The sequence below is a fragment of the Mixophyes fleayi genome, chromosome 7, assembly GCF_038048845.1.
Source record: "Mixophyes fleayi isolate aMixFle1 chromosome 7, aMixFle1.hap1, whole genome shotgun sequence".
NCBI lineage: Eukaryota > Metazoa > Chordata > Amphibia > Anura > Limnodynastidae > Mixophyes > Mixophyes fleayi.
In genome coordinates this window covers 45,817,703-45,889,791 of record NC_134408.1, presented here as the reverse complement: position 1 = coordinate 45,889,791, position 72,089 = coordinate 45,817,703, and the positions used below count along the sequence as shown (strand labels likewise).

The following is a 72,089-nucleotide window of genomic DNA, read 5'->3' as shown; positions in this document are numbered from 1 at the left end:
GTCTCTACACTGGCTCTGTGTCCTCCAGAATCAAATTCAAATTACTCACCCTTACCTACAAAGCCCTCAACAATACTACCCCTGCATACACCTCAAATCTCATATCAAAATACTCTCCCTCCCGCCCTCTTCGTTCTACCTCTGACCTTCGCCTTTTCTTGTCTACGGTAACCACCTCTCACTCGCAACTACTTCTCCTGTGCTGCTCCCCACTTATGGAATTCCCTACTACGCTCAATCAGACTTTCCCACAGCCTTCAAATCTATAGAAGCTCTTTAAAAACACATCTCTTTTTTAGAGGTGACCTTATCCTCGATAACACTACTCACACTAATGCACCCTCACAACTATCTCAATCTCCACTCTAAGCCTCACTAGTTCTTTTTGTTTCAGCTGTGCCCTCTTCCATTTAGAATGTAACCTCTCTAATGAGCAGGGTCCTCCATACCCTTTGTTTGTATTTATTTTGTCTACCTTGTATGTCCCTGTTTTATATATGTTTTATGTATGTTTATGTACTGTTTTCCCTACTGTACCTCACTGCGGAACACTGTGGCGCCTTACAAATCTGCAATAATAATAATAATAATAAAATAATAATTATAGTAAGTCTTTATATCCATTTATTAAGCACCTACAATGCATTGAAGTTTTGTGGTTTCTGTAACAGTCTAACCTCCCAGAGAACAATATGTGTGCTTTAATGGAATTTATTCATTTCCTATTGAGCCATGATTATTTAAACATAAAAATGGGAACCACTATGGCTCCTAATATAGCGAATCTCCTTATGGGTTTTTGGGAGCAATGTTTTATATGGTCCAATAATTCATTTAGCATTTTAATACACAAATGGAATGGTACATTAATGATTTAAATTTTATTTGGACTGGCCATATGGTTGATTTGGAGAATTTTATTAACTATTTACACTAATTTTTACAATAATTTTAACCATGATTTTACTTATACTGCTAGTCAAACTTCAGTAGCTTTTACTGGATTATTTAAATGTATCTGTTCACAACTTACTTTTGTAATCACTACAAAGAAGTAGATGCAAATGCCTAATTAAATGCTCAGAGTAGACATCAAAATGATTCCCAAAGCCAACTTTTGAAGGTTAAAAAGAACATCACCATCGATGGGGATGATCAAAGAGATTTTCCCATTAAGAGATTCAGTGATAAATGATATGATTCCTCTTTTTCACTTGACCTAAAGGATGAAGCTGAAAAGGTGGATAGGGGATCCTTACAAAAGACACCTAAAAAATGCCAAATTCACAATATACTATCTCTGGATTTAATAGGGATTAAAAATAAAATAGAATCAATATTATGGAGGAATTGGCAAATGTAGAAAATGGACCCAATATTGGAACTTCTGCTTAGAGAAAGTAATAGTTTTATATATACCAGAGCCTCAAGCCTCAAGAATAAACTGCTCCATCATTCCCTAGGGAGAAACAAATGATATATTACAATAATTGGGTGTTTTGTAGTAAATGTAAGAGTTGAGCTTATGGTTATACTAAATTGAATAGATTTACATCCCGCAGCACAGGTCTTTCCCAAAACAGATAATTTAAACTGTAAATATGTTTGCCAGTACTCAGTTGTCCCCAGGACTTAATCTCAAGTAGTGGTAATTTAGCTCAGGCAGGTGGGCACCACAGAGGACTAGGCAGTGGGATGCTGAGCAGAGATACTGTACCTATGGCAACAAGGATGCAGGATACACCTGGACCAGATAAGGCAGATATATTGAGTTGCAATAAGATGTAGTACCAATCTCCACCAGTAAAACTGCTGGGCAGTGTTCAGTAGAAGATGAGTGTAGTACCAATAGTGGCCTCTGTGGGGATGCAATTAACACAGTGCAAGGTGCTAGAGCAATATCGAGCTGCAATTTTGGAAGGCAAAACACAGCTGGCACAGGTGATTCTGATGGAGCGGATAGCGGGCACATGATCCTGCGGCTGGGAGATGATCTCAAAGATGAAAAGGAAGAATCAAATAACAGGCAAAGGGTCGGTCCAAGCAGTGAAATATGAAGTCAGGGTCACAAGCAAAAGGTCTATCCAGGCAGCAAACAGGGATGGTCAGGTCACAGGCAGAGGTCAAAACCAAATATCAAACAGGAGAACAGAGAAGCAAGCATGTGAATGTTATAGCCAACAAAGGTTCAGTGAAACTGACAGGTACTTAAAGCAGTAGCAGTCAATCAGGGCAGGTGTCAGATTGAGCTACATGTGAGAGGTGCTCAAGTGATCACACCCAGGCTGACAACACTGCAGCAGACAGAATGAACACAGCAATTACCTGCTTTTCCTAACACACACTATATATTGTCACTTCATTGAAAATCATAAAGCTAATCCAGTGCAATTACATTATTTTGGTATTGAAAATAACCCCATAAGTATTTGGGAGGACCTTTTAAGGAAATGTGAAACTTACTGGATTTATACAATTGATACTCTTTAATTCAACGGATTTACTTATTCTTTTGATGTTAATGCTTTTTTAGAAAGTTAATTTAATGTTACATACATTGATCAGCCACAATATTTAAACCACCTGCCCAATATTGTGTAGTTCCCCCTTGTGCTGCAAAAACAGCTCTGACTCATTGAGACATGGACTCCAGAAGACCTCTGAAGGTGTCCTGTGGTAACTGGCACCAAGACTTTAGCAGCAGATCTTTTAAATCCTGTAAGTGGCTCAGACTTGTTTTTTCAGCACATCCCACAGATGCTCAATTGGATTGAGATCAGGGGAATTTGGAGGCCAAGTCAACACCTTGAACTTTTTATCATGTTCTTCAAACTATTCCATAACAATGTTTGCAGTGTTGCAGGGCATATTATCCTGCTGAAAGAGGCCACTGCCATCAGGGTATACCATTGCCATGAAGAGGTGTATTTGGTCTACAACAATGTTTAGGTAGGTGGTACATTTAACATTCACATGAATGCCAGGACCCAAGGTGTCGCAGCAGAACACTGCCTCCGCTGGCTTGCCATTTTTCCATAGTGCATCCTGGTGCCATTTCTTCCCCAGGTAAACAAGCACATGAAGCCGGCCACCAACTTTATATAAAATAAACCGTGATTCCTAAGACCAGGACACCTTCTTTCATTGCTCCATGATTCAGTTCTGGCGCTCACATGCCCGTTGTAGGTAGTTCTGGCGGTGGACAGAGGTCAGCATGGGCACACTCACTGGTCTGCGGCTACACAGACCCATATGCAGCAGTCTGCAATGCACTGTGTGTTCCGACACCTTCCTATCATAGCCAGCATTACTTTTTTTTAGCAATTTGTGCTACAGCAGCTCTTCTGTGGGATTGGACCAAAAGGGCTAGTCTTCACTCTGCACGCAAATCAATGAGCCTTGGACGGCCATGACCCTGTTGACGGTTCACCGGTTGTCCTTTTTTTGGACCACTTTTGGTAAGTGCGAACCACAGCATACCAGGAACACCCCACAAGACCTGCCATTTTGGAGATGCTCTGACCCACTCGTCTAACCATCACAACTTGGCCCTTGTCAAAGTTGCTCAGATCCGTACACTTGCCCATTTTTCCTGCTTCCAACTCATCAACTTCAAGAACTGATTGTTCACTTGCTGCCTAATATACAGGCACCATTGTAACAAGATTATCAATGTTATTCACTTCACTTGTCAGTGGTTTAAATGCTGTGGTCGATCGTTGTATAATGTCATTTCATTTTGTAACTTTTATTAGACAAGAGGGACAGGGATACATTTATATTGTGTAACATATGATTAAGTTTCTTGCATACATGATGACAATTTTCAGTTGAACTTCCTGGATGATTTTCATTTAAATGTCCATGTTATATAGCATGTATACAGTACAGTATTCTCTAGCTGTCTGTAGAAGAAGACCTGCTCCAAAACACTTTGCAGGGAGGACACGTTTGAAGGCTTAACCCATTTATGTCTGTTTTATTCTAAGTCTGTAAGTGCATCCATTTTTCTATTATAATAAAATGGCCAACAGTACTTATATATACAGTTTTCTCATTTAGCACTCCACCTTTATCATTCAAACATTTTACTCTTATTCTGACATGGCAGTGACTCGGGCTGGCAAGAGCGGCGGCTTTTGGCATTGATTTTTAAGAACTCAACCCAATCCTCACAAGTCAGAGAACTTTTATAGAGAAAACTGGCCAGGAATAAGCATAACGCAGTTTGTGGCCCGATTTGGAAGTTGAGTCCGGCTCTCTTTGATTTCTCTAAAGTGAAGGGGGCACAGAGGAACTGTTTTTGTAATACAGTGCTTCATCTTTATAATGCAAATCTATAACACGTCAGAAATTATATTTTATTTTGTTGCATTTTATTTTTCTTTAGCTTAAAAATGGATCAAGAGCTGAGAATAATCATGCAATAAAATAGAAAAAGAGCGCGCTCTGAAGCAGTCTATGGGGGGTATTCAATTGTTAGCGTTAATGAAAAAAAACGAGCGCTCAAAAAATATTACCGTTTATACGGTAATATTGCGCAAGAAAAGCGTTAATACGGTAGTTTACTCGCTGAAATTCCGCGAGTAATTACCGTATTAACGCTAAGATTTTTTGAGCGCTTGTTTTTTTCCGTTAACGCTAACAATTGAATACCCCCCATGAATCCACTGCTCCTGCCAGCCCCAGTCACTGCCACGCCAGTAACTGACGGAACAAGACTGATACCTGATTATTCTGCAGGTTCTAAAATTGTTTGCTATTTGTTTGGCAAAGAATTAATGATCTTACTGTGCTCATAGTTATTTTTAAATTGATTAGATGTTTTAGTATTTTAAACCTACTGGTTTAAATAGCTATCAATTGCGATATTTTGCTTGACATTTTAGTATAGTATGTATAGTAAGTTTAAGTACAGTGGAGCTAATTATTATTATTATTATTATTATTATCATTTATTTGTTAGGCGCCACAAGATTTCCGCAGCGCCGTACACAGTACAAACAAGCTAATGCATAGTTGGACACAAAATAGAGCATGGGAAAACTATAACGTTAGAACACCGTTTCCCCCTCCAGTCCCGGGTCTTCTTGCACAAGCAGGTATGAGTGTCATCGTGCAAGTTATTTCACGCAATATACCTTAAGCAAACTGCCATACATCCAACTCTGCATCAGCCCCAATGTGTGTAACATTTATCTTCAGAAGATGATTAATAAAAAACAGATGCTATGTCTAGTTTAACATTCTAGGCACTTAGGCAAAAGCCATTGGTAATGCTACAGTTGCCAGAGATATCTATATAATTTTAGCATAGACCTGCCAGTTCTCTGCTTCAATAATACATCCATGAACATTAGGCATTAATAAGAGAAATTTCACTTCTTGCTTTCTCCTTTCCTGAGACCATGTCATAATGCCAATCACATTACATGTAAATGAGAGGGTGAGACAGATTCAGCAGACATTCTAGCAGTTTGAAACATATATAACATATGGCACTATTATCTGAGGGCGAAGAATGCAAATTTAATATAATTAAAATCTTATATCTTAACACACGGTCAGCTTAGGGCTTTAATATTTTTTAATAAAAACAGGGACCTACCCACACTCATATTGTTTATCAGAATTCTGGCATATTATGAAATAAAGATTTCCTCAGAAAACTGGAATACAGAAACACCCAATCATCATCATCATCATCATCATCATCATCATCATTATCATCATCATCATGTTATTTATATAGCACCGCTGACCCAATATTTAAGAGGGCATTCAATTAGCCGCCGAGTGCCTCTGGAATGGACGTGAAAGCGATCCGCTACTATGTAACATTGCGGAATTCTCTTAGCACCCCTATGGGGTTATAAATCCGTGATGTCAAGGTTCCGTACTACCTGAAAATGTGTGCAGCCATGATGTTCCGCTTTAGAGGCATAATCAATTAGCTGTGGATTGCCTCCGGAACGGTTGTGAAGTCACTCTGCGGCGATGTAACATTGCGAATTTCTCTTTGCCCAATCTTAGAGGTGCGAGGAGAAATGTTGAGGTTCCGCAGTTGCGATGTTCGGAGGAACATTGCGACTAATTGAATATGTGCCTTAATGTTTAAAAAAATAATATGATGTTACAGCTCCACTACACACTACAGAAAACAAAGTAGAGTTATGAAAGGACTGAAAAAGATGGTAAGGGTCTTTGATGCCTTCAATACAAAATAAATCCCCACATTTTGCTATGTATATTGCAGCTGCATACATTCAGATGAGCATAATATTGAATTAGTAGAAAATGTAAGGGTACCTTTCATATATGGCTTTTCTTTAAACAATCCATTGTTAAATCTGCTGAAGAACAAGAAGTCAAATACCAGCTTGCAGAACTGTTTGAATAAATGACCTTTGAGTCACTTTTCATGGAGCACTGTGAATGTTTCATTTTTAATACCGAATGCCACCTATTATCTAATAAAAGATAGAATTTCACGTTCACCTTTTGCTTTACACAGTTGTTGTCACTCGGCACTGTTGAAGTTTAAGCTGGCAAAATATTACTGCATTACTGAAAGTAAAGAAAATAAATTGGCTTAATTGAAAATATTTATATATTATAAAAAAAATGTTTTCTCAAAACATGGAGTTTTTTGATTTGTAAATATTCTCAAACAGTAAGTTTGTTTTTGTTTGAAAGAGTAACAAAATAGTGCTACACCTTAACAATGTTACATGATACCTTTTCATAGAGTCAACTTGTACAGTGGTGGCCAAAAGTATTGCATTCCTTTTAATATTGGCACATTTTAAGGATGCATCAGCATAGAATTTATTTAAATGAGGTATCACTAATCGTAATTTTGTGAAAATGAGTTGTTAAATTTTTCTATCACATAAACAATGCAATAACAACCTCTTCATTTTGTATGACTGTAAAGAAAACAAAGCACATATTTTAAACGCAAAAGAACAAACAATGCAATATTAATATTGTATTTAATTTGCTAATATATTTTAGATGAAGGTATAATACTAATCTGCACATCTCAGATGAAAAAATATAGGGGGTGTATCATAATGCTGCCTTTTGGGGTTTTAATCTTGCTGTATTTAAGTTGTGTTATATCCTTTGGTGCAAGAATATGAAAAGAAATGGATGGAGTAGACTAGAGAGGAAATTAGAGGGGTAAATAGAGAGGGGTGAAATAATGAATAATTGAGATAAATACATGTCAGTTGGTAGTGAGGAAAAAAAACCTTAGATTATATTTGATATGAGGACCACAGTTGTGGGCAATAATAAAATAGTGTGAACAATACATTATTATCCAAAAAAAATTCAATAAGTGCTGTGTGTGTTTTAGAAGAGCTATGATTATTGACAGTGGGGGTCATAAAGAGAGGGACGTATGCAAGTTTACATTTCTAGTATTTAGTCTTCTTGAGGTGCATCCTATGCTTTTTAAACAACATAGACATTCTAACATGTAAATTTCTCCCTCTGTGCTGCATGTGATTTGTTTAGTAATTTTGTTGTTATCAGGCGCCATCCCTGCATCTTCAAATCAGTGCAGTTGTCTAGCAATGTGACACAATCCCCCTGGCTTCCTTTTCCAGGTCTGTACATGTGTGTCCCGTTGCTAGGCAGCTGGATGTGGTCCCTCTCACTGACCAGAATTTTCAATTATCTGCTGCCTATATAAGGCAGACTCTGACACCATTAGGTTGCCAGAGTATTAGGTCTACTTACTTGCTCCAGTGCTGTTACAGTCAACTTGTTCTTGGTTTCTGACTTTGGCTACTACATTTGACTTCTCTCCTGGATCCTGATTTGTTTCTTCAGTCTGCCTGGTTTGGCCTTGTTTGTTCCTGACTATCCATTCTGAGTTGGCACCTGTATCACGGTTCAGTTTTGACCTCGGCTTGTCTGACCATTCTATACGCCTGCTGCTTCGCCAGCGACTGACATTTAGGGTTTCGACCTGTACATCCCATGCAGCCATGTCCATACCTCCTATATCCATATGTCCACACCGCCGGTGAACATGGGGAGCGTGTTAGACCTCTTTGCTTAGTTGCGCCAACTACTGGCAAGCAGCTACCATCATATCCTTTGGGTTTGTGACAGTTGTGTGTCTTGGGTGATGTTATATTTGTCTAGGCACATCTAACCTTTTTCCTTTTGGGAAATAGCTAGATATTAGTTTGTTTTTGAAGAATGGTGCTTTGGTATATTACTTTCTGGTAATTTGGTAAGGTTGCATCCTTAGGGAGACCAGTGGTTTTTTTTACAGATATTTTAGTAAACTTTAGAATAGCTTATATATATAGTGATAAAAATTTAGATGTTTTCGGTCTGTGAGAAAGTAAGTTTTCTCTGTTGTTTTAATGGCTTTGTATGCTTTATTGACTATTTCGGGGTTGTATTTGTAATCAAATATTATTTTATGGTGATTCTCTTTTATATGTTTTCTGGCTAGTGAAGTTGATTTTAAGCCTTTTGGCCACAGGATTGTTGTCTGAGTTTGTGATTTTGTTTGGACTAATTCCAAGTTGAGGTTGTTTGTATTAATACCAGAGGATAATGTCTGAGTTGAGTCGGTAGCCGTACCAGATTGTGTGCTCTTCAAGAAAAGGTAAGCATAGTAAGGTGCAAGCTTTATCCCCATGGCTGCCCCCCTTATTTGGATATAGAAATTATAATCAAACTAGAAAATGGGTTTGGGCTAGTGGGGTGACTGCAGTAATTAAGCCAGTGGGGTAATTCTGACTGGCAGTTATTTAATACTGTATTTTCTAACATTTTCTAGCATTTGTGCTTTTGCACAATAAAAGTATGCTGTAATTTGTAACTGTTATTGCCTTAATGACTTAGAACCTTAAAAGGTACCGGGTATCATCATGTAGCACATAAAGTTCCTCTAGGACATCAGCCAGTGTTAAGTGGGTGCAAGTGGGCCAAAGCTAAACACCAGTCTATACACCAAATGCTTCCTTTCTCAACCAGCTTGTGCCACACAATCCCATATCATCGATAGTTGTGCAACAATGACTCATTATTATCAATCTGTGTTCCACATACCCTTTTCTCCTTCTTGTACTCTACATGCCTCTCCCTCACCAGTCCGTGCATCACATGCCCCCCTTCGCAACTGCTTGCCATCTTCTCAATCTTTTGTTCAAACTTTAGGCCACATGATCTGTGTTCCACATGACCAGAGTTGTCACATGACCAGAGTTGTCACATGACCAGAGTTGTCTCATAACATGAAGATATCACAGTGACATTCAGAAGGTCCTCAACATGAAGAGGAACTAGCCACTACTGTAGCTGCGATTGACGGTAATGGAGGAATGTGTTACAATTTACCATTCTAAGTCTAGCCCTGCACAGTAGGTGTGATTATAGATTATTGGAATATATTCTATCTGTATACATCAAGAGTTTAATATGTATTTGTTTGCGTGGTTCTCCTCACATCTCACCACAACAGTTGTCACAGAAGGACAGCCAGCAAATATTAGATGGATTACCATCTTCATTTAAAAGTTCTATTCCACAAAAAACTTATTTAATGAAGCACCACTATCTTTTGTTTCTGGAACTTGTCTATTTGAAATATATGTAATAAGGATGATACTTGGTACATCACGCAAATAAAAAAAAAATTGGGGAGAACATTCGTGGGCAAATAAGACAAAATGGTACCAAGCATGTTCTGGTATTTTTTAGTGTTAAGACCATTACTGATATAGAGTGCTGGTAAAAGTAGAAATGGATTGGATGATTAACTGTGAATGCATTTACTACAAGACTTCTACAATCTTACAATCTATGAATATTATGTCAATGCATGATCTGCAAGGATATGGGAGGGCTGCTCCTGAAGAGAGAGAGTACAAGAACATGCTGTGCCTATTTCCCTGGTTCTTCACAAGTGGTTAGGTTGCAAGACATATCTCCCTGTCCTGTTCCTAGATTCCTTGTTTTTCTATGTGTGTTTATCCTTTTCTATGACAGTCCTTATAATTTATTATCTTGTTTCTACATTCTACTTCTGTAGCCATTGGCACATATCACTTCTGGCTTTTATCTGACCCTTGGGTTCTTTAACCTCAGCTCCGATTAACCGTTTGGCTTCTCTGGTGCTATTTCTGCAAATTACTGCACATTTGTTTTCTTTATATCTGGTGCCTTAGCTATCTGTGCGTTCTTCAGTGTCCTTGCCTATCCTCTACTTTTATGTCTCTTCCTATTCTAAATATCATATATGACTGTATGAGCTTGAATGCTTTGATAATTAGATCAGTAATAATAAATGCATAGATATGAAACATTTAACATTATAAATACTATATAAATACTTAGAAATAAATGTTTGGACAAGAGTGTAACAATAGCAGTCTATGTGACTAAAGCCGTAAAGCATAAAAGTCCTGGAACCATTGAAATACTTGCTTCTATTGCATCTAACATAACACTCCCCCCCCCCCCCGCCCCCCCATTTTCCGGTGTTCCTGCACATTGATTTACTTAGCAGGCTTCATTAACAACATTGTAATGGTGAGGGTATTTCTTAGGCTTGTAGCAGATCTTGGCATGTGTGTGACATTAGTAATGGAGCATAATTCTGGAGTGGCTTAGAGATGTGGTGCTTTCTTATTTCATGTTAAGTTTAGGTGTCAAACTTGGCTATTATGTACATGTACCAAAATAATCACCTAGATTTTTGGATCAGTTTTGTGATCCAAAACTGATATTATTCAAATAAAGTTTGCTTGGGCTGGCTTGAAGATTCTGTTACCTGATTACTGCATCTGTCCGTGTTTGTGTTTCTATATCCCATCCATGTTTATTCAGCTCACCTTTCAAAATGACCAGATAAGATCAGAGAAACTTTGATTATTCATATATGTGGCTAAGTAGGCACAGCGGTCATGTTCAGGGCCAGAATAATGGTACTAGGTGCCCTAAGCGTCCCTCCCCTCAGGGAGCCACCCCCAAATGCCCACTCCTCGGGTGCTGCCCTACTCTCCTACCACTTCTTACCTGTGTATAGCAACCGAGGTGGTGGGGGGGGGGGGGGGGAGAAATGTTGGTGCTCTAAGAGACGGCCTGAGTTCAAATAAAGGTAGCATTGGCCCTGGTCATGCAGAGTGTACAGATTGAGTGTGGTCAGTTTTACACTCTTGTACATGGAATTGTACGTATGACACACACACACACACACACACACATACACACACACACACCAGGGGCGGATCTAAAAAAAAATTCTACCCCAGGCAATTTAGGGGGGGGGGGGGGGGGCGATTTAGGCCCCTTTCTGCCATCTAAGGCTGCCAGCGGCTACACACTATGTGCAGGTCCGTTCGGCAGTGACAATGTGCTGCCTGGCTGCTGTGATTGTGTTTAAAACACAATCAGAGCAGCCGGGCAGCACATTGTCACTGCCGAGCGGACCTGCACATAGTGTGCAGTCACCGGCAGCAAGCCACTGCTAGGGGGGGCGATTGCCCCGAACGCCCCCCCTGGATCCGCCACTGACACACACACACACATTTAAAATGTCAGATGAGTCACAACAAAATAGAGTGTTGTGTTCTCCATGACAGAACATGCTGTTTTGCAAGCTGTGAATTTCTTTGAGTGCTGCTATTGCATAGCCATTCTGCAAATCCGCATTCTGCAATCTATTTGTAAATTTGCAGGAATATAAATTCATGAATAGTGCAGGAATGATGACATTGGACCTGATTAATTAAGGAAAGTTAAGTCGAAAACTGAATAAGTAGTCTCCTACTACATGAAAATCAGACAGTATTTAACTTATGTGCAAAATAGAAAACTGATTTGCGCCCATTGCATTGTAATATGGTTTTGTCCAGGAGACTGCTTACTCAATTGTTTACTTAACTTTCCTTAATGAATCAGGTGCACTATTCTCTGTGATACATTTGGGGTTTGCCCGTGAACACTAAAGGTGAAAAATGTTGCATTCAAATGCAAAATGAGCATAGTTTTTAGAAGAGTTTTGAAAATGTTGTTAATATAAGGTATACATGAACAGATAATTACTCATATAGAACTAAAATGTTTAATATAAAAAAGCAAATTACAAAAATCTAAAGAGTTAAATATATAAATTACATGAATCAGCAAAGTTTGTGTGCTAGAGAAAATTAACAATGGAGAGCAAAATCACAAGATTGTGACCCAACACATCCCAAAAAGAGCATTGCCTTCCTAATAAAGCCTTGTCTACAGTACAAGAATATATTTTAGTAAATATTTATATGTCCAAAGTCATTGCCACTACCTTAAAGTTCGTACAGACGGTACAGTAATTCTAAATCGGAATCCAGAAAACATATTATTGTGCCGTCATGAAAATATAACATCATTTATTCATATCCATTTAATGTGCTATTTGTTATCTAACAGATTTGTTCTTTAAACTCTTCACCAAATCACTACTTGCTACAATGAAATCAGCAATAGAACGTAAGTCCCAGACTAACCAATCGATAGACGGAGATAGAACTGTGCCAACCTCTCCAGCGCAGAAACCACCAGGCAGCGGGAATAGATCGTCGATTGAGCAGGAACTACAAGGAGAGCAGCGCTGGGTTTGACAGCACGTCGGGGCGTATTCTGTTGTTTGGGGTCCGCTGGTTTCCTAGGCAATGTCGGAGGATCGGGAAGTATTTCTGAGAGCCCGGAATAGGACATTTACTTCATTTCGTGAAGGTAGTGAGACGATCTTGTAAAGTAATGAGACTGAAGGTTCCTCTCTATGCTATGATAGTGATTGTAATGTTACTTATCTAACCGCCATGGTGTCATGCATAGTCATTTATAGTATGATTATACTTTATAATATACCCAGGGAGAACTGTTATTTAAGTAACCAGAGGTACTACTAGGCATAATTACTGACAAACTACACTCTGCAGCTTCAATGAATGCCAGTAGCAATTGCAATAGTTACAACTTCATGTAATATTTAGAAAGTCAATTACAGTATGATATAATTTTTTTTTTAAAGAAAACAAATTACAGTTTTTTTTGTGTCTGTACATGTGTTCTTTACCAATAAAGGACTGCGCTATTTTTGCTTGCATGTTTATATTTAAAGTATAAGTCAGGACTGCACAGTGTTTTCTGTATTATGGGTACTTTTCTATGATATAGAAAACATAGTTTCATGTATGTTTATAGCTGATCTAGTTTTCAGACCTTTTGTATACTGAATATTGCAGGTAATCATTAGCATACCTAACTATTTAAACACCATGGACATTATGGAGAATGAGTTATACCAGTGGACCCCAAACTTTCTTAGAACAAAGCAGCCTTGGGTTCTCCATAATTTTTTAAGGCACCCCTAAGTCAAAATAATTACCACTTAGTCCCCTGCCTTGCTTATCTCTGGCCCTGGCCGCAGCTCCCCAGTGAGATCGCCACTGTGTACAGCTTGGGAACCACTGAGTTATACTATCCTGACTACCATTCTATAATGTTGAAGTAGATTGGAATACTAAGCTTCACAATTAACTTGCTGCCTTTATGACCTGGCTTATTATCAAGGTTCACATGTTTAGGATTTGCTGATTGTATGCAAATACCACTGTCAAGAGTACAATGGTTTTCTAGAGACACTGTACACAACCAGGTTAAGGTACCTCACACGCTTGCGTTTCCATGTCTATATTAATGTCCGTATACGTGCAACCAGTGGTCAGAGTGGAAATTTAGAAGTGGCACTATGAAAAATGTAATGGGAATGTAAGTAAATGGATTATAATACTTTTACAATGAAGGCAGTAGGAGAAGTGGTGGTATAGCATACAACTGTATACACCCCCACTTTGACCACTCCCTACAACCTTAAATCTGAGGCGTACACAGCAGGGGTGCCCACTTCCACTGTCAAAGCCACGTGAATTTCATATATATTAAACCTTTGGACTGTACATGTGGCTTTTACACTATTTTGCAACGGGTCATACGGATGTTACTTACAAAACTGGTAGCAATCATCTTCACAACTCATTACTACACACAATGTGTGTAGTCACAGAATTTACTGTTGTGAAGAATTTCAAAGGACATGCTTGCGTCTGCACACCCATGCTGTACTGCACATGCCCGTGAATGTCCCCTATTTGCTGGCCCATGCGTAAGGCGCAACAAGTGTCAGATATATGCAGCGCAGAATACTGACACAGGATTTGCACATGTGCATTGCAAATGCTACTTAAAACCACACTCAAAACTCTCTTGCAATGTCTGTGAGAGTTCCGAATTCTGGGTAAGTCTACCTGAGGTCTACCCAGACCTGCTCCCTGGAGAGCAGGCAATTCTCCTACAAACAGCCTGTAGAGAGCCTAAATGGTGTGATTCACTGGGAATTTGCAGCATTTTGGCCCCGCCCCTGCAACAAAATGACAATGTTTGTCACAGGGGCAAAGTGACGTGATTCGCCGCGTCCTGTCCCTTTCCATCCTACCACTACACTCCTCCTCTGGGATCTCCCAGAGGGCAACAGTAGAAAGTTGTCAAATATGCACAAAACGCATACTTTTATTTTTATGAAGTGCAAATGTACCTTTTCTTTTTTTTTTTTTTGCACAACTACTGTACATATAAGCTGCTAATGTTTGAACACTCCCTGATTTAATAAACAACTTGTTTTATAGAGCATGTGTAAACACCAAGGCAGACAGAGCTTTTGTGGCTCTTAATTAGATTAGTACTGTCTACTGGGGAAGGGCTGACAAGGAAGAGATCTGTATGGAAGATGGGATTGTTTCAATTATACTGCATTTACTGTAGGAAGAAATCCTACACACCCACACCTATTATTACATTCAGTTCTAAATGTAGCTTCTCATTTGAGAACTATACAAGAAGCAATAGAAACCTAAATAACAAAAACACAAAAAAAGTATTAACAAAGTTAAATAACTGATGATAAAAACGAGTCAAATATATAAAGCTGTATTGCACCTGTTATATTTTTATGTGTTTCGTACCTGTAAATACCTGGACCTTTGAAGTTGTGTGCTCACTAGTGACTCTTTATTTGTTTATTGGAACTTTCCCCTACAGGCTATCCCTCAAGTAAACTTTTGCACATGTTGTTTACATGTTCAATAAATGCAGTTAAAATGTATTTATTGTATGATGCTGCTCTCATTTCTGTTATTGTTACATTAAGTGATTTGTATATAATTATTTTAATGTTTGTATAAAAAAATAATATACAATTTATTATACAGGATTGAGAGAATGTCAAGACTTTCTGTAGTTACACATCCTGGCAGAAAATGTGAAACCGTTTTTAAATCTGCTGATGTTCATGAATACATTACTTGTGCCAGCTAAAGGTGGCAGATCAAAAACTGTTTTGCATTCTCTATTTTTATCAGATCAGTGACCACCATTTCTCTAATATTTTTATTTTGCATCCCTGCTTGCTAACTCATCACCTGTAGCTGAAGGTTTCTGCTCCGATCACTGTATGGGTGCCATGGGGCTCTTATTCACTGCCTAAGATGTTAGCGGGAGGGTGAAAGAAAGAGATACTGTATACACAAAAGCCCCCTACACATGCACAGCTGTGAGCTGTCTTTCTCTTGATCATTGTATACAGTAGATACAGGCCCAGGCTGGGGAATGTAGGGATTTTACATGATTTTCTGTATCCTACGGTCAACAATTTTTTAGAACCTTGGAGCAAGTGTAAAAATTTAGGAGCAGACAAATTATTTACATTTTTATATGGTATCGGCTAATAAATATCTGATCATACATATAGCCCCTACTGTCTTTATACACAGCTCACTTCATACTCCTTCTCTATCCCCACCTTAATTCCATTCTTTATGCTGATTCTCACTCCTCCACCACATTCCCCCCCACCAGGGGCGGATTGGCCATATAACCTACCTGCACTTTTCCCGAGGTATATGTCTTTTCTGAGGTACAAAAAAAGATAATTGAAAAAAAAAACTAAAAAAAATCATGTGGCGCGCCCCCCCCCCCCCCCCGGACCGGGTGCCAGCGATAGGGGGGAGTGCAGTGGGTGGTTGGCCCCGCCACCTTCCTTACTGTGAGTGGCCGCGGATCTATCCTTCATTCCCACCTCCCCTTACCTCTGTGTACAGAGAGGAGTCTCCACAGCAGCTGTAGCAAGGTAAGTGTGAAGGAGGGCAGAGAGGGGGGGCTGTTATGTGTGAAGGAGGACAGAGTGAGGGCTGTTATGTGTAAAGGAGGGCAGAGGGGGGGCTGTTATGTGTGAAGGGGGGCTGTTATGTGTGAAGGAGGACAGAGTGGTTGCTGTTATATGTAAAGGTGGGCAGAGTGGGGGCTGTTATGTATGAGAGAATTGGGGGGTCTTACTATATTGTGTGATATGAAGGAAGGGAGGGAGACTGTCTTAATAGTACATGGGTGGGAGGTAGGCTATTATTTTAATGGAATTTAAAATTTAATGGGTGCTATTTTATTTGTGGGGTGGTGGTGGGGCAATTTCATTTATTGGTGGGGCTATTTAATACTGGGCTCTAGTAAATTAAGCTGAGGTGATGGGACCTTTAATTTAATGCTGGGGTGGTTTGAAGCTATTAGTTGAATGTGGCGCCGAGTTTGGGGGAGGAGGGCTGAGTTTGGGGAGGAGGGCTATTTATTAAATTTGTATATGAATTATTTAGTGCTGGGGATGGTTGTGGGAAATGGTTATATTAAGCGTAAATGCTATTTATTTATTTATTTACATCACCTTCCCAGTGTAGTGTGAATCAGAGAAAATTGTATTACAATCAGTGTGTTTTATTTTACTATGGTGTATTGTTTCTCTTGTGTGTTTACAATTTATCATTACTATATTAGCGGCTCCAAAACAGCAGTATGCCAAATAACTGAACATGAATCAGTACAAGTGCAATTACAATATTTTTTTTTATTAATCCTTTTGGTGCTTTAACACCATACTGTATCATAATATAACAGTTCATATTTTGACAAATACTTTTTTTCTTGATCATAAAAATGTAACATCAGTGATACTGCAAAATCAAATACAGTAATACAAAAGGAAATGTGCAGTGATACTGAAATGGAATGGTATGAAAACAACAACTGCAGCATGATTTTCTGTGTTTCCATATAACCCAGGTAATAGAAAAAAATAGTATGGAAATAGAAGGACATAGGAATTGGATGAAGTGATTGATTACCAGTAGGGTAAATGATTTTGACGGGTTAAAAAAACACACACGTATAAATAGAATTAGAAGGAAAGATAAGGGTCAGGTACTGTAATTGAAAATTAAAACTTTTGCAGGGTAAGATACCTTGAAATGGAAACTCATTGCCTTTGTATAGACCAGATGACACACACAAGAACTTGAGAAGAGTGCCATTTGTCCCAGTGTTTATATAAAGGGGGGAGTGAAAGCTGGCCTTAGCCTGCTGTCTTTAACACATGAAACTGTAGATGACAATTCAAAATCATGCAGAAAGCAGATGTGTGTCTACAGGGACAGTGTGAAGAGTCCCGGTTTCTTGCCTGGTTGTTGCACAGGGCCACACTGTCTATTCAGCAAAGTTTTGGTTCCTGAATTCTCATTCACTCGTGCTCAACTTGCATGAAATAGAGAAGGGAAATGGAAAGTACTGTATATAGAGTATTATCATTTATTAACATGTGTTTAGCTACAGCATACACCACATTTTTTTCAATTGAGAATAAAAACGGAAATAAGACTGGGTATTAAACAAAGATGCAAGAAAATCTGAGTTTGAAACAGTGATATGTGCCTCAGATTGCATATTGGTGGAGCAATTTTGAAATGAGAAAAGCGCTTAAGGGAGGCTATATAATACAGTTTTACAACACTGTTGATTTACTGGTCTGAATTTGTTTAAGAATAGAAAGCGAATAAGCATGTTTTGAGTGAATTGTTTAGAGGGTTGGTAATCTGGTACAGTTGCCCATGGAGGTTAAAAAATTGGTTCAGGAATTTGATTCTCTTGCCAAAAGTGGTGAGTTTTCCGGGAATACTTGAAGGTTTACAGGCTAGGGGAAAGTCTTGTATGTGGGAAGGAATTCCATAGAATACGTGCAGGCTGGAAAAATTCCTGTAAATTCCTGTAATCCGTAACGAGATGTATTAGAGGCGCAGGTCTTGGATAGAGTGGTGGAGTCAAGTTTGAAGATATTTTTAGATGAGATATTTGTATGTTAATAGAAGTATTTTATATTACACTCGGTAGAAGAATGATTTGCAAAGAAACTGAATCTAGCCGTTGCATTCAAAATAGCTTATAGGAGTGAAATTCTGGTTAGGGGAAGACCAGTAGATGTATGTAACAATATTTGGATACAGATTTGATGTGGGAAACAAAGGACAAACTGTCAAGGTGATCTCCACCCTCAGTGGAGTTTACATAATTAATATCCTTACAAAGATACATTTAACTTTGAGTTTGGTACAAATTTTGCCTGGTTGCAGAGTTTGCAGCCAAGCAAATTGTGTTGCACTACAACGAATGCAAATGCAAATATCTTTGGCATGTAAGACAAATACTGTATGCTCTTGCATGCTGCACCCTCATACTGGCTAGCTCTATTTTTACACTACATTTTAGAGTTGGACTAAGCAACCCCCCCCCCTTCACTTCATTAAATATGGCTGTGTATTTACATATTCGTCCCTGTGGCAGAAAATTGTTTAGCTAAGCAAATCCAAAGTACACCAGGTAGATGGATTTGCTTCCTACTCTAAAAGACAAATGTCTACAATGTAACATGTGGCCAATGGTGAAAGGTTACTTGCCTGCTACACTAAACAATACATATGGTTTGCCCTCCAGGTCACCTTCTGGCCCCCAAGTATCCTACCACGAGTGCTCCATCTGCCGCCACCATCAGATAAATAGTTCAGAATGAGAAGGAACAATCGGTTACCAGCACCGTGCTTCAAGCCCGGATTAATTGACCTACTGTCACGAGATGATTAGAGCTGAAGGCTACTAGCTGATATTTGCACTGCTAAGCTAGGAGTAGCCTAAACATGCCCCCGGTCTTCACCAGGGACCCCCGCAAGGGAGTTTAGAGTTTGCTGCAAGGGACATGCAGGTCGTGTCCCTCCAAGTTAGCTATCAGCAAATTGAAAGATGAACTGGCGTGGTCGTATAGGCAGAGGTCAAACCGTTTAAGCAAGTGAGGTACCAAAGGTGTAAGCATATCGGAGTCAGGAAGCCAAGGGTCAGTTTCAAAAGGAGCAGTCAGGCCAAAGGGAGATCCAGGAGCAGACCAGAGGAAGCCAGGTCAGTACACAGGAGATCAGTCAGAGAGCAGGGAGACAGGTAGGAACACTGGAGCATAGGGAGACTTAGATACTCTGGCACCCTAATGGTGCCAGAACCTCCCTTAAATAGATAGAGAGCTGAAATTGATTTGTGGGCAGTGGATTCGGCTGTCGGAACAGCTGACCGCCAACAGGAGCAGCAAGCAGCGATTGGCTATGCATGCGCCCAAACGTCTGGCCAGCAGGAAGATGTTGGGACGTGCGGCTCGAGAAGAAAGGCGACCGTCCCTGGCTGCCAGGGAATGCGTGGGGACGGCTCCTGACACCGATTAGCTGATTTAAACAAAATGGAGAAAAAAGAACTGGATCTTGAAGGTGCACTGTGTAGTATTGGGTCTCTTATTTGAAATGCACATGTACCAAGTAATTGGAATAAAACATAACTTTTACTAGTAAAAGATAAAAGATTTGCCTTCGTTTAAGTAACTGCTGCAGCTAAATGTCAGTCTGACATTTAGCTGCAGCAGTTGCCTAAATGATATCAGATAAGGATTATAATCGATTTGAACCAATATATTTTTTCCAGTAATTGCTGATATTGGACAATATTACTGGAATATCAACATATTTATATAAATTTTTGCCCTTTTGGAGGTTGACTTCCCCTAAGCTGATTATTTCAGATAAGGTATTCTATTATTATATATAAATATGAAATTAGAGTCATGCACGGCAAGTTTTAAAACACTTTATTTTCACATTTATATTTTGCTGCTTTTTAGAATCAAACATTTTATCTTTTACTAATAAAAGTTAAGTTTTATTCTCCTTTTTTGTTTACTTCTGATTATTTGGTTACTGGATGGTAGCACCTCAATAAAAGAATGATCGCAACATATAACTAGAAATGTTGAGGACATGATACTGATAAAATGTATTAAGAGATGTGTAGTTTGTGTATCTAACTAGTGCGACAACATCCTCCCTTTTCTGAAACCTATTAGCTGATTACCTGCTAATAGATCCTAAATCCCTTTCTCAATCTGTGTTTAGAGCAGGAAAGATGCTGAATACTATGAGCCTATAATTAGTGATTGAAGCACAATATATGATCAGTGGAAGAGAGAAGAGTCTAACTTTAGCTTTTTTTCTGTTGGAAGCAAGAGGAAACACGTAAGGCTTTGCTCAGTATTCATATGCATCACCTTCTGAAATAGAAAAAGTGTTCTGATGAATGACCCTTTTCTTTGTTTACAGTAAATTCTCTTTTATCATTACTATAAAACAGAGCTGCATATACAGCATTGTAGTACTTTATTACACCGAGTACCCAGGTACTAAAGAAGCATGAATACTCCCCATGATTTCCATTGACAATGTGTGTCTATAAAGAGATACAGTACAGTATGTGAAAATATGGCATAATTAGTCGCCCAGCTAATATAAAATAATGTGAAAATAGAATGAGATAAGAATTTAATAACTGAATGTCATTCTGCCATTTCATCTTGGACGTTCTCTTGCACCTCAGAAATTCGGTATTTCAAGAACTGCGTTAATAATCTTTGAATTAGCCAACAAAAACTACTTACACGACTCTCCTTTTCTGTTGACAACATAGCAATAAACTTTATCCCTCAGGCTTGCTGCTTAGGTCATCCTTTTAATTTTAACAAATCCATTTATTTTGCTCTGTTGGTGCAGTCTACAGCACCTGAGGTAGATGTTTCAATTTGTGAACTGCGGGTACACAGAAGCGTGTTGATTGAAAGAGAGATACTCCAATAGACCATGTGATGTTTATTAAGTAGATCAAAACTCACATTATGTAGGAGGTCGTGAAGTAATATCAGGTCTCTGCACTCCACTCCACTAAGCATGTATCCTAGTTGATCAGGTACAAAGCATATATATACAGTTGCACATTTCAAGAAAGGGGTAGATTTAGTAAAAAAAAGGCAAAGTTCCGGTGTTGCCCATAGCAACAATCAGATTCCAGCTGTCAGTTATCTAGTACATTCTAGAGAATGATAGCTATAATATGATTGGTTGTTATGATCAGCAAATCCACTTTTCCTTTTTAGAAGTAAATCTACCCAAGGATCTCTTCTATAGGCTCAGGAAACTTATGTAGTAACATATTGGAGTAGCCATCTTAAATAGAATGTATTATTCACAAGACCAAATAATTACAAACTAGTGTCAGAATAAGTAAATATTTTGTTTTACAAACCATATGGAAACAATCCATTGAAATAATACATTCATAATAGATTTAGAAATAATCTTAACATATCAAGTTATGCATTACATATCCATAAAAAAACATAAACACATGTATTATATATGCATCCAAAGTAATAGTCTCATATAAATATTAAAATAAAAATAGAAATGAAACAAATATTAACAATATGTATTTGACATCAAATCCATTATTAAACCCAGGGTGTATGTCCAAAAGAATTGACTTTTACAAAGTCATTTAAGTTGCCTATAACTTTAAGTCTTTGACTGTTACATTTTCAATGGTGCTGATGATTGTAGATTCGCTATTTTACCATTCTAGCAGTGCACTCAATATATTATATGCCACAGGGGCATGTTGCCAAATAAATAAAAGTAGAAGAACACGTAATTTGTTCTTTTATTTTAAACGTTTGTCCTTGCTATAAAGTGACAACTTTTTATAGTTGGACAAAATTACTAGTACATCTATGCCATATATTGTTACTTTTAATCCAAATTGTATTTGTATTTTTCACTGTTGTTAATAATCTGTCTTTAATGCTACTGTATTTATCCTATGAATAAAGGTAAATACAGTGCAGAAAAGAGGCACATGGGTAGTCAATGAGGGGAAAGGGATATAGGTGGAAGAAGTAATCAAAATGCCTTATCCACGAGGATTGCAAACACAATTAATATTTAATCAATATAAAAAAAAAGTATATCATACATTGGCACAAATAACACCTAAAATATGCAAAATAAAATAGCAATCAACACTGATAATAGTATCAACTCTGTGTACCGGACCTCAAGTAGGATGGTAGGTATATTAACCCACTTTAAAAAGAATATATTCCACATCAACACAATAAGTCAGTAATTATAATGTTGTGGTGTAATAGTGATACCTGCAGAAATAAATCGCCTAGATACTGACAGGTCTCAGATCATCAATCCATTATGATGACTGCTGGACGGGAGTGTTAGCAAAAAATATATGCACTTACTATCTCAAATAAACAGTGTCCAGCTCTGTCACCTTTAGGGATAGGTGTTAAGATACAGCATAAAACATATGTAAACATTTTCCAGTGTTTTCATAAAATTCGTTTAATTCACCTGTAATCCTTATTGCATTTAGTGATGAAACTAAGGGGTCTAATTATGAATAAGTGAAAAGCCCCACATTATCGTCATCTCAGGATGGTGATTGTCTGGCTGAGAAACAGGAAAAAAATTCTTTATAGTTAAAATAAAGCATTTTTTCCATTTATTTTTTTTTGGTTGAAATAAAGTTTATATTATTTGTTTCTTTGTTTTTTTTTTATACAGCTTTATTTTTGTTGTTGTTCTGGGCTTTCAGTTTCAGTGCAAAAGCGCAACATGCGCAGATTGATCGCGGACTAGCCTGACAAGCTGTACGATTCCTCTTCTGCCATCCAGTATCGACAGGGAGCTGAGAATTGCACCATTGCCCCTATGCAATCTTATTCATAAATGAAAGATAAAGAAAATTTTCTATCACTGCGATATCTTTACTGTAAATGGATGAGTCTCTAACTTGATATTCACTTTATTTATATTTGCTGAAAAAGAGACAGTGAACCTTATATATGAAGTGCACAAAGCCTTGATTTTGTACTTCTGGCATACCAAGCACTATAACGTTGCACACCTACCCTTCCTACTCAAGAGACTCCTCTGCAAAGCAAATTGCACCTATATTTGATCAATATCAATATATCAAAATCAATATAAATGCAATGTGCATAAGTGTAAACTTCACATCGAAAGTTCAACCTCCTTACACTTTACAATCATCTTTTTTATTAAATTAAACTTTTCCAGTTTTATCCTAAGCTAGTGGGCAGTTTATCCTCGTGTATGACTTAAATTAATCATGAGTGTGGGGATATTGAGTCCTCTCCAGTTTGTTTTTAATCTAATTTCAACAATATTGCTCCACACAATAAAATCTTGTTTTTGCACCACTAAAAGGCGCACATCTAGCTTACTCAGTACTTAGCAAGGAATGCCCTCATGCCCAATTCCTCCCATAGGTTGGTACAAATTTAAGTCCTCTTATTTTGTATACCCATGTACTTTGGTAGAAATGTGTACCTGTGCAAATCAAGATGCATGGCACCACTAAAGGTTTGGCATTGTACCCCATTTAGTTTGTGTTTTGTAAATGAAGCCCTACGACTTGTGGGAAAATGTACCACTCCTATTTTCTATGTGATAAAAGCACATATTCCTAAGTGTTCTAGTACAAAGACAGAATCCAAATACATCCCTACTGCATACCCTACTATTTGTGTTAAGGGCATTATGGAAAATTCATAAGTGTCAACTGTAATCTTAGGAACATTTTTCATAGACGTATGCAAATTCAAAATTATATCATCTAAGAAAATTACTAGAGCCACACAATACTGAAGAAATTTTATTCTCAAAGGGAATTTCCCAAGATTCTGTAATGTATTTCCCAGGATGCACTACAACTCATCCTCCCAGAGGCACCACAGTAATACATAGTTACATTGGTTTGTCACTGTTCCTCTTTCAGGGAATGGATTCTTTGCATTGCAGAAAAGACACAAGCCATTGACCGCCCCAGGAATTGTTTCACTTTGTTTAATTGAAAGGTCAGCAGCTTCTAGATTTGTACAGTTATGAGACACAAGTTCTTTTTTAGAAAATGTAGCCTTTCATATTTGGCTTTTTGTTAAGATTAATATTTAAAAGGCTGTTTGCAGCAATTATCTACACAAGTGATATTTTATGTATACGGCAGAGTATTCTAATTATTGTTTTTTTTTCTTATTTTTTGGAGATGTGGAATCCGAATGGAAAGGTCCATTTTATTTTATACAAGGAGCAGACCCACAGTTCGGCCTCATGAAGTCTTGGGCAATTGGCGACAGTGACTTTGGAGGAGATGAATGGGACCAGGAGTTCAGATTGACAGAAGAGGCAGTGGAAGCCATTAATAAGCTGTGTCCCAAACCAAAGTTCTTTGTGGTGTGCGGTGACCTCGTTCATGCTATGCCAGGTAGGCATTAATTAGTCTAGATCACCATGTAAATCACTAACACTAGTAACAACAGAAATGAGAAAGCAACAATCTCATGAAAAAAGCTGGTGTGTTATTTAACATCAATAACTATGGAAGGTTATAAGAAGATTGTTAGTATTTACCATTTTACTTACTTTTTTTTTTCCTGGTGTCAATGATTTATGGTTGTCAGCTGAAATGGCAACCAGAGTCACATGGCACATGATATAGTGAGCAGTGAGGCTTTGGAACGCCCGTCTGCATTCCCCCTCCTTCTCAATCACATGACGTGTTGCAAAACTGTGTCTGTGTAACAGATTGACTGTGTATGTGCCTGGCAGTCATTTATGTTTGCCAACCAGAGAGCTTTTGAAATGGAAATTGTGATTTGTAGGAGGATAACTAAGAAACATTAAATGAAAACAGTTGCATCAAAGTTACTTAACTTGCTACTTAAATATAAATATAGGAGGAAGCATTTCTTTTTGATAAGACGATTAAACAAATGCTAAATGTTTCCAATAAAAATGTTTAATAGAAGTAGAATATATCCTATAGATAAGTGGTGGTAGGGATGGTGGTCAAAGATAAGTCCAGCATCACTTCAGTCTTCTTTACATACCTCTGATAAATACTGTCTCCTGAGAATTATAACAGAATAGAAGCTAGCAGCATCACTGGATATGCATCCGTAAGGTTCATTAAACCACCCCAGCCTCTTGGTGTTATGATTAGGAAGAAGCTACTCATCCTAACTGCATCATTCTCTGAAGACATTTGACATCATAGGGTTCTAGTGTATGCCAGACAAGATTTTTCAATTAATTATATCGCTCAATTCTAACAAACCCATTCTGTTTGATTTATTTAAGGTGCCACAATCAGGATGGCTTTTAGGTAATAGACAAAGAACACGTTGAAGCTGAATTATACTACATTTATACATTTTCAGCATGTTTGCCATTTTAGCTTGAGTGGCACCTGCCTTTCTGTTTACATGGTGTAAAATATCTATCAAACCCAACAAAATGGCTGCTACTGCTTTATGTAGGGTATAGGTGCACTTAATAAAGAAAAAGGATTCATCAGTAGATCTGTTACTGAACACAAAGGGCTCTAGAGGAGTTTGACGCCTATCTGTATATCATGTGTCTCTCCCTGAGACATGTGGCTGACAAAAAGCTGCTTCTAATCAAGCGATCTCATCAAAGAAGCCTCCATTTTCACCTGAATGATTGACATTTGCTGAAATCTCAGCTGTCTTTAAATCATAGGCTCTGCAATACTTAGTAATGTTAATCTATAAAAAGTGTCACAACGCACACAATAACGTAACTCTCTTTCCCTGGAGAACATGCAACTGCGTAATTAAGCTACAAGTAATTACACCATACATCAGGGCAAGCGGTGCAATCAACTCGATATTAGAATATTTATGGGTAGATTGACTGACATCTTAAAATAGACTGATCAAAAGCTGAAAACTACACTTTGTGAATATTTATTAGAATATTATGTATATAATGTCTCTGCTTATTGTATATTGGCTAATATATTCTGCACTATATGATCAACATTTACAATGGAAATTAAGACACTAGTGCAATGGGAAGAGCAGTAATCTAACCTGGCCAGTCTGTCATAAAATGTTAGCCCAACGTGTGAAAAACATTCTTCGTAAGGGTTTCCCCTTATCTGAATCTGCTTACTTGACTCCATGTATAACAAGCGTGTATATATATATATATATATATATATATATTAGCTGTCAATCATTCATGGATGTAGTGAGTTTCCACTTCTCTTTCAAATATCCTCAATGTATTTAGGGCAGGGAAAGAAAGGGGAAGCACATGGTGCATTACAACTTATTTATTCAGCACTATAAGCAGTATAATAAAAAGTAAAATAAAAAGAAACCATAAAATTAACAGGTAAATATCTCCCAATGTACACAATAGAGCCCATCTGCCTATCAGAACTTCAAGATGTTAGTGCTTTCAGCAGTGTCTTATAAGGGCCCCAAAGAGCTGCAAGATGAACTGGTAATGTCATTAATTTTATCTAGCTGGCAACCACAATGCCAAACATTCTTATATAATCATGTTAGCTCTCATTCCTTACCACAATTATAATACTGATATTCATCTCTAATTATTGTTTGTAATATGTAAATATTTACTTATTGTTTTATGTTGTCCTTCAAAAATGACATATGTATGCTACTTCAAAGTAGTAAGTGAGATATTTAAATGGTAGTTAACTGAATTGTTTGTGCAGAATATATGATGGCGATTATGCAAAATTTTACACTTGTCAAAGTATTAAAAAATGACCACCGTCGGTGAGTGGTGGTGAAACATGACTCTTGGGGGCATATTCAATTCCGATCCCGATTCGCGGGATCGCGGCGGAACGGCCGCGACCGTAATCCGCGGTACCGCAATAATGTGGATTTTCGTTTGCAGTCCATAGGGCTGCGTACGAAAATTCGCGTTATTGCGATACCGTATTACCGGCAGTTGTGCGCATTTTCCGCGGTAACGCGCGTTACATCGGATCGGAATTGAATATGCCCCTTGGTGTTTTATACCGGTTAAGAGTTTTTAATGTACAACAAAATCAGCCGTAATTAGCAGGAAAGGTTCTCACTTTATGCACGTTTCCCTTGAAATCTGTCCTACATTCAGCTTTTGTGCAAGGCTGAGATGTGTAAGAATAACCTTGAACATCACAGCTCTTTAACTTGTCACATATTTCCTTTATCAAATTGTGTAACATTCTAAAAGGAAAAACTAGGACTTTATGGAGTAAAAACATCACTGAATATAAACATCTGTGTGTCAATAATACATAATATTTGTATTGACATTCTCATTAAGATCTTCTCTTTTGAATGGTTAGTCTTCTGCATGATCTAAATCTGGATCATAAGGCATATTACATATTCCAGTGCTGCATATTAGATCATTGCAATCTCTTGTAGTCCCACCACAGAAGTAGCCCATACTTTAGGAGAGTACAACAAGCATCAATTATGTATGTATGTATTTATTGGCATATTTACAATTGTGCACATGAGCATAGACATACAAAATGGTTTACATTACATATTCTATCTGAAACAGATATATTGGTTTACAGCTCTTCCACAGCTAGAAAAAAATGTATGATGACAATAACTCAAAACGTCAGTGGAAGTGACCCTTAGGATGTAAGCTCGCATGAGCAGGGCCCCTCTCCCCTCCTGTATCCATACCGAATCTTCTGCTCCGTATTTACTCCATATGTCTGCCCGGAGTTTCTGAAGCATTGGTACTCTGTGTTTATTGTTCTGTAATGTTTCACCCTGTATGGTCTACTGTTTGTATTATGTAAGGCGCTGCGGAAACCTTGTGGCGCCCAACAAATAAATGATAATAATAATAATAATAATAAATTTTAAATTTACTTTAAAAATAATCAGTCCTAGTCTTCCCATTTAGAGTTGCATCCTTCAAGGAGAAGGCAGGTTGCTTTAAATTTAATTAGTTTGAATATCCTGTTTATAAGTAGATTTTATTTATGTTTAGATATAATATTTCAAAGGAGCAATATCATGAAATAACATGTTTTCCAGTTTATGTTTTACAATCAGTGGTCGAAGTGGAAATTTAGAAGCGGTGGTATGGAAAATGTAAGTGAATGGAATTTGATAGTTGTCCAGTCAAAGCAGTAGGAGAAGTGGAGGTATGATATACCACCATATACCCCCCATCTGACTATTGTTTATAATATAGGGTACTGTTGCTACCAATGTTACAGCAATAGATTTGACTCTGTTTTGTTGATTTGGAATTACTGTATGGAGGTTCATTGTGTTTCTAAAAGTGCAGTTTTGTGATGTCTCGTTATATATATCCTGACTTAAGCTGGTATAGAGCAGTCCTGTCCAAGCTGCCAGTATAGCACACACAGAACAGAGGAAAGACTGATACAAAAAACACCTGTATGCTGACTAACTCCTGACCATCGGCAGTAAAGTGACAATGGGTGGGCTTTGTGCTGACATGCCTTTTATAAATGGCATCTCAATATGGCAGCTGCTGTCAGTGACTGCCTTCGGTGATCGTTAATGTTATTTACGGATCCTGGCCACCCAATGGCTGTACATATCGTTCAAAGGTTTCCCCATTGAGCATAGTATATCCTGTGATGTCACAATGGTAATAGTTATTTCTTAGATGTGTAACTTCACCTACCTTACATAAAGTACAAATTTGGTATCCGTATTCTCTGGAGAACTAGACAATAGGGTATAGTTCTAGAGTTGCACTAATTGGATAAACGTAACTGCAGATCAGGGGCGGATCCAGATAATTGGTGTACCGGGGGTCGATTTAGGGTGGACAATTTAGGCCCCGCCCCCTTTCTGCCTTCTGAGGCTGCCGGCGGCTGCACACTATGTGCAGGTCCGTTCTGCTGTGACAGTGTGCTGCCCGAATGATCTGATTGTGTTTAAAACACAATCAGAGCAGCCGGGCAGCACATTGTCACTGCAGAACGGACCTGCACATAATGTGCAGCCGTTGGCAGCAAGCCCCCGCTAGGGGGGGCGATTGCCCCGATCACCCCCCCCCCCCCCCCTGGATCCGCCACTGCTGCAGATGGAGTCATGGAAAGGTGTTTTTATGGCTAATTTTACATGTTTTCCTCAGTGTAAGGTACTTAAAATATTATTTATTTCACTCTGCTACCAAAATAAAGCAAATGAAATGTGATCTGGTCATGAAAGTTTGAAATATTCATGACATGAAGGGGTTAATCTGCAAGCATAGACTGCTTGTGAATTTATTGCTGTAAATGTAATTTTCTTATGTGATGCCTCTTCAGTTAGTTGCATGTTACTGGATACAGCTTTAAAGAGACTGGCATTTTATATTTCTTCTTTGCTTAATCGTGCCTAACATAGGAGACTGTATATGTTAGACATAATTTTTATATTATCTTGGCTATAAGCAAACGCTTTGTCTGCTACCTTTTGCCTGCTCTCTGTTATATTTTCAGTGCTTTCTGGGCTTGTCCACACTCGCATTGATGCCATACCCCTCATCAGTATTCAAGCACAAATACCCGTTTCCATAGACCATGCCCCCAAGCTATTGTATCGTGGGAGGTTAGCCTACTCTGTATGATTAAACGGAGAGCTCTGGGAGAAGATAAAAGAATTATTGGCATTTCTGCTAAATGGTGAGTTCTACGCGCAGACCATCACCATAGACTAGGTAACATCCCATGACAAGAATGATTTTATACAAGGATCCTTTGATATTTATATTAAACAAGGAAAATAATGAACTATAGGTTTATATACTCTTTAAATATACAATACATGCAAGTTGCGGTTGCAGGAGTGAAGTAAAATAATGAACTACAGTGTTTAGAAAGTAAATATAAGCTTTCGGGTTTTTTTTAAGGCAATGACTTTCTTTAAAAAAAATATTACACTTGACCGGTCTCTTCCTCAAATACGCTGCTTTCTGTATTATGCCTTTCTGCAGGATTTCAGATTTCAAGCAAGTGCTGACAGGATTGAAAGCTCTAGCATTAATGTTATACACACACACACCTACACCTACACCCCTTGAATATTTTAATAATAGGGAGACACAGTAGTGTGTGCACAGCATTGGATCCCTCAGGAAATGTCAGAGTACTTATTATACATGTCTGTTATAAAATGTTTTCAGCTCTGTGGAGAGATGCCTTTTGTTAGGGAAAAAGTTGGACATCTCCTTTAAATGTGTAAACTATTCTGTGATGTTTGTCTCTCTTTACAAATGTTACCGTCAGCTACTTCTATTTATAGCACTAATCAGGGGCAACACAGCGATCATTATTACCCATGACTAATGCACTCACATGGATTTGAACTAATACATTTAAAACAAGTTTAGTTTGTTCAGTGATTCACTATTGCTTGTTGATCAAAATTAATCCGTTTTCAATTGCCTTTGATTACACACTTTATTAGTTGGGTGTCCCGATTCAGCAGCTGCTTCATGTTAAAGGATTACACACGCTTGGAGCTGGTCAGCAAAGTGCACAGTAGGTCATGTTTCTAGCCAGTTAAATAAGCAAGAATGCTCTTTATTACGTCCTTAAAGCCCTCTTATAACATTGTCCTTAATAAGCTTAAATACACCAGGGAAATCCTATTACATATCCTAAAGTCTCTATTGCTGTCTTTGTTTTGTAATGGCTTTGTAAAATACCAGTTGCTCCATTATAAAGACAGTATCATTAACATTCATTGTGTGTAAATGTTGCCATATCCCAAAATACACATGGATGTTTAGTGCAAGCTGTTGTTCGTTGTTATCCACTATTTCAGACATTGAGTGACTAGCTGCAGTGTCCTTACAAAAAAATCTTATATTTGGAGAAAAATAACTCTTTCCCAATGTTTGCCCAGTTTTATTTAGTTTTAAAGAATGTCTGCCACTTACCCAAACAACATATATTTATATTTAATAGGTGTTACAGGCATGACATTTCTTATATACTTTTTCCTATTGTTGAAGGCTGCACATACATCATCATCATCATCAACATTTATTTATATAGCGCCAGCAAATTCCATAGCGCTTTACAATTGGGAACAAACATTGATAAAACAATACTGGGTAATACATACAGACAGAGAGGTAAGAGAACCCTGCTCGCAAGCTTACAATCTATAGGACAATGGGAGTTAGAGACACAAGGGCATGTGCTACATCATATTGCATATTGCACAGTGACATAGAGCTGATTTTTCCCAGTAGTACTGTCTCATTAGCACTCCTTCAAATATTTTATGAACACTTCCTCTGTTTTTTTATGCAATAGTGTTTTTATTTTTTAAACTGGTCCTATTTGACCATAGGGAATCTTAACCTTCTGCTTAGCTTCTCGGAGTGGTAGAATTGCTATTTTCCCGTTATACCACAACAATATATGTTGGAAACTCGGTCGTTTTCTTATCATGTACTCATAAAAGAATATAGTTTATGATTCACATTCCTGTAGGGTCCACTTCCTGCAGTGATGCTGTGTTGTTTGTTCTTCCTAGCCAGATTACCAGTCCAGAGGTTTGCATGTTCTCCCACTGTTGAGCACATTCCAGTTCCTTCAGCTGCTGGGATTGGAGACTCTGACACAATGACATGACCAGTTGCACAGATGATATAGCTGCTTTCTGTTGTGTGTTTGGATATTCACAACCAGGGGTAGGACAAAGGAGAGCCAGGCAACAGTCATAAGACTTTTATATGCTGCATGTGATATAAAACTGAGGAATATAAAAAGAAAAGAAATAGCTTGTTCTGAAAAGTTGGATAAATAATCTACATCCCCAGCTTTGACTACTTCCTTAGAGTGGACTAAAAATGTTATGTAACAAAACATTTTTACTTTTGTAGAAACTAAATCGCCTCCACCTTTACCGATTCCTTTAACAGAAGTAACCCAAGAGATAGCAACACCTAAATTCCTGACTACTCTACACAGGAAAGGTCTCACAACTTCTCAGGATTACTTGTATTAAACAATAATTTGTCCTATGAGCATGTAGAATATGAGAGTGAAATTGAGGGAGATATTTTTATATTATCATCTCTTAACTCAACAAGTGGACCATAATAGCAAATTGAGACAGCGGCTGTATTGATCATGTGTTACTAGTCACCCAACCTTTATTGTTTAGAGCAGAAAACACAACCTTAGATGATGTAAGAAGTCCAGATTCTGGACCTGATGTTGAACTCACTTAGCGAATATATTCTTGCCCCCTAACAAAATTCAAAAGTTAAAGTCCGAGGTATCTGGCCTAGTATCCTCTCATCATATATAGCCTTGCTGCTGGGGGTCTTTTCAGCCTTTATTGAAGCAGTTCCATGGATAAAAATGCATATGAAAAGACTAGTAAACTTTCTCTTATAATCTGGGGTCAAGAACAAAATTCCCTGGACACCCTGATATGCCTACCACAAAAGATGAAGAGGGATTTAAAGGTATGGCTGAACAATGAAAATTGTCCAAAAGTAAAATGTTTGATACTTCAAAATTATGTCACCCTGATATAAGCAGTCTGTTCGGGGGCGCATTTTTACACCTTGTTCAAATATGGAACGTGGTCTTTGAAGTAGCCTTTGATGTTCTCCAATCAAAAAGAACTAAAAGCCATCTGACATGCTTTAATGGCTTTTCTCCACAGCATAGGATACAGAACTGTAACTGTAGAACTCTACAGTAGTTGCTCATGCAAGTCTTTATGGCAGTTCAAGAAGACAAAATCTTCTCAATTTATCTGTAGAATGATGTTTCTTAGTTTGGTCCACATGGCTATGTAGGCAAAGTCAGTCCTCATACAGAAATGCTCCATTATAAACTAGCCATGTATATCGGAGGCCTCTTTATTAAGATATTAGTTAAATAGGACAACAATAGGGCAGCTACAATATACATCCCCTCTATTGTAATATGTATAAACTTAACATAACATAAATGATTGTGATTCATTATACCCCCCACCACCCCTTATAGCCACAACTTCCATTCCCCCAGCCCTAGTTACTGAATGTTTACCCTCTTATTTTTTAAATTTTATTTTTTTCTATGTTATTTCTATCTGTATTTGTACAAATGCATTATTTCTATTTGCATAGACATTAAATAAAAAGTTATTACAAAACAAAAATTATGTTTGTGGGCAGAAAAGATTGTAAACTGTGTAATGGTGAATCACGTACCAGACACAGACAATGCATGCAGACTACTTGAGTCAAAGAAAACTTGACAAGAATGACTGGGAGCTTCATCCTAAAGATTTTTGACAAATATGCCAACACTGGGGTCAAATCTGATCAATAGCATCAGCTCAAAATATTAAAGTGAACATTTGCTTTTCATGCACAAAGGTCAAGGGGCAAAGGCAATAGACATTGTGAGAAAGTACAGCATTCGCAGGAATCGGACACAGGTATGTGGAACCATTTAACTGTTTATTAGCAGTTGTCAGGATGGTAAACAGCTCTAGCAATGGTACAACAGTCATCCAGAAAAAGTAACACAAAAATCCCCACCACCTACATCTGGCTAGACATAACTTCCCTGTCTGCAAGCCAGCCACTTACTGGCATTGGTGGTTCCATCCACACATACAGACAGTGTCTTTATCCTCCACCCCAAGCACTACAAACCAATCGTACCCATGTGGTACACCTGTGTGTGTGTGTGTGCTAAAAGAGAAACCTAGGGAAAACTTAACCCTGTATGCAACCTGCTGCTGCAGACTAACTGTGTTCCTACCTGTTCCCTTATATGGCAACTGTGTCAAATTTCCCTCTTTGCCACATACCCCTCCCCTTAGCATCGCCAACCTTGGTGAGGCAGACACTGCAGAGAGCGCATCCCGGCGGAAAAGGGCGTCCGCATTTGTGTGCAGACTCCCTGACCTATGCTCCACTGTAAAGTGGTAGGGCTGCAGCGCCAGGAACCACCTAGTTACCCGGGCATTCCCCTCCTTGTTCCTGTGCATCCACTTCAGTAATGCATGGTCAATGACCAAGGTGAATTCCCTACCCAGGGGATAGTACCTGAGAGGCTCGGCAGCCCATTTGATGGCTAAGCACTCCTGCTTCACGGTGGAGTATTTCTTCTCCCGGGGCAGAAGTTTGCGGCCAAGATAGAGGATGAGTTTTTCTGTCCCATCAAACCTGTGCGACAGCATGGCATCCAAACCTACTCCAGAGGCATCCTTTTGGAGATATAATCTCCTGTTGAAATCTGGTGCTTGGAGCATTGGTGCCGAACACAGAGCCACCCGAAGATCCCGCCAGGCCGTCTCCGCTGCTTCTGACCAGACCAGCTTGTTTGGACAAGCCTTTTTTAGGAGCTCTGTAAGAAGAGCAGCCCTAATGGCAAAATTAGCCATAAACCGGCGATAGTAGCACACTAGGCCCAAAAAGGTTCTCAGCTTGGTCTTCTGCACAGGCTTGGGCCAATCTCTGACGGCCTTTATTTTATCCACTTGGGGTTTCACCTGACCCTGTCCCACAAAATACCCCAAGTATTTGGCCTTAAGTGTAGCCAATGTGCATTTTTCTGGATTGGCGGTTAAACCCGCCTCCCTAAGCGAGGATAATACTGTCTCCACTTTGGGTAGATGTGTCTCCCAGTCCTGTGAGTGGATGACTATATCATCTAGGTATGCAGCTGCGTACTCCTGGTGTGATTTTAGGAGACAATTCATGGCCCTTTGGAAGGTGGCGGGAGCCCCATGTAGCCCAAAAGGCAGAACTTTATACTGGAACAACCCATCTGGGGTTGAAAAGGCTGTCTTAGCCTTTTCAGATGGTGTTAGGGGAATTTGCCAGTAGTCTTTGGTTAGATCTAATGTTGCGAGGTGTACCGACTATTGGCTAAGGTTTCCACTAATTCATCAATTCGGGGCATCGGATATGTGTCAAAACGGTAGACTTCGTTTAACTTCCTAAAGTTGTTGCAAAAATGAATACTCCCGTTTGGCTGGCCACTAACACAATGGGGCTATTCCAGTTGCTATTGGATTCCTCAATGACATCAAGGTCCAAGATTTTCCTAATCTCCTTTTTCACAGCTACACGTCTAGCTTCAGGAATGCGGTATGGTCTTACTCTCACCACCACACCTGGAGGTGTATCTAAGTTGTGTTCTATGAGCGTGGTACGGCCTGGCACCTCAGAAAACACGTCAAGGTTCCTCTGAACCATTTCCTCAGTCTGTCGTCTCCGCCCTGGGGACAGATCGTCCCTCATGGGAACTTTGTTTTCCTGCACAACTGCGTTTACCAACGTGGCTTGTGGCTCCTTCCTATCATGCCAAGGTTTCATAAAGTTGACATGATATGTCTGAATAGGTTTCCTCCAGCCTTCCTACCTGACTTTATAATTAACAGGCCCCACAGCCTTAACCACCTCATATGGCTCCTGCCAATGGGTGAAGAGCTTACTCTCTTGTGTGGGTACCAGGACACGTCTGGCAAAACATTTTTATTGCCTCGTACACTCCTGGCCAATAGAACCTGAGTAATATATGCTCCCTTGTTTTATCTTCCCCCAAGTGTCCCCCACACAGATGTGTATGTGCAGCTTTGAGAACAAGGGATGTATGGATTTGCGGCACTAACAATTGCTCTACAGTTCTACCCTGTACATTAGCAACTCTATACAACAGATCATTCTTTATAATAGGCAATACCTTCTGCAGGCTTGTGAGCCTTCTCAACCCCATTAATCTCAACCACATTCTTATAGACATTACCTAAGGCAAAATCTCCCAAGTTGGTCTCAGCCAAAGTCTCTTAGTGGAAACAAGTTAGACAATCCTGCCCAGTCTGAGTCCTCGTTGGGAGGCGTAGCCCCTTCACCCGAGGTCTCGCCATTGAACAATGCTAGGGTATGGTTCCGCGTTGGTACTTGTGCAGCTCTTCTTTGTCTATGCTTCCACCTCTTAGGAGGTGTATTCTCCTGAATTGTCTGTTTCAGGTTTTGTAGTAGATCCTGGCACTTCCCATTTGCTGTTCCCTCAAGCTCCTCAATCAAGGTTGGACTTTCGGCTGGTGCTTCAATTGGCGACGTGTCCTGCTGGATTCGCTCCTGGAGGATCTGCTTGAATAGCGGAAAGTCTCTGTCCAGGATTAAAGGGTATGGCAGTTTTGGGGCAATGCCGCTATCACTGTTGCTGCCTGTCCATTCAGAATAATAGGCAAAAGAGTCCTGTCATATTCCTCGGCAGTCCCATAGACACAGAGTATCTTCACTTTGGGCAGATTATGAATCAGTTTCTCTGGTAATATGAAGCTGGAAACCAAGGACAGTTCACTACCCGAATCTACCAGGACCAGCACCAGATGGTGGTTCACAAACACAGTCACGCGGAACAGGACTTCCCGGTAAATAGACTCATTGTACAGCAGCTCGGATAGCTTGGTTGTGTGTGCGCTAGTGAACAATCCATAGGCTCTACTAACTTTGGGCACTGAGCCCGCAAATGTCCAGGCTCTTTGCACTTGAAGCAAGTTTGGCTGCCTTTTTATCAAGCAATCTCTCCTCACCAACATCCGGTCCACTGTTCTATATGCCAGATTTTGACCGAGGCACAAACTTTGGAGCGGGCAACGGAGGTTTGGGCATATGCTGCAAGGCGCTGTATCTCTCTACTACAGCAGCCAATTCCTCATATGACTGAGGATCCGCTGCAGTGCCCACCTTTGCAGCCCTCGGTCCATACCCAGGATACAATGGTCAATGGCCAGAATTTGGATCTTTCTGCCCGCAGTGTGTTCTTTTCTGGCTGTAACCACTTCTTTAGTGTTCTACCAAGTTCAGCAAGCTGAGCCCGAACTGATAAATCTTTGGAGAGCCTCCAGTCATGATATCGTTGGGCCTTCACTGCTCCAACCCTCGCTAAGATGGCGGTTTTCAGCTGCTGAAGATCGCCAGCCTGATCCTCATCTAGGTCTATATAGGTTCACTGTGCTTCTCCTGAAAGATAGGGAGCCAGGTGTTCGGACCAAAACCCAGGTGGCCACTTGGCTCAGGTGGCGGCACACTCAAAGGCTATTAGATATGCCTCCACGTCATCATCAGAAGTTAATTTCTGTAGTGTGGCGGTAGCTGGAGCCTCTCTATCCCGTCTCCCCTGAGCGATATCGGGGAGAAGTCGGGTATTTTCCTCCTGCACTGCTGCCACATTCACTAGGGTTCTTAAAATGTCTTCCATTCCCACAGGAGTTTGTGCTGGGAAATGAAACCTAGCTTCTCTCAGCATTCAGGCAAACAATAAAAGTTTCTGGACCACACCCAATTCACAACTGAGTTACCCACAAGGTGTGGTACTACAATTATTGGACCACACCCAACTCACAGTTTGAACCTTTAACTATTGTGGCACTGCAATGACCAGCAGTGTTTAGCTTTTGCTTTCTTTTGCAACTAAACCAGCTGCTAATCAGTTCCCAGAGTTCCCAGCTAATCAGAGGTTTGTCTCTTTACAGCAATACATTTGAAACAAAGCATTACAACAGTCTGATGTATTTTAGTGGTTTTTTAACAGACTCCATTCACCACCCTTGCGTCTGGAGGCTGGGAGGATGGCTGTGTTTTAGCTGTCCTACAGACCCCTCTTTCAAACTAGAGGACCTTTTTTATTTAATATCTGGTGCTCAATCATGAAATCCAAATAAAATCACAATATTTATGTAAATAGAAATGGAGCATCTCTTTTATAGTCCAAATTTCCCCTGTGAAATAATATTTGAACGGTGGGATGCCTCACTTTATTGTCTGATGGTCAATCCCACACAATAGAGTAAGAAACATATTTGTGTAAATAAAAGTAGTAAGTGCATATTTGTACTCCTGCACCCCCTTTACTCAAAGCAAACCCTACAAATTAGGTACCATTCTAGTCTGGGAAACCATACTTCCATGGTATCAAAACCTAAAACATTTCTAAGCCTCAAGTGCAAGTTGCCTCAAATAGCTGCTAGTAATATTTACAGATACACATGTAAATGTCTCAAGCACTTATTTATATTTATATATATATATATATATATATATATTAGGGATGAGCGCACTCGGATTTCTGAAATCCGAGCCCACCCGAACGTTGCGGATCCGAGTCGGATCCGAGACAGATCCGGGTATTGGCGCCAAATTCAAAAGTGAAACTGAGGCTCTGACTCATAATCCCGTTGTCGGATCTCGCGATACTCGGATCCTATAAATTCCCCGCTAGTCGCCGCCATCTTCACTCGGGCATTGATCAGGGTAGAGGGAGGGTGTGTTAGGTGGTCCTCTGTGCTGTTTAGTTCTGTGCTGTTTAGTTCTGTGCTGTTTAGTTCTGTGCTGTTTAGTTCTGTGCTGTTTAGTTCTGTGCTGTTAAGTTCTGTGCTGTGCTGTGCTGTGCTGTGCTGTGCTGTGCTGTGCTGTGCTGTGTTCTGCAGTATCAGTCCAGTGGTGCTGTGTGCTGTGCTCTGTCCTTCTGAGGTCAGTGGTGCTGCTGGGTCCTGTGCTGTGTCCTGTTCAGTCCAGTGGTGCTGTGTCCTGTGCTCTGTGCTTCTAAGGGCATAGTTATTTCCCCAATATTCCCCTGTGTTTAAAAAAATAAAAAAAAGTTTTTTTAAAAAATACCAAAAACTACTTTAATATTTTTTAATTACCACAAAATTTTCACAACCAATCCTGCAGTATAAGCCCATTGGTACTGCAATATTACCAAGTTCACACATTCAGCAGTAAAAGTCCAGTGGTACTGCAATATTACAAAGTTTACACATTCTGCAGTATCAGTCCAGTGGTGCTGTGTCCTGTGCTCTGTCCTGCTGAGTTCCGTAGTGCTGCTGGGTCCTGTGCCGTGTCCTGTTCAGTCCAGTGGTGCTGTGTCCTGTGCTCTGTGCTTCTAAGGGCATAGTTATTTCCCCATTATTCCCAAGTTTTTAAAAAATAAAAAAAAAGTAAAAAATAATAAAAAATTAAAAAAAAAAAAAAATATAATAATTATAACCAAATTTGCAAAACCAATCCAGCATTATAAGTCCATTGGTACTGCAATATTACCAAGTTCACACATTCTGCAGTATCAGTCCAGTGGTGCTGTGTCCTGTGCTCTGTCCTGCTGAGTTCCGTAGTGCTGCTGGGTCCTGTGCCGTGTCCTGTTCAGTCCAGTGGTGCTGTGTCCTGTGCTCTGTGCTTCTAAGGGCATAGTTATTTCCCCACTATTCCCAAGTTTTTTAAAAATAAAAAAAAAGTAAAAAAAAATAAAAAATTAAAAAAAATAAATAAATATAATAATTATAACCAAATTTGCAAAACCAATCCAGCATTATAAGTCCATTGGTACTGCAATATTACCAAGTTCACACATTCTGCAGTATCAGTCCAGTGGTGCTGTGTCCTGTGCTCTGTCCTGCTGAGTTCCGTAGTGCTGCTGGGTCCTGTGCCGTGTCCTGTTCAGTCCAGTGGTGCTGTGTCCTGTGCTCTGTGCTTCTAAGGGCATAGTTATTTCCCCACTATTCCCAAGTTTTTTAAAAATAAAAAAAAAGTAAAAAAAAATAAAAAATTTTAAAAAAAATAAATATATAATAATTATAACCAAATTTGCAAACCCAATCCAGCAGTATAAGTCCATTGGTACTGCAATATTACCAAGTTCACACATTCTGCAGTATCTTGTGCTACATATAATGGAGACCAAAAATTTGGAGGATAAAGTAGGGAAAGATCAAGACCCACTTCCTCCTAATGCTGAAGCTGCTGCCACTAGTCATGACATAGACGATGAAATGCCATCAACGTCGTCTTCCAAGCCCGATGCCCAATCTCGTAGTACCGGGCATGTAAAATCCAAAAAGCCCAAGTTAAGAAAAAGTAGCAAAAAGAGAAACTTAAAATCATCTGAGGAGAAACGTAAAGTTGCCAATATGCCATTTACGACACGGAGTGGCAAGGAACGGCTTAGGCCCTGGCCCGTGTTCATGACTAGTGGTTCAGCTTCACCCACGGATCTTAGCCCTCCTCCTCCTCCCCCCCCCTACAAAAAATTGAAGAGAGTTATGCTGTCAGCAACAAAACAGCAAACAACTCTGCCTTCTAAAGAGAAATTATCACAAATTCCCAAGGCGAGTCCAAGGGTGTTGGTGGTTGTCAAGCCTGACCTTCCCATCACTGTACGGGAAGAGGTGGCTCGGGAGGAGGCTATTGATGATGTAGCTGGCGCTGTGAAGGAACTTGATGATGAGGATGGTGATGTGGTTATTGTAAATGAGGCACCAGGGGGGGAAACAGCTGATGTCCATGGGATGAAAAAACCCATCGTCATGCCTGGTCAGAAGACCAAAAAATGCACCTCTTCGGTCTGGAGTTATTTTTATCCAAATCCAGACAACCAATGTATGGCAATATGTAGCTTATGTAAAGCTCAAATAAGCAGGGGTAAGGATCTTGCCCACCTAGGAACATCCTCCCTTATACGTCACCTGAATAACCTTCATAGTTCAGTGGTTAGTTCAGGAACTGGGGCTAGGACCCTCATCGGTACAGGGACACCTAAATCCCGTGGTCCAGTTGGATACACACCAGCAACACCCTCCTCGTCAACTTCCTCCACAATCTCCATCAGATTCAGTCCTGCAGCCCAAGTCAGCAGCCAGACTGAGTCCTCCTCAATACGGGATTCATCCGAGGAATCCTGCAGCGGTACGCCTACTACTGCCACTGCTGCTGTTGCTGCTGTTAGTCGGTCATCTTCCCAGAGGGGAAGTCGTAAGACCGCTAAGTCTTTCACCAAACAATTGACCGTCCAACAGTCGTTTGCCATGACCACCAAATACGATAGTAGTCACCCTATTGCAAAGCGTATAACTGCGGCTGTAACTGCAATGTTGGTGTTAGACGTGCGCCCGGTGTCCGCCATCAGTGGAGTGGGATTTAGAGGGTTGATGGAGGTATTGTGTCCCCGGTACCAAATCCCCTCGAGATTCCACTTCACTAGGCAGGCGATACCAAAAATGTACAGAGAAGTACGATCAAGTGTCCTCAGTGCTCTTAAAAATGCGGTTGTACCCACTGTCCACTTAACCACGGACATGTGGACAAGTGGTTCTGGGCAAACGAAGGACTATATGACTGTGACAGCCCACTGGGTAGATGCATCCCCTTCCGCAGCAACAGCAACAGCTGCATCAGTAGCAGCATCTACAAAATGGCTGCTCATGCAAAGGCAGGCAACATTGTGCATTACAGGCTTTAATAAGAGGCACAACGCTGACAACATATTAGAGAAAATGAGGGAAATTATCTCCCAGTGGCTTACCCCACTTAGACTCTCATGGGGATTTGTGGTGTCAGACAATGCCAGTAACATTGTGCGGGCATTAAATATGGGCAATTTCCAGCACGTCCCATGTTTTGCCCACACCATTAATTTGGTGGTGCAGCATTACCTCAAGAGTGACAGGGGTGTGCAGGAGATGCTTGCGGTGGCCCGCAAAATTGCTGGACACTTTCGGCATTCAGCCAGTGCCTACAGCACATCAAAAAAGCTTGAACCTGCCCTGCCATCACCTCAAACAAGAGGTTGTGACGCGCTGGAACTCCACCCTCTATATGCTGCAGAGGATGGAGGAGCAGCAAAAGGCCATTCAGGCCTACACAGCCACCTACGACATAGGCAAAGGAGTGGGGATGCGCCTGAGTCAAGCGCAGTGGAGACTGATTTCCGTGTTGTGCAAGGTTCTGCAGCCATTTGAACTTGCCACACGAGAAGTCAGTTCCGACACTGCCAGCTTGAGTCAGGTCATTCCCCTGATCAGGCTGTTGCAGAAGCAGCTGGAGAAAGTGAGGGAGGAGCTGGTAAGCCATTGCGATTACAGCAAGCATGTAGCTCTTGTGGATGTAGCCCTTCGTACGCTTTGCCAGGATCCGAGGGTGGTCACTCTTTTAAAGTCAGAGGAATACATTCTGGCCACCGTGCTTGATCCTCGGTTTAAAGCGTATGTTGTGTCTCTGTTTCCGGCGGACACAAATCTACAGCGGTGCAAAGACCTGCTGGTCAGGAGATTGTCCTCTGAAGAGGACCGTGACATGCCAACAGCTCCACCCTCATTTTCTTCCACGTCTATGGCTTCGAGGAAAAAGCTCAGTTTTCCCAAAAGAGGCACTGGCGGGGATGCTGATAACATCTGGTCCGGACTGAAGGACCTGCCAACCATTGCAGACATGTCTACTCTCTCTGCATTGGATGCTGTGACAATAGAAAAAATTGTGGATGATTACTTTGCTGACACCATCCAAGTAGACATGTCAGACAGTCCATATTGTTACTGGCAGGAAAAAAAGGCAGTTTGGAAGCCCCTGTACAAACTGGCTCTATTTTACCTGAGTTGTCCCCCCTCCAGTGTGTACTCGGAAAGAGTTTTTAGTGCAGCGGGGAACCTGGTCAGTGAGCGGCGAAGGAGGTTGCTTCCTCACAACGTTGAAAAAATGATGTTTATAAAAATGAATAATCAATTCCTCAATGAAGTACAGCACTGCCCTCCAGATACTACAGAGGGACCTGTGGTTGTGGAGTCCAGCGGGGACGAATTGATAATGTGTGATGAGGAGGAAGTACACACTGTAGGGGGAGAGGAATCAGAGGTTGAGGATGAGGACGACATCTTGCCTCAGTAGAGCCTGTTTAGTCTGTACAGGGAGAGATGAATAGCTTTTTTGGTGTGGGGGCCCAAACAAACCAATCATTTCAGTCAAAGTTGTTTGGTAGGCCCTGTCGCTGAAATGATTGGTTTGTTAAAGTGTGCATGTCCTATTTCAACAACAGACCTCTCAACTGCAGCTCATCCCTCCTCTGCGGGGATAATGTCTCCTGTGCTCTGACACGTCACTCTGTGTACTCTCAGCCTCAGGATCTGACACTACAGCTACCATGCCTCTTGTAGCAGCCCTCACTCCAGGGCCTCTTCCATGTGCAGTGTCCCCCTCTCTCTTGGGTTCACTATAGTGGCATGGAGTTCTCCCCCTCATCCAGGGCACACATTCCTTGCCCTGGCTTAGTCACCACGCTCAGACTTCCAGGCAATGCTGGGGGAGCCTGGGAGCTTCCACCCCAGGTCCCCAGCTACAACTCTCCTCTCCTGTGTCTTCTCTCTCTTTCTGACACTTTAAAGATCGTGCCTTTAAATGAAAAAGTCAGTCTTCATTGCACGACTATGTGCAAGTGCAACAGGGACATTTTTTTGGGTTTACAAAGTCAAACAATAACACTACGACCCTGTCTGTCTGGGGTCTGTCAATGACGAATTGTCTGGAGCATGTTTGGAGGAGGTATTGTGGCCCCGGTATCAAATTGGGTACCGGGGCCACCCCACTATGCAGTCCAGATACTTGTTTGGTGGAATTCCGACACGTGGAGGGTTTTTAAATTATATTGTGGCCTCGGTACCAAATTGTGTACCGGGGCCACCACACTACGCAGTCAAGATAGATAGATGCGTATTGCGTATCATAGATAAAGTACATTCAGTGGTGTGGGGCAAATTGAAAAATATTCCAAATGCACTGACATTATCAAAAACAAGAGGTTGTCACACGCTAAAACTCCAACATGTATATGATGGAGAGGATGGAGGAGCAGCCGTATGTGTAGTGTAATGCAGATCTGTTGAAGGTTTTTTATATATTTTATTGTGGTGCCCAGTGCCCACTCCTCTACGCAGTCCAGATACATTTATTGGTGCGAATCATAAAAGTTCAGGGTTTTTAATATATATTGTGGTGACCCACTCCTCTACGCAGTCCAGGTACATTTATTGGTGCGAATCATAAAAGTTCAGGGTTTTTAATATATATTGTGGTGACCCACTCCTCTACACAGTCCAGGTACATTTATTGGTGCGAATCATAAAAGTTCAGGGTTTTTAATAGATATTGTGGTGACCCACTCCTCTACGCAGTCCAGATACATTTATTGGTGCGAATCATAAAAGTTCAGGGTTTTTAATATATATTGTGGTGACCCACTCCTCTACGCAGTCCAGGTACATTTATTGGTGCGAATCATAAAAGTTCAGGGTTTTTAATATATATTGTGGTGACCCACTCCTCTACGCAGTCCAGGTACATTTATTGGTGCGAATCATAAAAGTTCAGGGTTTTTAATAGATATTGTGGTGACCCACTCCTCTACGCAGTCCAGGTACATTTATTGGTGCGAATCATAAAAGTTCAGGGTTTTTAATATATATTGTGGTGACCCACTCCTCTACGCAGTCCAGGTACATTTATTGGTGCGATTCATAAAAGTTCAGGGTTTTTAATATATATTGTGGTGACCCACTCCTCTACGCAGTCCAGGTACATTTATTGGTGCGAATCATAAAAGTTCAGGGTTTTTAATAGATATTGTGGTGACCCACTCCTCTACGCAGTCCAGGTACAATTATTGGTGCGAATCATAAAAGTTCAGGGTTTTTAAGATATTGTGGTGACCCACTCCTCTACGCAGTCCAGGTACAATTATTGGTGCGAATCATAAAAGTTCAGGGTTTTTAAGATATTGTGGTGACCCACTCCTCTACGCAGTCCAGGTACAATTATTGGTGCGAATCATAAAAGTTCAGGGTTTTTAAGATATTGTGGTGACCCACTCCTCTACGCAGTCCAGGTACAATTATTGGTGCGAATCATAAAAGTTCAGGGTTTTTAATATATATTGTGGTGACCCACTCCTCTACGCAGTCCAGAAAGATACCTTGTTGCAACGTTTTGGACTAATAACTATATTGTGAGGTGTTCACAATACACTGTAAATTAGTGGAAATGCTTGTTATTGAATGTTATTGAGGTTAATAATAGCCTAGGAGTGAAAATAAGCCCAAAAACTTGATTTTTAAACTTTTTATGTTTTTTTCAAAAAAAATCCGAATCCAATACCTTAAATCCGAACTGAGACCTTTCGTCAAGTGTTTTGCGAGACAAATCCGAACCTCAAAAATAACGAAAATCCGGATCCAAAACACAAAACACGAGACCTCAAAAGTCGCCGGTGCACATCCCTAATATATATATATATATATATATATATATATATATATATATATATATATATATATATATATATATATATATATATATATATTCTGTAATTTAACTTCCGACAAATGCAGGTGTCCTTTAAAATAAAGCTACAAAAGATGACTTTTACTTTTTCTTGTTCTACGCTATGCAGGAGCCAGGAAGGATGAATTAAGGTGAAGTTACATGTAAACATAAACCTATCTCCTTGCACAGCATAGTAATAAGAAATATGAAGGATTGTTATCAAGCATGACATCTCATTAAAATCTCTGCATAGCCTTAGGTGGTTGAACTGTCACACATTAATCGGATATTGTGTGGTGGCAACTTGGATACTGAGAGATGTACCTCTGTAGAACAAATCAACAAATTACTCATTTGGATTCAAGATGAAAAAAGTTTGGTTTCAGCAGGAATTTACATGTTTATGAAATGCTCTTAAATCTGCCTATTAACTCAAATATAACATATTTATCTTTTTAGGAGTGTGTTAATTACTGATAACTGTTAATATTAACTGGATGCATTTGCCAATGTTAAAATGAATTTGTTTGTAGGAAACATTTCTATGAAGAGCCCATTTCACAGGACTTTCTATAAAAATGTTTTTTTTTGTTTGTTTTTTTTAAAAAAAACTTTTATTTGAAATGTAAAAAACATAAAAATTGGCATTTGTACATTTTACAACATTTTTCACAAACCATGTTTCATTAAATGAATTGCAGAAGAATTATTTGAAACTTACAGTTAGGGCTAGATTTACTAAGCTGTGGGTTTGAAAAAGTGGGGATGTTGCCTATAGCAACCAATCAGATTCTAGCTATCATTTTGTAGACGGTACTAAATAAATGAAACCTAGAATCTGATTGGTTGCTATAGGCAACATCCCCACTTTTTCAAACCCGCAGCTTAGTAAATCTAGCCCTAAGTCTTGAAATCGTTTTAAATAAAGATGTTTTTGGAGAGACATTAACAAATTAAACAAATCTAATTATTTTTTTCTGGTAGTGCAAATAAGCCACTTCATTTCCAGAGCACATCCTTCTGGGTAATACACTTTACATGGCAATCTTTTGAGTTTATACTTTGCACAGTTTGCATCAGGGCATGTGTTGAAATACAATTTAACCAACAGACAGCCCTTTCCTTCTTAGAGTTTCTGGTGTAGGATAAAGATCTCTGCTCAGAAGGTGAAGTGATGCACAGGTACCTTACTAAAACAATGGCAAAAATCCACCTCTTTTGGAAGGGGTGCACCCTTTTTCTATTTGTGCCCTAGGAAGTTGTTCTAATCTAAAATTAATACTTTCTCTGTTTCATTGTGAGGCCGCAACCAGTGGCACAAGCATCCTTCTTTACTTACCATTTTGTTACAATTCACTTTCATTTGCCCCGACTCTTCCTGTCTCAATTGTGTGCGTCCTGTATTTGGGTCTTGCTTGACAACTGAGGTATAGTTTACCCTTTATCATAGCACTGCTGCCTCTTGCACTCAGCCCCCCACTCCCACTCACACACTGGTTAAGCGAGCACAAACAGTGTTCTTATAAACACGCGTCCCTACTGTATGTCAAATGGTTCTTTATCACTGGCCACACATCCTTTTTCTGCTTGACTTCCCACAGCATGTACAAAGAATGCCTGCTCTCAGAAGGGCTTTAAAATTATCTGCTAAACCAAATGCTCGCATCTATTTCTTGGCTCATGACTTCCTTCAATTTATTGCATGAACAAGTTGGATGATGGGTCAACAGTATAGAATTCCTTAGGTAGACATAATACACAAATAGTAAACTTTAAACTGATATGTGCAGTTTCTGCGGGTCTCATTAGTATAATCATATATACAGTTCTAGGATATGACATCTTATTTAAAATCCCATTCTCTATATTATATGTGCATACTTTTAGATAATACCAACTTATTGCTTTCTATTGCAAAGGGACACACATTATAATTGGAGTTAGGAATACTGAAAGGTAATATAAGTAAGGAGGCTTTTACAAAAATTGTGCTAGATCCATAGAATGATCACCCAGTAGTATTGGTGGGGACTTGTACAGTAAAATAATTTAAGAATACACGGAACGAACCTATGCCTATTGTTAGTGCTTAAATCTAAAATATATACAATACAAAGAAGGTAAGAAAATTAAATCCGAAAATAAAAGTAAAACAACACACACCAGGTCAGATTAGATGGACCTGCAGGCTCACTTCTACTGTCTATTACTAAATCATTGAACATCAACCAATAAGTTATAGAGAAGAAGAGTTTAACATTCAGTTTTTATTAGGCATTTGCTAAAGACAATTCCAGATTGTAGACCTATTCTATGGAATTGCCTGACAGAGCCTGTCCAGGAAACATTGAGTTCCTTCTATGCTGTCCTAATACACATTCCTATGCGGTAGATTTACTAACGCTTTCAGTGTGAAGCTACTGTTTCGGGTCATACAGTTATCTTTTATATGCATAACATCCATGTACATATCTTCCAAACATTTATATTATTAATCATTGTTTAACTTTGTACCAGGATCTGGTGCCCTCAACAGAAATCTTCTAATTTAATCTTTCAGTCTTTTGCTGTCAATCAGTCTCTCTCCTCCATTCTCTCTTCTCTTTCTACCTCTCTGTCTTTGGCTCAGCTGCCAAAGATAGAGATATTTAATATAAAACTGGGAGTGTTGCTGGAATCAGAACTATATGTAGTTAGTTATGCACACATTATTTTACTTTAAGATGTTAATCTTAATGTATTATAAAGCTTAAGTAAAAAGGGCTACGGAAGATTATGTTGTCACTGGTGTGATAGTGAGTACAGTATACAGATGATGGAGGTGAATGGGTAGGTAAGACTATGGAGGAGAGCTAGTGAGCTGGAATATCGCTGGCAGACAAGGTAACAATGGAGTGGGTGTGTACCTCATCCAGGGATTATCTGTGGAAAATGTAAGGAGAGTATAGAGCTGACGTAGAGGATAGTAGTGGTAACTGGCTAGTATTTTGGAGAAGCTAAAGAGTTAAATGGGTTTCTAGCAGCTACGCGGCAAATAGTAGCCCAGTAGTGTCAAACGGATATAGAGATGATAAATGTTTTTCCAGTGGATATAATATATTTTAATCTGTGCTTCCTTTATATAATATTTTGTGTGATGGCATAGTTCCTATTATGAGAAAAGTTCAGGCATGTTAGTTTCTTATCCAAAGTCTCTGAGAACTTTTTGTTTGTCTTTTCCCCATCATCTGTGGTAATATAAAAGAGCTAAGTGATAGTGGGAGTGATGAATGAGGTAATACTTTTTTGAGGAGCATATGTGGACTGTGTGGCGAAGATCTGCTGAAATGAAGCATGGAGGTTATTTTCACAGCGCAAGGTGAACCAATAATGTGCACATACAGGAAGCTAAATGGACACTAGTGTATTTCAAAACTTAGAAAAATGCTGCAGAGAAGCTAGTTTAATAACACATATACTTGAGACATAGCTGAGCAATGAGAATAGGATCTGGGATTTCAGAAACTGTTTTCTTAGTTGCAATGTCATTTCTTTCATGCCTTGTTAACTTTCGCAATCATCTTTTATTTTTGTCTAGTGCTGTGAATTATGCTTGAGAAATACTTTTTTTCTTTTTCATTCTGTTTCTGTTTTTGTTTGTTAGGGGGTTCATGTAGTGTTGTGGACAGAAGTCCAAAATGAAAGAACAAAATGTGCTTTTCCCTACTGTGCATGCGCATTAATATGGCGAATGTCTCTGCTATTTGTTTCTCTATACGGAAGAGGGAAGTTGCTGGCTAGAGTAGCCTGAGTACAGTAAGGGCGTGTTAACGCACCATACGTACTATGCAGAAGGAGGCGCCTGCTTCCCCCTGGTGCTGATGATATAACAAAATTATTAAATTGTCATTTTTTGCATACAGGTCCCAGCTGCCTTTAAGTGGTTGGGGAATGATAACACTTGTAGTACTACAAGCTCCAGCATTCCTACAGCTGCCAGGGCACGCTGGCACTTCAGAGACCAGAAGTTCCAACATGCCTGGCATGCATTACAGGTCCAATGGGACCTGTAATGCACCCCAAAAAAAATGTAAACAAAAAAGACACTGGATTGAATTTTTTTCAATTGAAATAAATACACCACCACACTGCCTTCATTAAACCTCTTTATTTCCTCACTTAAGTATCAAAGATGGCACCTCTGGCATCTTCCTTGGGCAATCCGGTCTTGGCAAAAAAAAAAACCCATTGTAGTATGATGCACTACTAACTCGGCCGAGAGCTCCACCGCAATTGAGCTCTTAGCGGCAGCGCAGTAATATCTATAACCCAGGGAGTTTCCCATGCTCTGAAATCAAATCTGATCTTTTTATATCATAATTCTCAACGCCTGTGGTTCATATCAATTAAGGTTGCTATCCTATAACATAATGATTTATAGTTTCTTTACTGTATTTCTAATTTCTTTTTCAGGAATCGAGTGGAAAGAAGCTCAGGAACGTGATCTTAAGACTGCTCTCCTGAAGACCAACAGTGAAATCCCCCTGGTGTTTGTCAGTGGAAACCATGACATAGGCAATGCTCCAACCCTTGAAACTGTACAGACCTTCTGTAACAACTGGGGTGATGACTACTTTTCCTTCTGGGTTGGTGGAGTTTTCTTTCTTGTATTAAACTCACAGCTATTCTTTGATGGAAGCAAATGCCCTGAGCAAAAGGAACATCAAGACAAGTGGCTTGCTGATCAGCTGGCCCTAGCCAAAGAGCGGCAGTGCAAGAGAGCCATCATATTTCAACACATTCCTCTATTCCTTCAGGATCCAGACGAAGAAAACAACTATTTCAACCTGGAAAAAGCATCTAGGCAAGAGCTATTAGAGGTGTTTCATAAAGCAGGTAATGTGCTTTAATATTGATAAATAATTTGTAGTGTTGTGTGCTTGTCTGCTTTGTTGTAGAAGAAAATAACACACTCATATCCCCAGTATGTTTTCTGTGAGGTTTACAGAAACATATTACTGAGATCTGATCTGCCTTCCAACACGGAGAAACACGTTTTGCCTGAAGAGTTTTGGCCTTAATCCCTATTTATTGAATCTGCCAAAAGGCATAATATATTACTCTTTCCAAGATACAGAGTACATGATTTGATATTGTCAGCTGCTCTGACTTCTAGTAAAAATAGTCACTTTAATGCAGTTTGCTTGGTGCTTTCAGTAATATAAATACGTAGTTTAAAGCTCAAACTAAGGTATAGATCATTTAGCACATGATCATATCTACCAAAAAGCACCTTTTTTTTTTCTAATAATACATCTTTTCTTCCAGAAAATTGTTGAACCTAAAAAAAGTATTTTGACGTACACATATGTATTTTTTTGGGTTTGCACTGGACTAAAACACAAAAATCAGATAAATCTACTAAGCCTTAGGTTATTCCACACAGAAATCCTTAAATGGGCCAGACAAAATGATTGGCACCTCTTAGACATACTTAGAAATAATTAGATTTCAAGCATTTGATTCTCCTTTATTTTGGAACTGAACTCACCTCTGGTGAGTAGAAGGTGCATGTAATATACAAGTAACTCATTAAGTAAGCTTGAATAGAGAAAATGCCGCATTCTCCTGTTTTGGGTCACTGTGTGTATTGAAATGAGCATGGAGAAAAGGAAGATTGTCTGAGGAGGTCAGATTTTTGTAGCTAAGTATGTACCATATAAAGGCTATAAATCAATCTCCAGAGACCTTTAATGTTCAAATTTCCAAATGTCAGAAAGTGTACGTTCATGGCACAATGTTCTCTTCCGGACAACCTCCCTAAACGTAGCCACAAGAGAAAATTCATAGAAGATTGCAGTTCAGTATTGATCAAATGGTGGAGAAAACACTTCGATCAACAGTCAAACAGATTCAAGTTAACCTTCAGACACAAGTTAACTTCCTCACCATCCATTGCCAACTCAATGGCAGGAGATTAAATGGTAGAAGGACCCCACTGCTGTGAGGGAAACATAAGACAGCATACCATTCCCTTACTTGTTCTGTATGATCGTTCCAGTTGTAGCACTTCAGTATCTGCTGGCTAAGTCAGAATCATTATCTAGACATGAACTAAATTTGGTGTTGGCATAGATCATTGGTTCTTATATAATTCAACTCATCCACAGACCTCGCTAAGGACTTGTACTCATGGGTATTACCAACAAAGTTTGTTAAAAATGTAGACAAAACCTTGTACTTGTTCTAGCTTTTAACAAAGCGTTCAAAGCTTCTTACAGCATAGCGTACTACATACTTAATGAGGCACTGGCATAGAACGCCATTACATACTATCAAGCTTTAAAGCTTGTGAACACTGTAGCCAATGTTTAATTTGACGCAAAGTGATACAAACAACTTGTCAGAAAGTGTGTGCACAGGTCCATGCACTTACAATATTTTTTGGACTATGAACATTAAAGCACTTTTATCGGACTTTTTTAAGATTGTGTGCTAAATGAGTAATGCTGATTCCCGTGTATACAGTTACTTACAGTACAAATGTTTCTAGGAATATGTTGGCTGGTTAGTTTCTTCCAGACTGTTCTGATAGATGAGTGGGAGATACCGGGGGGGCAGTGCTTCTTTAATTTTTATTGAATGTCTTATACTCTAAGATGAACATTAAACGATCTGTAGGTAAATTACATGTGAAAGGATAGTATTGGAGAATATCTTACTAAATGCGTAATTCAAATTCATGTAGTTCAGCGGTTTTCTTTTAGAGATATGTGATCATTGAAATCATAATGTAAAGGAATAATTATCCTAAAATACGTGTTCTTTGTGAATTAGTAATAATTTTCATAAATGTATATGTTCCATTACCTTGTTAGAACCTAAATGCTTGTCATTTGCTGTATAGCCGAGTGGTAGCTATCTGCTGCCAGACATTTTAGACTAAGATGAGCCCAGTGTGTGTTCTTTAAAAGAATGGAAGTCTACAGTCCTTGGGGAAAAATGCTCACCTACAATCACACCATTACCTTTACCATCTCCTGTTCTGATAGGCTCTTAAAAATGTTATATTTAAGTTTAGAATGATTCTAGTAGCTTCTTCACTTTTAACAAATTGTTTTTGTTGTTGAGCTGGCCTTTAACAATAGCAGGAGATATGCAAGTTATGAAGGTTGGCAAAAGGTCATTGTTTTACGACCAGTGTTGTAAAGCTACTGTCGTAAGCTTGCAAAGTGCTGGCAGCGCAACCAGAGGGAAATTATGGGTTTGTGATGTTAACAAATTATGTACCATGATGTTTCCCGTTAACCAGAGTGCAGCAGTATAGTGAATGGCATTTGTCTGTTGTGGCAGTAGACCTTTTCAATGTCATCAAATGCATTTTATTTTTAATTCGACAGTTTCGACAGTTAAGTCAGAGCATCCTCCTGACAGGAAGAGTCGACTGGTTGTTAACTGACTTTGATATTCTGACTGTTTTGATCTGTTAGGTTGGCAGGTTTTTATGCCATCACACTTGCCAGATCATTTTTACACAGAACAAATGACATTTAGTTAGATCTTGATACTGTTTTTTATAGACCAAGATGGACAGGTATTGCAAGCTGTTGTGTATGTGCATGTGTTTTAGCAGTAGATGTACAGAGGGGAAAGTGTGGCTCATGACTTCAAGACAGTTTCGTTCAGCTGCTTGAACCGAAGACTAATACAAAATGATATGTACTATAGGTTTATTGTTTTCTCACATTTTGGTTTCAGTACTGTGCGCATTGTGATTCAGGGTGGACTTGAAAGTTACTACAAAGGTGGCCCTATGGTCAGTGTAAATGGTTACAGGAAAGGCCATACCTTCAGATAGATGGCACTTTGCTTCAATGGCTGAAGATAATTGCCAATGGCTCATGGTCTCCAATAGAAAAAATATCTCTGAGGAAGGTGTTACCTTTCCAGGATTGTTTAGTTGGAACAGTACTTCCCCCTCCAATAAAGCATGCATCCCCTGTAGAAAAATGTCTTGGAATAATCAGGATGTGGGAAGACAGAAACAGAGGTAAATAGCCTTTTTAAAAAAAATTAAGGTGACAAATTCCTTCTTTGGGCATTTTCAAGGTAGTTGGAGTTTTTAGTAAACTGGCGATAGTAATTTGCAAAACCTGGGAAAGGTTGTGTAGCTTTGAGACGTTTTACTTTGATCCATTTCAAACTCGGCAGCAGAAATGATACAACCCAAAATAGAAACCTTTGGCTGTTAAAACAGACATTTTCCCAATTTTATGTAAAGACAATTACTGTGTGAACGTTGAAGGAGAGATTTTACATGTAGATTATGAGAAGACAAGTTTGAGGAAAACAAACGTGGTATAAATAAGCACCCTCTTGTGACAGCAGCTCAGTGTTTTACATTGACCATTATGTGCTATGACACAGGTTTCTAATAGCTTCAGAACACAATGTATTTCTTATATTTGTCTAGAAAACCTGACATTCAGAATTCTCTGTGTGGAGCCACTGTCTCCTACCCTCTATGAAAATCTGTTTTAAACATGTTTTTTCCAGAAAACAAACAAATGAATGTAAACCTTTCTCAGAATTCCCAGACCACAGGGCATCCTGACAAATACAGTACATTTACCAGGTAGAAGGATAGATATTTTGAAAATTATTCAGGTGTTGCTCTTAAGAAAATAGTGCTCACAAACCGTAGCAATCTTTGCAGAAAGACTTGCATTCGGTTGACATTATATATTAAAAATTAAGTCTTATTTCAATTTAACAATTTATAGTGAGAGAAATTTTGATCAAGGGTGCCAATGTTTTATAACTGCAAGACTGTTGGATAGGGGAAAAATGTCTTCCTTCATATTACCTCGCATATCTCTGGTGTTTTTAGGGAAGATAAGTACCAGCACTCATTGGCCTCCACATTTTTAGTTCTCACTTATAAGTAATTTAGCACATTTTATTAGCTGAAGTATCTAGAGCTAAGTGTCTTACTTTATGTTCTCCACATTTCTGCGTGTTACCTTAGAAACAGATGCAGTCCGATTGCTTTTTTTTTGGTCCCCCCCCTTCTTTCTTTCCCTGCATGAACCTATTTTTTGCATGCTACAAAATACTATGGAAATGAACAAATAAGTAGTTATCACAGCAGGACAGATACACAGATGTGTACTGACACCGGTTATTTTCTCTCTTAGTGTCTTAGCCAGTGATAATCAATTTTCAGCACATCCTTGGTTATGAAATTGCCTTTTTCCCTCAATCAACTCATGCATATTTGAAGGCCAAAGAGAAGAGACAGTAAATAACAAAAATCCATCTCCATATTTTGTATTTTTTTCCCACTTTGACTTTTTATTTTTTTTGAAGTGTAAGGAGCTTAACCTCTTGAACATTTAATATTTATTCCAATTTTCTGAACCTAATGAATGTAGAGCAAAATTATTCTGTCTCTTTGATGAAAGTTATTTTCCCAGTACTTTCTACGACCTGTTGCTTTTTTGACTAACCATATACTTATTGGAAGTGTTTAAGATAAGTAAACTAGGTCAGCTGGTAATTATGGAACCTGAACGGTAGGAAAGATTACATTTGTAGACTGGAAATGGAAGGAGAACAATTTTTGAGAGATGCCTCGCTAATTCAAGCATCTGTTTACTCACTATAAGGTACTTGAGGATCCAGTCATGTTTTCAATTCCCCTCTTTCCTTCTGAGGACATGGGGATTACACTACATCTATGAAGATTTGACAAATAGCTTAGAGAAGTTTGCAGAACTTTGAAATAGATATTAAAGTCTGGAGGTTTGTTTGTAAGTAATTCCTATATTTTGTTGCTATCACCGTCAGCACTTTGTTGGTAAGGATTATATTAATATTTGTATCATCTTATTTCTACTTTTCTGTATCCTAGAGTATATTCAGCAACCTGTTGCCGTTTGAAGTAGTACTATATAAAGGTATAGCTGCAGTTTTTTCCTTTTGTCCCTAAAAGCTTTTGTTTAGTACAGGGCCGATCCGGTGGCCCTCCAAATCTTTTTTGTTGCCTTCACCATAGCTAACAGGCTACATGGGTTTTTTGGTGGATGTTTTTTTAATAGTGTTTTTTCCTTGAGCCCATACTTTTAACAATCATTCCTCTTCATTTAAGGGGCGGGGGGTGGGGGGAATTCACTTGAATGACCAGGATTATGGTTCATTGCAGAGGATCTCTACTATGTTGTTTCTTACCCATAGAAGAAAAAACATTTCTATATTTCCATGTGCTTTTATTCTATTAAGCTACAAAGTTAAATTGATGGTCTTTTAAATAAAGTATGCTATGATGAAATCATGGGCTTGCTTTCAGTCTGCTTTGAATTTTCCCATTACTATTGTTTCTTACTCAGTCAGATTTATGGATGCAATTTAAACCTTTTCTCATATTGCCACGTTGAAACCACGCTATTTAAATAGAGGTTGATATGATTAGTACCACTTGTGTTGAGAGAATTTACCCTGCTCTCCTTAATCCGCCTAATGATGCAAAGATAAAATATCTATTTTTGCAAGCTATAAAAATACATTTAAACTCTGTTGGTGCTACCTCACAATAAAATCAATTTCTCCTTAGCATACTGCTTTACTAATGTGATGGCATTTATCATTTGTCTAGATGAAAGGCTGACTGCAGAAACTACATCTGGTGTTTGGTAATGAAACACATTTCTCATATTTGAGGTACATTTAACATTCAAGTTAATTGAACAGAAAATAATGTCTTTATGATAAATATTATTAAACAAAAAACACAACTCTGTTTTTCTTAACTTAAGCAGTTGTGTCTTGGTTTAATCGTCCGTTGCTTTTCATTGCAATATTAAAACTGGGTTTAGGTCAAAAAATATTGATGGGCAGTAATTTGAGGCTTTCCTCATTGCAATTTCCTGCAACTTTGAATCTGCACTGCCTCCTAACCTCTGAGAACACTGGAGTGATTATTGCAAAATGTCAACATTATCTAGCACACATCATACTTCCCAACTTGTAGCTGCTGAAATTAGGACAGAAGGTGAAGTGTTATGGTCATGTCATTATGGGGGAGTGGACACATCTAGGGGAGGTGCCTACTGATTCTAACAGGCTCTGCCGCTACTTAGTCTCCTTACTTCTCCTCCAAGCATCCATTCAGTGCCACGCAAACTAGTGCCAGGTGTGTACAGGCCTTTTTCTTCTCATATATAAATGTCAGACTTTTAACAAAGATCTCGGTTTCAAGATTGACCAAGAATGAAGATTATTCACAGGGACCAAGCGAAATTTGTCCCAAGCAGCCAAGCAAAAATAAACTGCATTTATGTTTTTATGATACCTCCACCACATTTTCTGTTCTTTGTGTCCTCCTCTCACCAGCTCTTTTAAGAAGTAGGGTATTGGATACATTTTTCCCAAATAAGTACTTTCTCTCTCCGGTTCTCCTGAAAGGTTAAGATATAGGGCCTGATTCATTAAGGAGAGCAAAGGGAAAAAAATGAGTAAATTTGATCCTAGACAAAACCAATGTTACAATGCAAGGGGTGCAAATTATTCTATTATTTTGCACATACGTTAAATACTGGCTGTTTTTTCATGTAGCGCACACACTTGATAGCTTTATTTTTGCACTGAAATTTAAAGTTGATCTAGGACAGTGTCAGCTAACCTGTGACACTCCAGGTGTTGTGACACTACAAGTCCCAGCATACCCTTCCAGCAATAAGCTGCTATATATTGGCAAAGCTGGGACTTGTAGTTTCACAACAGCTGGAGTGTCACAGGTTAGCCAACACTGATCTAGGACATACCCTACCCCAAATATAAATTTGTCCCCGCGTTTTAAATTTACCTCCCCCTCCAATACAACATGGTTTTGCCCAGGTGCAAAGTTACTCCAATTTATGCTTTCCTTTCCTTAATGAATCGGGTCCATAGTGTTTATTGGCTACCAGCCTACTATGCGATGATGGATGCAGCAGGAATAACCAATATACTCAATTCTGTTCATTTTAGCACTTGAACCCCTGCAACGTTAGTCACTGGCATCATTGTTAATAGAAATATAGCATACTTGGAGGTCGTAGGAATGCACAACAATTGATGCCTCTTTGTCAATGACTTCATGTTACTTAATACTAACCTTTTTACATACCTCCAAAACCTATACTTACATCTCTCAAATTTTTCAAAGCTATCCAATCGAGCAGTGACAAAATTGTTGACATGTGTCTTTTCATTCCTGATAATCGGGTCAAACTAATTTTACATAACTTTGTTTTCCAGTGATGTAATTCTTCACCTAGAAGTGTACACTGACAGTTGTTTGGCATCATTTTTGCTATTGAAGGTTTGTTTGGCGGCTTGAAAAAGAGCCCACCTTGGTCTCAAAACGTCTCTATCATATGTGGAATAAATCTCCTCTCCTTATTTTTGGGACTGAAGTGAAAATAACATTTCAGTACCTGTCCTAATTGACTCTCTCATGAGGAATTTTACATTTTACTACAAAGACAATTACTAGACACGCTGATCATGCAGTTAAAAATAGGGTATATGCCTTCTTTAGTTGTGGTTCCAGAGTTCAACTTAATTTTTAATGTTTTATGTTAATGTTAATGTTTTATCCATGGAGTTGCCCAAAATGGTTTTGTTCTGTTGTTTCTAGATGATGCGGTGAAAATTGTTATGTTTAGTTTCTAGATGATATCACATATATGTCACTTCATTCCTGAATTTGATTTAGGGATTGTAGTGGAGTGAGTGGTATAATCCATTTATCGGTAAATTGCTAGAAATGGTAAAGGCTGTAGTCCAGAATGTGTGAAATCCACAAAAACTTTAGGACAGGCTCATTTCAGCTCATAGTGGAATACAGGACAGGTCAGTTGCACGCCAATGCAAGTGCTCTCACTCTGAAATATGCATTTTCCAAAGGTTCCACTGGGGAGAGGGATGTGTAAGAAAGCTGACTACACAACAAATTGACTTCTGTTTATTATATTTGTTTATTACATATACTTTAATATCAAATCAGTTTAAAATCCATTGGTCACATAATACTGCTGCATAATACCAGGGGCAATCAATTAAACTCATTAGATTGTACAGACCATATTATACAGTACCTTTTCCAAAGGTAGTATTGCCTAAAATTGGAATTTCCAAAAATTGTTCAGTTGAGTGTGTACAAAAGATAAAACAGAACAAGCATAAATACAGAATATATGTAACTCAAATTCGATCAGGTACAGCTTCAACTTGAAAGCACCCAATACTCTTCATAAACACTGTCTATATAATTTATAATGCTGTAGATGGTTATTATTATTTTAAGAAAACTGACTATCTTATACCATATTAGTAGGAAGCTGTATACAGAATGCATTTTATTTTTGTTTTTCATTTAGCCATTCTGATCACAATCTGTTACTTTGTAATTGCATGTTACCTGTGCTTGTATCTCCTAGAGATGAATATCCTGCATCCTAATGTGTTTGACATTTGTTGGGTCCCTACAAATAAAAATCCACTGGCATTCTTGTATTCAAAAATGCCTGCCCACTCTTCTTTCAAATGTTTTCATTTAATACATCCCTAAAATGACTAGAATGAAAAGAATTATGCAAATAAATTGTATGCTCATTTTAGATAGACAAAAGTTTCCCAAATCCAGTTCTCATGGAGCCCTAACAGTGCAGGTTTTCCAAGTCACAAGTGAAATAGTAGAACCTGTGGATCTTTTAAAATGTGTCAGTCCATAATAAAGACAGCAGTGCTTTAGCAAGGATATATGGAAAACATGCACTGTTGGTCTCCCTGAGGACTGGATTTTGGAAACACTGCAGAAGACTATCATCTGAGAACTTATCTGTTCGTTCCAGCCATCCAGCACTTTAAGAGTTATTTTTATTTTGCCTCCTTGCATCTTAGCCAATCAATCAATATTTCTATTACACCAGATGAAGAGGGAGGACCATCGCTTTATTATAATAGTAATGTCAGTATTTGCCAATATGGATTTCAGGGTCCTCCCTTGAAAACCAAATGTGGATATAATTACTTTGTTTTTGACCTTTTCCATAGAGAAGTGATTCATATTAAGTGCTCTCCCATATGCACTATTTACTGATCATACACAGTGGTTACACACAGTGCCTTTGCAGGGATTTTGGGCAGTTGACCCAATAATGCAGCATGCCTTGCCTGAAAATTCCCCCAATGTCAGATTAGTGATCCTATAGAAAACAACCGGATCATTAATGGACATGTTTCGAAATGCTGATGATCATATTCCACCCACAGTAACAGGCGCCTATAATGCCAGAAGTGAATCAGCCAGATCTCTTCTAATTTGGCTACCTAAGTGTGTTGCCTAATTGCATATTAGGTGATGTTTACATAGTTTTAACATTTTTATTTTTATTTTCAATTTTTAGATCGCCTTAAAATGAGAAGAATCTAGTTGCTATTTCTACCTGATTCTCAAGTGTTGCAGGGTTTTGTTTTAGAAAGAACATGTCAATATAAATTAGGATATTATTTTTTAAGAGAATTACAACATAAAATGTTCTATACATTAATTTTAGAATATATAATAACTATTGTACCAAAATAAAATTGGCATGTTTTATTTACATTAGTAAGTATTGTTGTTAGTTTTTTAAGCATAATTAAACGCATACTTGCCTGCTTTTTTATTTTGTGTTGCGGGAGGTCCAGGCGCAGATGGGTGTGTGGGGATGGGACTCGGAAAATCGCGTCACAAAGCCCCGCCCCCTAAGTGATCATTTTCATTTTTACCTGCAGGTGCTGGGGTCGAGAGTCATGTCACTAAGCCCTGCCCCGCAATGTAATTTTCCAAACGGTCAGGGATCCTGGAGGTTGCTCTGCTCTCCTGGGAGTCCGGGAGGATCCCCAGAAATTCGGCAGTCTCCTGGACATTCCAGGAGAGTAGACAACTAGGCGTATATGTAAATATTTGTGAAATTACCTTACTCTTAAAATGGAGTGCATTAAATTAAATTATCACAAATGTAATGTGGTTGTTAATATATATACACACACGTCGTTCTCTTATATGAAAATAATTTCCCGAAAGTTCTAACAACCAGAGAAAAAAGTGAATAATTTCTGCCGTAATAATGATAATATAATTCACACAAACCTGGTAATCAACTGTTTCCTCCTACAGTCACTGTGAGGAGCACTTACGCACCATATATATTGAGGGGAATCCCAGGGGGCAGTTGTGAGGTAATTCTTCAATGAAATGTATGTCACAGTGTTCCAAATTAAGGAAATAAGGAATCCCCAAAACTCTCCAAGCATTCCAGATAATGGATCCCACCCATGTACACACAGACAAACCCCTTCATTCAAACGTCATATTTTAATACAAATTTAACCTTATTTACATCTTTTTCTCATAAAGAATACATTGTGTTCCCAGATAAAAGTAGCAAATTGAATATTGTAGAACGGTTTTGATATATTCCAGTTTTTATCTTTCTTGCCAGCAACAGTGTTTAAAGAAATCGTTACTGAAAGATTTATTCACAAATTGATTTTCTGCTGGTGGTGACAGTGTTGCATATTATTTATATTTCTATTCAGCAGAGACGTTCCAATGTCAATATAAAATCGCTCTGCAGTACAGGAAGTATAGATTGCATTCTCAAGTAGGCCTCATACTGGGCATAGTACAACAGCAAATAAAACAGGAGAATAAAGAGTTTCAGAGCTTGGGTTTTTTAAACATACAACTCATTTGGCGATAGTTTGAGCTAGAAAGTATTAACTCAAAACAAGGTCTTTATTAGCTTTATGTCCTACCCACAAATGGGCAAACCATGGGCTACCATTCCAAGACATCAACTTCAATTATATATCATAGTGGCTAATTGTTCCATACTTTTTTTTATGTAGATTATTATTATTATTATTACTTTTTTTAAATAAAACACTGGCATATTATATAGTGCTGAACATCGACGGGTTCATGATACCAACAAACAACATACAATGATATTAAACAAGGAAAAGATGGCCTGGCCCAAATGAGTTTACAGTATAAGTGGTGTGAGGTACACTTCATACATAAAATAGTGGAAGACCAATTGTAGCTGTTTGATGGAGAAAGTGTTTGTGGCTCCTGTAAAGTGAGAGCATTATCTGCCACCAATGTTAATGCAGCTATTGGTGACTGGCACTTTTTGTGCAACTACCAGCGATATGGTACAGGATGATGAAAGAGAGTGGAAGGTGGACACTTGAAAGATGAACTAGCAATAACTCTAGCAATACGCCAACTCAGAGTAGCTGTGTGCCCAGTATATTTGTTTGACATCATTCTCATTGCTGAGTTCAATTATTATTGTTGTTGTATTCACCAAAGAATGAAAAGACGTTGCAACAGCAATGATAATTGAGTTCACAGACCCAGCAGGCTGAGAGGGAATTCCATTAGGTCTTCAAAACAACCCTGTCCTTGGTGTGTTGACATTCCTCCTTACTTTGTAAAGTCTTGCTGCCTAAATATTTAACTGTTTTATATTTGTGAGAAGATGATTATGAGGGAGGTAGATCACAGAGCTGATCTAAAATACAGGTAACACATGCCAGATTACAGGCCCATTGTCATCTTATAGCAGTGTTCAACCAGGCTTTCATGTTTCTAGTTGATGAACTTAGAGCAGGTGGCTTCACCATGACATTCACATGCTTATTGTTATCATTGTCCTTGATTTGTAAGGTGCCACAGTGCTCCTTGGTGCTGGACAGTGGGAAAAACAGGGCACACATAAAACAGGGACATATAAGGTAGGAAAAAAAAATGCAGATGTCAAAATAAAGGGTAGGATTAGGCCCTGCTCATGAGTGAGATTACAGTCTACTCTACTGGTGATAGAGAGAAGGAACAAAAGAAATACAAGTGGAGATTGTGACAATAGTGAGGGTGTACCAGTGTGAGAAGTACTGGTGAAGGAAGGGTAGACTAATAAAGAGGAAGGTTTACAGAGGCTAAGGAAGAGACATTGCTTGGTAGGGAATTCCATAGGTGGAAACATGTAAACAATGTTTTGACTATTTTTAAACACATGAGCAACCATTTTTTGCTAAAACATGTTATGGTTACATGTGTGCATAGAATAAGTAAAATGATGTGCAAAAATTATAAAATGAGGATGACCACACAAAGTTGTAGCAGTGTATTAATTTGTATTCACCACACAAATATTCATTAACATCACAGCTTATTAACTTTTCTCAATGTTTGAAGCCATGTAATGCCACGTAAATTACCATTATAAAATACACTGTCAGTGCTTCCTGTATTATCTCCTTACTTCCAGCAGTGGTGACTGTATCAAACAGTGTCAACACATTGTGTCCTGAGGTGGGCATCTTATTGTACCGCTCCAGTGCCAAACATTGTGCTGCCACAGTCCCAGATGCTTGTAGCTGTCTCCCCAGCGCTAAGAATATTTTGCCCCATCCAGTTAGATACATGTTTCACCACTTTCACCACTATGCCAAACACAATGTGGCTCATTTGGATTTCCATGTTAGGTTTTACTAATAGATCCATGCTAAAATAGACCAATTAGTGACTGCTTTAATAGATTCAGTTCATCATGGATTTGCTTGCGCTAAAATAGGGAAGAGCAGTGCTTTTATGTGGGGGAATTGAATGTCGCAAAGGAGTAGGGTATCAAGATGCTGGAAGTAGGGATTAACTACAACTGTCTGTTGTACTCCCAAAATAGGTTTTTACATTGGAATAGAAGAAAAGCACATAGGGTCGTTATACTTACATTTTTGTTAAGCACACTTAAAACGAGAATATTTTGGGCATTTTAAAGTAATATTTCACCTACTGGCTTTTTAGACATGGATTTTTGTACCAAGACATAATTTCTACCTTTTAGACAAACTGTTTTGCCTTTCTTATTATTGTACAGCGCTACGGAATTTGCTGGCGCTATATAAAGAAATGTTGATGATGATTGTTTATCAGCGCAGGATATAATTTTCTGCTCAACATATGTAGATACAACATCAATGAAACAAGAGAAGAAGGTATTTGTTAATCAACTCCAGGGGGACAATATGCAAATATGCTACTCCTGTCCAGGGACATAATTTCCTTCTAGCATCTAGCATTAAACGTAACACAAGTAAACAGTCTTCATTGTGGTGGCCACTTTCCATTCATATCTGTGTGTCTGCAATTTTCTAGTGGGTGGCAAAATTCTAATTTCACATCCTACCCTGGAAAAACACAGACATCCTTTTATCTCCTGATAGTAGCAGATTACTAAGATTGGCTGTTTTTCTCTTTCTGTATAATGTATTTGTACTGTATCGTGGCCATCACCTCTTTCTTGCCAATTTCTGTATTCATTCTGGAAACATGAAAAAGTTTTACTAACACTTTTGATATGTTTTTTTCCCCCAATTACTTTGTTGGAAAGCTCCAGCGCTGCTGAGAAAAAAAGACTTTTGAAGTTTAATGCACTGAATTATAGATGTAACTGGTACCTTAGGTGGATATTCATGGCTTGTACAGAATAGAGAAAACTTGATCAGCAAATGAAAGTAGTGTATCGCATTCATCTGACAGAGGAATTGCTTTTGAACCAATAGCATCCATATTTTACTTATTGTTTTACACAAAGGACTCTTTATCTAAACTGACTATGTAGCTGTTTCTCAAAAAACATACAAAACTAAAAATTGCATAAGTCATCATGGTGTGTTAAAGTCACAGTGTTCAAGATGATGGAAAGCAACACTGCCCTATTTAGTAGCTATAATGGATTTATGTATAATAATGATGATGTGATGAAAATGTGAAATTAAGTTACAATTTCTAAAGTAGAAAAGTAGTTATTGTAATATGTCTGTACAGTAATTCTTTATTTCTCTAATAATGAATAAAGATTGGTAAGTGAAGATAAACTGTTTTAGTCAGGATAAGATCTCTGTATGATTAGCTAGATATTTTTAAGTGTATGAAGGGGATCTATATGCACTGAAGGGTATAAATAACATGAATGAGCAAAGAAAAGGATGGTTAAGTTTACAAATAACATATTTTATCCATCACCTTGTTCCAAGGAGAATATCCTGAATTATGCAATTTCATCATGCAAAATGGCATTTAGTCTGCCTTTGTATCGCCATCTGTCCACATAATGTGCGGCACGGAGGAGTTACTTGACATACTCCGCTTTGCCCAGCAGTGGCCAAAAATTGATTAGCAAGTTTTCTTGTTTGGCAAAGCTGTAAATATCCTGTGCCACCTTGCTCCAACAAGTTACTGCTCCCAGCAAACGTTACATACCCAGAGTACCTGGAGCTGGGACGTGCACTGAAGAAGAAGAGAAGAGAGAAAAACAACTCTTATTGATCCCAAACACTCCCCTGGTGTGCTCCGCATAGAATTATACCGGAGGAAATATGTAGTGATCACATGATAGGCAGCAGGGGAGGGGTGCATAGTGGGCCTCAGGTCTGGTTAAAGGATTAGCAAGGAGAGGTTAGTGGTTAGCACTTCTGCCTTACAGCACTGGGGTCATCTGTGAGGAGTATGTAGTTTCTCCCCATGTTTGCGTGGGTTTCCTCCGGGTGCTCCGGTTTCCTCCCACACTCCAAAAACATATTGGTAGGTTAATTGGCTGCAAACAAATTGACCCTAGTCTGTCTGTCTGTCTTTGTGTGTGTATGTTAGGGAATTTAGACTGTAAGCCCCAATGGGGCAGGGACTGATGTGAGCGAGTTCTCTGTACGGCGCTGTTGAATTAGCGGCACTATATAAATAAATGGTGATGATGATGAGATTGGTGTGGGAGTAGAGTCAGACAAGTATTGAAGGTTGGTGAACAGAAGGGAGGAGAGGCTCCACTTGGCGTATTCTTCAGAAAATGTGAGATGAAGATTTTCTGGGAGACATTTAGCAAAAAAAGATAAAAAAAAATAGAAAAAATAAGCATAAATCTTGTGAAAAGATTTATCATAAATAATCATAAATACATCTTTGAAAAACTGGACCTTTCGTAATGTTTTTCTTTTAGCTGGTGAAAATCTTGTGTTTCTCGTGCTTGATCTCTAGGCTGACAGCTGCAAACCTCCTTCTACTTAAGTTTACTAAAAAAAACTTTCCATTACGCTAAAAAGCAAACTGTGCGCTATTAAGTTGACAAATAGAGTGTCAGTAACAATTGCAAAAAGCCGATTTACTTTTGAGCTATACAATACAATCGCAGGAATTGTTTCTGTTATAATGTTAGGATTTTGTATGTCTACTCTAAATTCTACTGTGATACATTCATGCTATCCAGGAAGTGGGTTGGGCCTCCTACTGAGTGATATATGGAATATAATTAACTTGATAATTACACTGGGTAAAAAACAGTTGGGCCATTAATTTTACCAAATTTCAGCTTGCTACTTAGAATCCATTTTTTTTTAATTAGGTAAATCATATCAGCAGTAAAATCCTCTGCCTTTAAGTTTTGAATGACCTGCTCATCTCTCTCTTCCAGGAGTGAAAGCCGTATTCTCAGGACATTATCACAGGAATGCAGGCGGAATGTATAAAGATCTGGATATGGTAGTGACGTCGGCTATAGGCTGCCAACTTGGGGAAGACGAGCACGGCGTCCGTGCGGTGGTTGTCACTGAAGATAAGATTGTGCATAGATATTATAGCTTAGACAAACTGAAAAATGAAGGGCTTGATCAGGATCTTATGGACTTGATTATGAAGAAGTAAAATAGTGTGGATCAATCAATGCTTTTTTACAAATTTTTATGACTTCTCTGAATGTTCTCATTAGAAATACACAAGACACACACACACAACTGCAATAACATAGTTTAGAACGTTATCATTTTCACCGTTTTTCTTTTAAAGACAACCTGTGGTCTACACTGTAGAGGAAGTCAACTGTGTCCGGACCCATATTCATGAGACTGCAGCCTAAGATATCTGATTGGTTCCTAGACAAGTGATAGGCTGCATTCTCATCTATATTGGTTTATCAGAAAAATGGCCACCTCCACTGCATGTAGGTGACTAGTGCTCTTTAAATGATCAGGAACTGTATTAATAAGGGAACCTTCCAATATGATCTTAGAGAGGTATTTACATTTTAAATAGATCTATGAAAGATTTTTCCAATCTTTTTTCTTGCAAGGAAAATTCACAAAATCTCTCCAGTAATTAAGCACTAATTAAAGCATATTACAAGAGCTGTATGAAGAATTTAGATTTAGCAAATTCTTCTGATTTACTAACAATTATTGACTTATGCATTTATTTTACTGCACAATATGTCCTCAGGTCAACATATTCAATGTCTTAATTTGCTACATAACAGACACTGGTGAATGATTTTGAAAATGCAAATTAGTATTTAAAATTTTACTGAACTCTAAAATCATGGACCAGGGGTCATACGGTCTATTAATGACTTCACAAGCTCATTAAGTCATGACATGCTGGTTCACCCTGTATAAGAAATGATAGTTATCTTTATGTCTTGAATTGTTTTTTTTATTATAAATGATGCATCTGAAACTGTAAATGTCAGAGTTTAGAATTGTGCAATGATGTTTAAGATAGGAAACAGATGAAATAAAACACAATATACATGGGGAATAAAGGTAATTTTTCAAACTGCTTTTGTACATAGGCAAACTTAGGCTGGGTACACACTACAGAAAATTTCTCCCGGTGCCACATCAGTAACTATTTTACCAATGACGGGGGGAAAAAAAATCCCGATCAGCATGCCAATCTATGTGTAAATACTATACGTTTTAAAAGATTTATCCTGCGATCTGTGCTGTTCCTCTGTCTTAACCATCTGCTGAAAGATCATGACTCTGCACACACGATCAGGATCTCCATAGAGTTTACATACACACTGCAGAATTGGAAGGACATCTTCCCTCATTGAACAAGATTTTTAGTCCAGGTTAAAAATCAAATGAAACAATACTATGAGCTTTGGAACGACCATCGTTCATCATTTCAGTGTACGCACTAATGTAATATCAATCCAAACTGTTTATTGTGTGAGTGGCGTGATAATCGCCTAAAAAGCCAGTTTTCAGGAACTTTTTTATATATTCCTTATTTAATCAAATGAATCAATGTCATACTATTTGTGCTGTCAAGGCAATTCAAACTGGAGCTAGAACACAAAAAGCTACTTATTCAAACTGCCTTCTACTTCAACATAATAGCAAAATTAGTGTTCCAGTTTAAATGGATGAAACTTAACTCCCAGAATGTAAGTAGATCAAGCCAGAGACACTGCAAGGATCCCTGGGCCTTGTTGCAGCTGGTTCTTAATAGCCCCTTGGTAGGCATTGCACACGTCCCTGACAAAAGCCGATGCACTGCGCCTAGAGAATGCAACCGCACTGGCACCACTCGCTAGGAACTTCGGCAAACACCGTTGCTGTAAGTGAAAAGTAGGATAGTTTGACCATAGTGACCACTAGAAAGCTGCTGTTACTCTACCCTACCCACAACAATACTCAAATGGGGCTGAAACCACATCCTCCACCCCCAGGCCCCCAGGTACTTTTTACCCATTCTCATCCCTGCTTATAACCTCCTTGACATCCTTAAACAATGCAAAATGGATTGGGTACTTTTTATTTATATTTTACAGTAAACAATCATTAAAATCATGCAAGTGTGTGTCATGCACAAATAAAGATCATGCCTTTCTTTGTACCAATGTTTTTAATCATTTCTTACATGATTTATAATTAAAATGTTTGATATTGTCATATTAAATTTGATAGCCACTTAGGAACTTATACCAATGATGATTTCTGTATGCACCAAAATTGTTTTATATAAAAAAAAAGTTACTAATATATACTAGCTGAAGTAATTTGCGTTGCCCGGGCTTAAATCTTTAAGTCAGGCCTGTCCAACCTGCGGCCCTCCAGGTGTTGTGAAACTACAAGCCCCAGCATGCTTTGCCAGTAGACAACCTGTTGATAGCTGGAAGGGCATGCTGGGACTTGTAGTTTCACAACATCTGGAGGGCCGCAGGTTGGACAGGCCTGCTTTAAGTTATCAATGAGTTGGACGTTACTGTCAACCTTTTAAAAATAATTAGCAGTTGAGCAGCCCTTCCAACACACCCATGAAGTGACTGCCCAGTGTCGGTTTTTATATTAAATGTCATCTAAATCCATTCAGTGGAAGGCCCAGAACAGTCTCCCCAGGTCAAACTGCTGTCCAGTGTACACCAACAGGAGGTCCGACCAGGACATCAAAACCCTAGTATGTCTTATGGGATCCATTGTTACCAGTCTGTGAAGTTTTCATCCAAATCTATCCAATAGAAGGCACAGAATAGGCTCCCCGAGGTCAAAGTTCTGCCTAGCATACACCAACACTAGGTCCGACCGGGACCCTAACTCCCCTAAAACCTGGCCAGGATCCAACTGGACCACCTCGCATTGATTTCATCCCAATTGGTGCAGGGGTGTCTCCGAATGCATAACCGGACAGATAAACAGACCAATGATTTTTATATATAATATAGAATTTAACCAGTAAATTAGCAGCACTGAAGGATATTGCAGTTTAGACTTGGTGGCTCTTTAGTGTTCTTTGTGATAAACCTGTGAAAGATATTATAGTCTATAAATCACATTTGTCTTTAGTGTTCCCCTCTCAAGTCTTCTTTTTGTTAACACGGATATGATCAATGATTTTCTATGTAAAATAAAACATTGCACATTTTCTGGATACCAATTGCTTCAATTATTTCGTAATCCAGGTAAATGTAGAAAAACAGAGGTACAGAATAAAGGATGTGAATATCTATAAAACAGACCACAAAGTAGTTGAATGAAAATTATTGAAAAGGAACACTACACTGTCACTATACCCATATACCCCAATTGATATTGATTTAAAAATGATTGCGATTAACCTTTTTGCTGCCTTCTGATGGAGGGAAAAATAAGCATAAATGTTTAAGTGGTTTGTAAACTATTTACTTATGATCTGGGAATTACAGCAGGCATGTATCAATTAGATTTCTAGGTCACTCCTTCAGCCTTGCAGAGCTCCACAAATATAGATTCACTGTCTTTGGCATGTGGGCTGCACTTGACGCTCTAGTTACCTATACTCAGGCTGTCTAAGAGGTGTGTCAGAGCCATGGATTTTGGATTCCTAAGGCAGTCATCATATCGGGTTAGAACAGAGGGAATTTTTTCCCCTATCAAAAAATATTAAATGCCACTATTGTCTTATTTCACCTATAAAGTTCATATTTTTACTTTTTCTCCAGTTTAGGATATGCATTAAATACAAATGAACCTTTTTAGTTTTGTTCACAATTTCCAGTGCCTGAAAAACACATTAAAATAGAATGATTGGTTTGTTTTTTGCTCATTTCCCCAATTGCATTCTAATATTTTAAACACAGCATTTTCTATTTATCATGCGTTAACACAAGCTAGCAGTTCATTAAACTGCATTGATAAAAACACATTACTCAATGGCATGTTAGTTTTCGTGCGTTATTACCCATTTCCACAGCACATATGTGTGAATGAGCACCTAAAAAATTCAAGAATGAAATAAGGTTTGTAAAGAAAGCAGATGCCAGCATGTATGTAGCAAATCTGCCCATCAGCAGAAGCCCACAGAGAAACAATGTTAAAAGTTAACATTTGCTGAAGTGGTCTAAAAGTAATATTGTATGCACTTAGAATGACACTTGGAATTCAATAAAATCTAGCAGTTGTGTGTCTACTAAGCATTTTTGCTATCAACCTGTATTGTGATAAATCATAGTTGTCAGATTGAGTATTGAAACATGGTTTTCCTTTCTAATCATTCACAACTATTCACAAATATATTGTACTTGTGTATTTAGCACTGCTGAAAACCGTAGCAACATAGTGGATGTATAAATCCACTTTCTCTATTCTCTCTTTATTTTTTTGTTACCTTGGACTTTAGACATGGAAATAAGTGTACTACTTAACTAACAAGGCATTGTAAAAAGCAATATGGTGTATGTTAATGAACATTGGTACAGATTAAAGAACGGCTGGCCGCATCAGCAGTAAATTAAATCTCCGAAAACTGAGCCCACCCAAACTTCACTGATCTGAGTACCGAGCCGGAAGTCAATGCAAAGCGTCATTGTTGCATCGTCGGATCTCACGCGTTTTGGATTCTATAAGTACCACCCTCCATGGAAATCCGGCTCCATTTCACAGAGAGACACAACAAGGGTAAGCAAGGTTCTTGGCAGTCTCTAGTGCAGTTGGGCAGCATCACATATCTAAAACAGAAAGTGGAGGGGTGGCAGTTTTCTTAAAGTCTCCAGTGACATTCTACTGTGCCATAGCTCATGCAGAAACAGGAGGGGTGGCAGTGTCCTTGTCACTCTCCAGTCACATTGTTCTTGTCACTCTTCAGTCTCAGTCATGATTATACTAATACCTCTACTTCATGTGCTAAAGCCTATGTTCAAGTGCATAGTGGTTTTAAATAAGGGAAACAAAAATGTAAAAAAAAAAAGCTTGTACCTTTTTAAAACCAAAAACACCTGTCTAATAAAAGTGAAAGTTTACTGTAGCAAAACAAAAAATTGCCAACATGCCATTCTACCCAAAATATTACCAAGCATACCAGCATCAGCTAGCTCCCTTCTCTCAGCTAGATCTCAGCACCTGCAATCTACACTGGTATCATATTCACCCTCATCAGTTTGTACATCATCCTCACACAATACTTATTTATCCCGCTGGAATCCACCAGAAGTATCTGTACTTTGATGTAATTGCCAGTAATGGCCTTCCCTGTGGAATTTGTAGTTCATTTTAAAACCGCTGTCACGATTTTTGGGCAATTATTTTACACCAGATCAAATGTCAAAATGTGCTGACTCATCTGCATCAGCTCTGGCTGTCTTGGGAAAGCTAAGTTTTTTCCTAGCAGCAGGTGCCAAAGAAACTGAGGAAGGATGAGTGGCATATACCACTTGAGCTGTCAGCTTACTGACCAGGAGCTTATTGCATCTCGAGATCTGGGTCAGCTGGAAAGAAAGAGAAGACGTAGCTCTTAAACCTAGGATCCATGCACAGTTGCCAAAATGTAGTGATCCGATTTCAAGATGTTGATAACTCTCGGATCCTGGCGAAGCAAATAAAGTACTTGATCTACAAGTCCTACATTGTTAGCGGAATTACTTAGTTTAATCTCCTTCAATTTCTCTCAATTTCCAAAAGTCTAATTAGGGGAGTCAATTGACTCAAGCTAACAGTGTCTGAACTCACTTCACAGGTGACTACTTAGAGTGGTTTCAGCACCTTGCACAGCACGGAAAGTATTCTCCACTGCACTGGACTAAAGTACATTCCCCCTCAAATTGGATTCTTCTTGTAGCAGCTGCAATCTCCTACACGCTGTTGCAGAATGCTGAAAATGACCCAAATTATTTCTGGACACAGACAGCATCTCCTGCGAGTCAGTGTCATGTTTTAAAAAGCTTGGTACCACCAAGTTGATTGTGTGAGCAAAACAGGGAATGTGATGGAATTCTCCCCGCTGTACTGCTCTCTCAACATTGGTGGCGTTATCACAAAGGACATATCCTCAGGAGAGTCCAAGCGAGATAAGAAATGTTGCAATGACATCCCTTACTTTTTCAAACAGATTGTCAGCGGTATGCCTGTTAGTGTAGCTGGTGATACACATCTGTATGATACCATTTTGTATTTTCAACAGGATGAGAGGGATATTTGTGTAGCTGACGACGGCGC

The 72,089-nt window shown here is 38.9% G+C and overlaps 1 protein-coding gene across 1 annotated transcript; it reads left to right on the top strand.

The window, feature by feature from the left end:
- Positions 1-12,516: 12,516 nt before the first annotated feature.
- On the top strand, positions 12,517-69,044 carry CPPED1 (calcineurin like phosphoesterase domain containing 1). The gene is made up of 4 exons (XM_075179781.1): positions 12,517-12,750; positions 24,388-24,606; positions 49,725-50,147; positions 65,813-69,044. Exons 1-4 carry the CDS (start codon positions 12,687-12,689, stop codon positions 66,040-66,042), a joined length of 936 nt encoding a protein of 311 aa, XP_075035882.1. The 5' UTR covers positions 12,517-12,686; the 3' UTR covers positions 66,043-69,044.
- Positions 69,045-72,089: the final 3,045 nt, after the last annotated feature.

Bases quoted from the DNA above. Each gene is read 5' to 3' on its own strand.
- CPPED1 (XM_075179781.1), top strand. From the start codon at position 12,687: ATGTCGGAGGATCGGGAAGTATTTCTGAGAGCCCGGAATAGGACATTT. The intron at 24,607-49,724 runs GTAGGCATTAAT...TTTCTTTTTCAG, and splicing joins CCTCGTTCATGCTATGCCAG to GAATCGAGTGGAAAGAAGCT. The intron at 50,148-65,812 runs GTAATGTGCTTT...TCTCTCTTCCAG, and splicing joins AGAGGTGTTTCATAAAGCAG to GAGTGAAAGCCGTATTCTCA.